Source organism: Conger conger, chromosome 16 (genome assembly GCF_963514075.1).
Source record: "Conger conger chromosome 16, fConCon1.1, whole genome shotgun sequence".
Lineage (NCBI taxonomy): Eukaryota > Metazoa > Chordata > Actinopteri > Anguilliformes > Congridae > Conger > Conger conger.
The window spans coordinates 39,700,869-39,772,263 of NC_083775.1; the positions used below are offsets into that span (position 1 = coordinate 39,700,869).

General features: G+C 45.2%; 4 protein-coding genes across 5 annotated transcripts in view; all 4 read left to right on the top strand.

Moving 5' to 3' along the window:
* Positions 1–20,721: 20,721 nt before the first annotated feature.
* Positions 20,722–32,337, top strand: LOC133115395 (polyserase-2-like). Its single transcript, XM_061225288.1, has 10 exons — positions 20,722–20,844; positions 22,582–22,602; positions 23,551–23,710; positions 23,944–24,218; positions 24,633–24,772; positions 25,025–25,295; positions 26,179–26,350; positions 28,330–28,589; positions 29,562–29,662; positions 29,821–32,337. The coding sequence occupies exons 1-10, from the start codon at positions 20,790–20,792 to the stop codon at positions 30,127–30,129; spliced, it is 1,764 nt and encodes a 587-aa protein (XP_061081272.1). The 5' UTR covers positions 20,722–20,789; the 3' UTR covers positions 30,130–32,337.
* Positions 32,338–34,706: 2,369 nt separating this feature from the next.
* Positions 34,707–44,626, top strand: si:ch211-198p11.6 (uncharacterized). Its single transcript, XM_061225353.1, has 5 exons — positions 34,707–34,841; positions 35,072–35,155; positions 36,797–36,907; positions 39,551–39,688; positions 43,026–44,626. Exons 2-5 carry the CDS (start codon positions 35,150–35,152, stop codon positions 43,110–43,112), a joined length of 342 nt encoding a protein of 113 aa, XP_061081337.1. The 5' UTR covers positions 34,707–34,841; positions 35,072–35,149; the 3' UTR covers positions 43,113–44,626.
* Positions 44,627–48,162: 3,536 nt separating this feature from the next.
* Positions 48,163–54,265, top strand: aldoaa (aldolase a, fructose-bisphosphate, a). Of its 2 annotated transcripts, none has more exons than XM_061225311.1 (7): positions 48,163–48,300; positions 50,942–51,060; positions 51,354–51,620; positions 52,155–52,315; positions 52,657–52,915; positions 53,306–53,505; positions 53,776–54,265. In XM_061225311.1, the coding sequence occupies exons 2-7, from the start codon at positions 50,949–50,951 to the stop codon at positions 53,869–53,871; spliced, it is 1,095 nt and encodes a 364-aa protein (XP_061081295.1). In that variant the 5' UTR covers positions 48,163–48,300; positions 50,942–50,948; the 3' UTR covers positions 53,872–54,265. The 2 variants fall into 2 exon arrangements, with proteins under 2 accessions (XP_061081295.1, XP_061081294.1); XM_061225310.1 differs by lacking the exon at positions 48,163–48,300 and adding an exon at positions 49,902–50,052.
* Positions 54,266–60,522: 6,257 nt separating this feature from the next.
* cln3 (CLN3 lysosomal/endosomal transmembrane protein, battenin) overlaps positions 60,523–71,395 on the top strand; it is an 11,237-nt gene continuing 364 nt past the window's right edge. Inside the window, exons 1-15 of the mRNA XM_061225303.1 lie at positions 60,523–61,005; positions 61,118–61,154; positions 61,293–61,389; positions 61,518–61,601; positions 61,747–61,826; positions 63,161–63,246; positions 63,354–63,426; positions 64,965–65,105; positions 65,493–65,653; positions 65,963–66,030; positions 66,301–66,369; positions 67,251–67,306; positions 68,170–68,263; positions 68,687–68,827; positions 69,454–71,395. The exon at positions 69,454–71,395 is cut by the window's right edge and continues 364 nt beyond it. Coding sequence (XP_061081287.1) covers positions 60,954–61,005; positions 61,118–61,154; positions 61,293–61,389; positions 61,518–61,601; positions 61,747–61,826; positions 63,161–63,246; positions 63,354–63,426; positions 64,965–65,105; positions 65,493–65,653; positions 65,963–66,030; positions 66,301–66,369; positions 67,251–67,306; positions 68,170–68,263; positions 68,687–68,827; positions 69,454–69,570 — 1,356 coding nt within the window. The 5' untranslated portion in view covers positions 60,523–60,953 and the 3' untranslated portion in view covers positions 69,571–71,395. The remainder of the gene's footprint in view (positions 61,006–61,117; positions 61,155–61,292; positions 61,390–61,517; positions 61,602–61,746; positions 61,827–63,160; positions 63,247–63,353; positions 63,427–64,964; positions 65,106–65,492; positions 65,654–65,962; positions 66,031–66,300; positions 66,370–67,250; positions 67,307–68,169; positions 68,264–68,686; positions 68,828–69,453) is intronic.

The following is a 71,395-nucleotide window of genomic DNA, read 5'->3' on the forward strand; positions in this document are numbered from 1 at the left end:
AGGATAACTCCAACAACAACATCATCTTTGCGCAGGAGCAGGATAGCACCATCTTTGTGCAGGCAATCGCAGCCAATCGCTGGCCCTTATGATGTGCTGGCCTCCCAACGATGCCCCCTAGGAGCTGAGTGCCGCTGAAGTCAGCGGAACATGCCCCCTCAGCGAAAGGGAGTTTCAGGGTGACTCTCCAAAGCTATCCCAGTAACCAGCACAAGCATCCCACAACGCGCTCGTACCCACAAACACCCAGCCTCCCACACAGTGACAGCCCATACGGCTCTCAGAAACCTCAATCCCAGGATGCATTCTGAATGTCCCTTTTCAGCCCTGAGACCCTGCGGTCATCGCCTGATGGTTGGTGATCTAGTCCAGTGCACTCGCAAACAGTTTGAGGGTTTCTGAGGAACAACGGCAACAATGACTTCCCTCTGCTGACTGTTGCGTCTCTGTCTCCCATTTCCCCTGTAGGTCAGTAAGAAGGCTGGCCTGCCATGATCAGTCTGTACTCATACAGAGAGACAGGGAAATGCAAAGCAGAGGCCATGGTTTCCATGTGCCATGACGCTGCAATCTGTCGTGTCAGTCAGTGAGGCCACTTGTGTGTCTCACATTTCCAGCCTTGCTCCCCACCCTCTGTCGCTGAGCCGTATGGATCGTGCGTACCGAGCCATCGAGCATTTCCGCATCAGGGACTTTCCACGTCAGCTTCATTAAGAGATTAGGTTCGTTTTGATTTGATGTGCGCCTTGTGATCTTTTTCTGACGTTGATCCATATGCCTTCCAGCAGATTTTACTTGATTTGCCCATGAAGCAGGGAGAGGTATGTTTTAAACTCTCAGAGCAGTCATCTGATTGGATGAATGAATCATAACACCCCCCCCCCCTTCCCCCCCCCCCCCCCCACACACACACACACACACACACACACCACCACGCAAGACTGCTGGGTGTGACTCATGAGCCTGACCCACTTGTCACTCCGACGTGGCTTAGCTCGTGTGTGTTGATCACAAACCAACGGACAGTTGGTACTTTATATGAATGGCCCTCACTTGTAAGGGGGGAAGCAGATATTCAAAGCTAGAACATTCTCTGGCTGCGCTTCGGTAAACGGTGTAGACCCTGATACGAGGACGATGCAGACCGCTGTTCCCAGGGGGCTGGCGTATGAGTATGTGTCAGAAGCACAAACTCACTTGGGTGAGTGTGTGAAATGAATAAACTGCCCCGTCCAATCAAACTACGGCACTGACCCCGCTACGTCGAGTCTACGCCACAGAAGTTTCCAGATGCTCTCATGAGCATGTGGAACGGTGACTAGTCCTCAGGTGCTTTAGAGAAAGCCCTGCTGTCCATCCTCATACAAGCAAGGACTTTGACGGAAACCCCATTAAGGTGTCCTTCACCAACGGCGGCATGAGGGGAGGGCGTGGCCGTGGGGGTGAGTCACTTCCTGTTCCCTGTCCACAGCTGGCTCTGGTTCTGGTTCTGCTAGAGATGAACAGAGATGAACAGAGATGAACAGAGATGAACAGATGGCATTTCTGCACAATGATGAACAGTATGTATTCTACAGTTTGCTTAAAACTGGGGTAGGTGATCTTTGGGAGTGAGCAGAATCTGGGCAGAAGAAGATGGATGTTGCTCCATGTTGGATGTTAGCTACCAGGGGGGATAAAAAGCGCAAAGTCCATAAAAATCTGTCCTGGGACAGTCACAGATATCGTTTTTTTTCCTGTTGGAATGTGAAGAGAATTTCACGAAATATCACCCAAAACAAATTGCCAACCCCAGTTTTGATCCATTAGTTCGTGTCTGGATTCTATATTTTCAATTTCTTTTCCTGTATTGATAAATTGGGGTTTGCATCATCTCTGCAGAGTGAAAATGATGGACATGGCTGGACAAAGCTGAAGCTACGGCTCATAACATCCGCCCGGCTCGGCCACCTCTGTGCCCTGCGGAGGAGGAGGAGGAGGAGGAGGAGGAGGCCAACAGAGGGCTGGCAGTGCTGGAACCTGGCAGTGGTCCGTCCTCTCTGAGACCAGTATGGGTTTATTTAATGCCAGAGACCAGTATGGGTTTATTTAATGCCAGAGACCAGTATGGGTTTATTTAATGCCTGAGACCAGTATGGGTTTATTTAATGCCTGAGACCAGTATGGGTTTATTTAATGCCTGAGACCAGTATGGGTTTATTTAATGCCTGAGACCAGTATGGGTTTATTTAATGCCTGAGACCAGTATGGGTTTATTTAATGCCTGAGACCAGTATGGGTTTATTTAATGCCAGAGACCAGTATGGGTTTATTTAATGCCTGAGACCAGTATGGGTTTATTTAATGCCTGAGACCAGTATGGGTTTATTTAATGCCTGAGACCAGTATGGGTTTATTTAATGCCTGAGACCAGTATGGGTTTATTTAATGCCAGAGACCAGTATGGGTTTATTTAATGCCTGAGACCAGTATGGGTTTATTTAATGCCTGAGACCAGTATGGGTTTATTTAATGCCTGAGACCAGTATGGGTTTATTTAATGCCTGAGACCAGTATGGGTTTATTTAATGACCAAATGTAATCATGACCCAGGGGGCGTTGTTTTGACGTCAGACTTTGGTACACAATGTTGGGTTTCAAGAGAACAATGCATTCCATTAACCCAGGTATTACCAACTAAATCTGAATGGGGCTTATATATGCGGTATTATGATTACATTTTTTATTTAAATTTTTTATTTCAAAAAATGATGATGATCAAATAGGCCCTGGTCCTTATCTTTGTTGTGCAGGTAGCAGTTGAAATTGTACTTCCCTCTCGGGTCTTTCAGCGCACTTATCCCTGGTTATGGGGATGCACTTTACACTTTGTTGTACGTCACTCTGGATAAGAGCGTCTGCCAAATGCCATTAATGTAATGTAATGTAATGCAATATATTAAGAAACATTTAATGACATTGTCTCCAGGAGCCAACTCACAACATGTGTTGCAATATCATCCCTTAGCTAACAAGAACATTGTCTTTAGAAGGCATAGGAAGTGTATGGGCTTCGTATTTAAAGTGACCAATCATACCAGTGAATACATTAGCATAAATCTTCACCTCATCCCCAGCCCCCAGGTGCTGGGCAGGACTGCGAAAAGGGACTGGGTTTTGAAATTGACTGGAGTGTTTTCTGAGACTGGAGTGTTTTCTGAGACTGGTTTGCCCACACATTCTGCCCCAGACCGTGCTCACTCCCATTATCAGTGTTATCATTAGTCTGTGCTCACTCCCATTATCAGTGTTATTATTACAATGCCCTTTCCCCCGCAGGGTCTGCGGCAACCTTCACTTCTCCTGGAGGAGTGAGTGTCACCAGGGCATGGCCCCGGAGCCCAAGGGGGCAGGTGGCATGTCAGCCACGGGTGGTAGGCCCTGTGCCACGCCTCTCAATCACCTCATCAGTCACACCAGGTTCAGGAACATTGAGAAATGCCAAACTTAAAGGAAAACACCAAAATGTTGGGAAATATACCTTTTTTCTGACTTAGACAAAATTCATCATTGTGCATTCGCTGGCTCAATCTCCATGTTAGCATAACATGTTAGCTTAGCATAAAGACTTGAAGCCTAAAGGAGTCAGTAGCCTACCTCCTTCAAAGTGAAGAAATATACCTTACAGCAACTCCGAAGCTATCTTATTTACATGAGGTATCTTGTGTATTTGAAATACATGTATGGGAAAAAAAATGAGAGGTGTTGTTTTCGGAGAAGTTCTATCTTTTAAAACTCATAACCTACCATTCACACTCATAACCACACTCATACCTACCATCCACACTCATACCCACACTCATACCTACCATCCACACTCATAACCACACTCATACCCTACCATCCACAGTCATAACCCTACCATCCCCACTCATACCCACACTCATAACCTACCATCCACACTCATACCCACACTCATACCCTACCATCCACACTCATAACCACACTCATACCTACCATCCACACTCATAACCACACTCATACCCTACCATCCACACTCATAACCACACTCATACCTACCATCCACACTCATACCCACACTCATACCCTACCATCCACACTCATAACCACACTCATACCTACCATCCACACTCATAACCACACTCATACCCTACCATCCACACTCATAACCACACTCATACCTACCATCCACACTCATACCCACACTCATACCCTACCATCCACACTCATAACCACACTCATACCCTACCATCCACAGTCATAACCCTACCATCCCCACTCATACCCACACTCATAACCTACCATCCACACTCATACCCACACTCATACCCTACCATCCACACTCATAACCACACTCATACCTACCATCCACACTCGTAACCACACTCATACCTACCATCCACACTCATAACCACACTCATACCCTACCATCCACACTCATAACCACACTCATACCTACCATCCACACTCATACCCACACTCATACCCTACCATCCACACTCATAACCACACTCATACCCTACCATCCACAGTCATAACCCTACCATCCCCACTCATACCCACACTCATAACCTACCATCCACACTCATACCCACACTCATACCCTACCATCCACACTCATAACCACACTCATACCTACCATCCACACTCATAATCATACTCATACCCAACCATCCACACTCATACCCACACTCATACCCTACCATCCACACTCATAACCACACTCATACCCTACCATCCCCACTCATACCCATACTCATACCCTACCATCCCCACTCATACCCTACCATCCCCACTCATACCCATTCTCATACCCTACCATCCCCACTCATACCCATACTCATACCCTACCATCCCCACTCATACCCATACTCATACCCTACCATCCACACTCATAACCACACTCATCGGCTCTCCATCCAGGGACCAGCACTTCATCTCTTCACAAACTGCTGTTTCTGAGTTGTCACCACCAAACTCCCTTCTTGTGGCCGCAAGCTTGCTTTTGACTCCTGCCATCTTGTGTTGTTGCTTCTTTTGTTTGTTTTGGGAAGTGTCAAAATGTGTTTTATGAATTAAAAGGAGAAACCAGTGCATGACTGGATCCGTTGCTCTCCTCTGATCTTGCCTCCCCTTTCACGCAGGCCAGGGTTCTCAGGGGTCAGGGGTCAGGGGCCAGGGGTCGTGTTTCACCAGATGTTTGTCTGAGGGATGAGGGTGTGGTGTCAGTCTCCATGGTAACTAAAGCTCGTCCCTGGACACAGGCTTGAGCAATGCATCAGCTGCAAAGCACCAAGCCAAGTGTGTCTCTTCTTGTCTGTGGAATTGTGTAAATATTAATTTAATGAATATTTAAAGAATGGGGCTGTGTTGGAATCAACCACCTAACTACTATGTCCTCAAAATATTTACTGTCTAGTATGCATACTGCATACTTTTTAGTGTCTATTTTTAATGCTAACTAAGTGTGGTAAGATGTTCCAGGCCTCACGGCCATGCCCACGTGTCGTAGTTATTGTAGTAGCTGTAGCATCTACTTCTGTGACATAATTCACCATAGAATGTTTCCTTAGTTACGTCATAGGTAGTGATTCCTGTGACGTGATTTGGGGTTCAAGGGTGAGGGTAAAGGGTATTTAATAAAGATGTCTGCTGCGTTGTGGTAGAGTTTTTCATCTGCTCACAAGTCTCCGTTTGAGTTATTCTCGCACTCCTACATTGGTGACCTTGATTCCGCTTTGGACGTTTCCAAGGATTTAACTTCTCCGCTTTTTGAGCTCACGCATCATGGAAGGGGCGAACGCGGTTTCCCTAAAATTTTGGGAAGTTTTTGGGAAGGACAGTCTGTTGCTTGGTTCGCTCAAACTGAAGCACAGTTTGCTCTCAGGAGAATCACAGACGACAGCACAAAATATTATTATGTCGTTTCCGCTCTAAGCTGTCCCACCAACACTCAAGTCGAGAGTATTCTGGAAGACCCGCCAGAGGAGAATAAATACGAGACTTTGAAATCTTACCTGCTTGATACGTTTGGTTTAACTGAATCCGAGCGTGCGCGTCAGCTACTTTCTCTGCCCGGCATGGGTGATTCCAAACCTTCTGAACTGATGGATTATATGCTGACACTCCTGGGAAAGCATAAGCCATGTTTTCTTTTCACGGAACTGTTCATGCAACAGCTACCTACGCACGTCCGCTCTGCTCTAGCCAACTCGCCGATTAAGGATTTCAGGGCTTTAGCTAATGAAGCTGACAAATTTTTTTCCGCTGGTAAGCAGAGCTGCACGGCCCTCCTAGGCCATGCCCATGTTGACTCTACATTGCCGGTGGATACAGTGGCCATTGCCAGTACTACAACTCAGCAGCTGGGATACTGCTATTTCCATGCCCGGTTTGGAACTAAAGCCAAGAAGTGTCGCGCCCAATGCACCTTCAAGGCATCGGGAAACGGCAAGGCTCTCACTAGCTACGCCGGCCGTACGCAGAACTTGTTATTTATTACTGACACTGACTCTGGGCGGCGTTTCCTTTGCGACACCGGTGCTCAAGTGAGCGTTCTGCCAGCGGCAGCCTTGGACATACAGAGTGATGGACACGGCCCCGCCCTCCAAGCTGCCAATGGCAGTTCCATCCGCACTTTTGGAAAGCGGAGATTGCCGCTGTGTTTTGGAGGACAACGATTCGTTTGGGATTTCGTTACAGCTGAAGTATCCACACCCCTTTTAGGTGCAGATTTTCTCTGCGCTAATAGTTTGTTGGTGGATATTAAGAACCGACAGCTTGTCAACGCTGAAACATTCAGCTCGCTCCAGTGCTCACTCAGTAATTCTAGCACATCAAGGCTGTCAAGCGCCCTTTCATCTGCTGATGTGTTTTCCCGCCTCCTGGCTGAGTTCCCAAGCCTGACAGAGCCTAACTTTTCTGCTACCTCAATCACGCATGGGGTGGAACACCACATCCCGACTACTGGCCCACCGGTCCATGCCCGCCCTAGACGACTCGACCCGGCGAAACTTGCTGTAGCCCAGGAGCGCCTCGGCATCATTCGCTGGTCAGACAGCCCCTGGTCCTCACCTCTCCACATCGTGCTGAAGCCTGGTGGTGGTCGCGCCCTTGCGGGGATTATAGATGCCTCAATGACGCCACCATCCCCGATCAATACCCAATCTCTCACATCCAGGATTTTTCCACGCACCTGGCTGGGAAACTCGTCTTCTCCAAGGTGGACCTCGTGCGCGGATACCACCAGGTTCCTGTTCAGCCGCAGGATGTCCAGAAGACAGCGGTGATCACGCCATTTGGCCTTTGGGAATTCCTGCGCATGCCATTTGGCCTGAAAAACGCGGCACAGGCTTTCCAGCGGCTAATGGACACAGTCCTTCGAGATCTACCGTTCCTTTTCATTTATCTGGACGACATTCCAGCACTACAGCGGGCCACCCTCCTGGACAGCGCCAGGACATTCGCACCAGTGCCTACATCGCAGCATGGCCTCCCACAGGCCTACGTTCCTTCCGACCTGAAGGCGGCCAAGTACGTTTTCATTCGCCATGATGCACATCGGGGGCCGTTTCAAACCCCCTACGATGGTCCGTTTCATGTTTTGGAGGCCGGGGACAAGGCTTTCCTTGTGGACGTTGGTGGTAAGCTGGACTACATTTCACTAGACCGCCTCAAACCGGCTCATCTGGATCTGGACCAACCCGTCAAGTTGGCACAACCCCCACGCCGGGGTCGCCCTCCAGCTGGCATGCCTACAGATCGCCCCCTATCGTTGGGTCGTTCTCTTGTGTCTGCCCCAGCCCCTGCCCCACCCTTGCGGACTCGTTTTGGTCGAACAGTTCGGCCTCCCCCATGGCTAGGATCGCCAGTTATGGTGAATTCTGGGGGGACGGATGTAGCATCTACTTCTGCGACATAATTCACCATAGAATGTTTCCTTAGTTACGTCATAGGTAGTGATTCCTGTGACGTGATTTGGGGTAAAGGGTGAGGGTAAAGGGTATTTAATAAAGATGTCTGCTGCGTTGCGGTAGAGTTTTTCATCTGCTCAAGAGTCTCCGTTTTAGTTATTCTTGCACTCCTACATAGCCGTCTTATTTACCGGACCAAAATGGTGGTTTTCTTCCTCATGTGCATGCTCCTGAAGCTCTGGGTAGCATAGGCTGTAAAGAGGCTCGTTCTCAGCAGAAGTTTGTGTCTGTTATGTATGGGGGTATGAGTGGTTCTAGTCTTGCCCTGCAGGTGAAGCCAGGAGGTGTACCCTGCACTGATTACTAAACCACCACACCTGCCATAGGCTGGAGTATATAAACTCCTCCCCTTCCTCCACATACTCTCTCTCTTTGTCTTGGCAGCCAGCTCTGCTGCAGCAGGGCCTTCAACCGCTACCATTTTGTTTTGATCATTTCATAGTTCCTGTGTTATAATAAATGTAGTTATTTTCAAACACTTTAACTGTCTGTTTCCCTTATATTATATTCCCTGAGCCAGGGTTGTAACGGTGTCTCTGTCGCAACATCACCAGCTATGGCCGGAGATCGGCAGTAGCCAGACATCAACTGGCTCTGCCTCGCTGGAGAATGATGCAGCCTTTCCATTGGTCTCCATCGAGACAGTCTTCCACTTTCCAGTCCCATTGATTCCTATGGAAGCTACTTCGCGGCACATGACGCCATTCCTATGCTTGGGGGTGCATTAACCCTGTCTGAATTAACCCTGTGTGCATTAACCCTGTCTGAATTAACCCTGTGTGCATTAACCCTGTCTGAATTAACCCTGTCTGAACTGGCATACTTGCCAACTATTGAGTATAGTTCTTGAGAAGTGAGGATGAGAAGGTTGCCCATCCTGTGCAAAGGTATATACAGTATTATAGACAGTGCATTGAGGTGGATTGGGACACGGCCATAGTTGGCTCATTGCGTCAGCTGACTCAGGGCCTGAATGGGATGCAGGCTGCAAGGGGTAAATACACCATGCTGTGAGGCCTACTACAGGTGAGAGAGACCAGAACCCCCTATTCTACCTCTGCAGGAGTGCCAGCTGTGTGCCCCACATTCACAGGTCACAGTTCAGCGGCTTTAGATCTGTAAGTTTGCACATGTGTTTATGAAAAAAGCTAATTAAGGCAATTCTAAAATGAAAGACTACACTTAAAAGCTTGTCCCCCCCCCCCCCCTTGATTAACAGAAAGGTTATTGGTTTTTGAAAGTACAGTGAGGGCCATAAGTATTTGGACAGTGGACTTTTGGTTAAATGAGGTTAAAGTGCGGACAGTCACATTTAATTTGGGGGGCATTTATACCCATATCGGTCGTCTGTGTAAAAATGGCATCCTTTTACATACAAAGTCTGCCCATTTTGGCGCACCAAACATAATTGGACAGTTGGCTCGTCAGTTGCTTCTGATTAGTCAGGTGTATTCAATCCCTTCCGTGATGAAGGAATAAGATAGTCTTGATTCTTGGTATTCGATTGTTGTGCTAATGACAGTGAAGGCAGCCATTACGAGAGAAATAAGAAATATAAAAGTCCGAGACATTTTGCAGAGGCTTGCCAAAAGAAACAGTTTGGAACATCGGAGCAGCTGGTAAGACAAGGAAGACAAGGAAGATTCTTGCCATCCTACAGTACGGCAATGATCCTGTGCAGGGAAAAATTCCCTTTTTAACATGCACAAATAAGATATCACAGGTGAGCATCGTCAGAAAGTGGTCTAATAGTATAAGGATTATCACTAAAAGGTTATTTGTAATCATGTGATTGTCTTTATGTTAACACACATTGTCAATTAAGAATCAATTAAGAAAATTACCCTTACAATCCCAAACATGTGTCAGTGCTCTCTCTCCTTAATAATAGTCAAAATAGTTCGGTAAGGTAAGCCTATTGTTTGACCAATGTCTCTGGCACAACTCCGGTCCTCATGTTGACAAACACCAAAGGCAATAAAAAGCATAGAATCAGGACTAGATACTGAAAGCTTTCTTATACCTGTACTAAGGAAGCAATTGCATACACAAATAAGTTGAGAAGCCAATGGTAAATTTTTTTGGTCCCTTAAAAAGGGGGGTAATTATGCATAAAAAGGGATAGAATTCCTACAAAGATAATCCAATATCGATGTACATGCCCTAAAATTAAAGGTTATGGTCTGCATTTTAACATCATTTCCATTGTTTCATTTTAAATCAAATGAAAAATCTAATGAGTACAGAGCCAAAAAAAAAACAGAAATTGTATGACCCGCTCAGGAACCAGGAGTGAGGACCCCAGCACACCCTGCGGCTCTCCAGGACCAGGAGTGAGGACCCCAGCACACCCTGTGGCTCTCCAGGACCAGGAGTGAGGACCCCAGCACACCCTGCAGCTCTGCAGGACCAGGAGTGAGGACCCCAGCACACCCTGTGGCTCTCCAGAACCAGGAGTGAGGACCCCAGCACACCCTACGGCTCTCCAGGACCAGGGGAGAGGACCCCAGTACACCCTGCGGCTCTCCAGGACCAGGAGTGAGGACCCCAGCACACCCTGCGGCTCTCCAGGACCAGGGGAGAGGACCCCAGTACACCCTGCGGCTCTCCAGGACCAGGGGAGAGGACCCCAGCACACCCTGCGGCTCTCCAGGACCAGCGGAGAGGACCCCAGCACACCCTGCGGCTCTCCAGGACCAGGGGAGAGGACCCCAGTACACCCTGCGGCTCTCCAGGACCAGGGGAGAGGACCCCAGTACACCCTGCGGCTCTCCAGGACCAGGAGTGAGGACCCCAGCACACCCTGCGGCTCTCCAGGACCAGGAGTGAGGACCCCAGCACACCCTGCGGCTCTCCAGGACCAGGGGAGAGGACCCCAGCACACCCTGTGGCTCTCCAGGACCAGGGGAGAGGACCCCAGCACACCCTGCGGCTCTCCAGGACCAGGGGAGAGGACCCCAGTACACCCTGCGGCTCTCCAGGACCAGGAGTGAGGACCCCAGTACACCCTGCGGCTCTCCAGGACCAGGAGTGAGGACCCCAGTACACCCTGCGGCTCTCCAGGACCAGGGGAGAGGACCCCAGCACACCCTGCGGCTCTCCAGGACCAGGAGTGAGGACCCCAGCACACCCTGCGGCTCTCCAGGACCAGGGGAGAGGACCCCAGCACACCCTGTGGCTCTCCAGGACCAGGGGAGAGGACCCCAGCACACCCTGCGGCTCTCCAGGACCAGGGGAGAGGACCCCAGTACACCCTGCGGCTCTCCAGGACCAGGAGTGAGGACCCCAGTACACCCTGCGGCTCTCCAGGACCAGGAGTGAGGACCCCAGTACACCCTGCGGCTCTCCAGGACCAGGGGAGAGGACCCCAGCACACCCTGTGGCTCTCCAGGACCAGGGGAGAGGACCCCAGCACACCCTGCGGCTCTCCAGGACCAGGGGAGAGGACCCCAGCACACCCTGCGGCTCTCCAGGACCATGGGAGAGGACCCCAGCACACCCTGCGGCTCTCCAGGACCATGGGAGAGGACCCCAGCACACCCTGCGGCTCTCCAGGACCAGGGGAGAGGACCCCAGCACACCCTGCGGCTCTCCAGGACCAGGGGAGAGGACCCCAGTACACCCTGCGGCTCTCCAGGACCAGGAGTGAGGACCCCAGCACACCCTGCGGCTCTCCAGGACCAGGGGAGAGGACCCCAGTACACCCTGCGGCTCTCCAGGACCAGGAGTGAGGACCCCAGCACACCCTGCGGCTCTCCAGGACCATGGGAGAGGACCCCAGTACACCCTGCGGCTCTCCAGGACCAGGGGAGAGGACCCCAGCACACCCTGTGGCTCTCCAGAACCAGGAGTGAGGACCCCAGTACACCCTGCGGCTCTCCAGGACCAGGAGTGAGGACCCCAGTACACCCTGCGGCTCTCCAGGACCATGGGAGAGGACCCCAGCACACCCTGTGGCTCTCCAGGACCAGGGGAGAGGACCCCAGCACACCCTGCGGCTCTCCAGGACCAGGAGTGAGGACCCCAGCACACCCTGCGGCTCTCCAGGACCAGGAGTGAGGACCCCAGCACACCCTGTGGCTCTCCAGGACCAGGGGAGAGGACCCCAGCACACCCTGCGGCTCTCCAGGACCAGGGGAGAGGACCCCAGTACACCCTGTGGCTCTCCAGGACCAGGAGTGAGGACCCCAGCACACCCTGCGGCTCTCCAGGACCAGGAGTGAGGACCCCAGCACACCCTGCGGCTCTCCAGGACCAGGAGTGAGGACCCCAGCACACCCTGTGGCTCTCCAGGACCAGGGGAGAGGACCCCAGTACACCCTGCGGCTCTCCAGGACCAGGGGAGAGGACCCCAGTACACCCTGCGGCTCTCCAGGACCAGGGGAGAGGACCCCAGCACACCCTGCGGCTCTCCAGGACCAGGGGAGAGGACCCCAGCACACCCTGCGGCTCTCCAGGACCAGGGGAGAGGACCCCAGTACACCCTGCGGCTCTCCAGGACCAGGGGAGAGGACCCCAGTACACCCTGCGGCTCTCCAGGACCAGGAGTGAGGACCCCAGTACACCCTGCGGCTCTCCAGGACCAGGAGTGAGGACCCCAGTACACCCTGCGGCTCTCCAGGACCAGGGGAGAGGACCCCAGTACACCCTGCGGCTCTCCAGGACCAGGAGTGAGGACCCCAGTACACCCTGCGGTTCTCCAGGACCAGGAGTGAGGACCCCAGTACACCCTGCGGCTCTCCAGGACCAGGGGAGAGGACCCCAGCACACCCTGTGGCTCTCCAGGACCAGGAGTGAGGACCCCAGCACACCCTGCGGCTCTCCAGGACCAGGGGAGAGGACCCCAGCACACCCTGTGGCTCTCCAGGACCAGGAGTGAGGACCCCAGCACACCCTGCGGCTCTCCAGGACCAGGAGTGAGGACCCCAGCACACCCTGCGGCTCTCCAGGACCAGGAGTGAGGACCCCAGCACACCCTGCGGCTCTCCAGGACCAGGAGTGAGGACCCCAGCACACCCTGTGGCTCTCCAGGACCAGGGGAGAGGACCCCAGTACACCCTGCGGCTCTCCAGGACCAGGGGAGAGGACCCCAGTACACCCTGCGGCTCTCCAGGACCAGGGGAGAGGACCCCAGCACACCCTGCGGCTCTCCAGGACCAGGGGAGAGGACCCCAGCACACCCTGCGGCTCTCCAGGACCAGGGGAGAGGACCCCAGTACACCCTGCGGCTCTCCAGGACCAGGGGAGAGGACCCCAGTACACCCTGCGGCTCTCCAGGACCAGGGGAGAGGACCCCAGTACACCCTGCGGCTCTCCAGGACCAGGAGTGAGGACCCCAGTACACCCTGCGGCTCTCCAGGACCAGGAGTGAGGACCCCAGTACACCCTGCGGCTCTCCAGGACCAGGGGAGAGGACCCCAGTACACCCTGCGGCTCTCCAGGACCAGGAGTGAGGACCCCAGTACACCCTGCGGCTCTCCAGGACCAGGAGTGAGGACCCCAGTACACCCTGCGGCTCTCCAGGACCAGGAGAGAGGACCCCAGTACACCCTGCGGCTCTCCAGGACCAGGAGTGAGGACCCCAGTACACCCTGCGGCTCTCCAGGACCAGGAGAGAGGACCCCAGTACACCCTGCGGCTCTCCAGGACCAGGAGAGAGGACCCCAGTACACCCTGCGGCTCTCCAGGACCAGGAGTGAGGACCCCAGCACACCCTGCGGCTCTCCAGGACCAGGAGTGAGGACCCCAGTACACCCTGTGGCTCTCCAGGACCAGGAGTGAGGACCCCAGCACACCCTGTGGCTCTCCAGGACCAGGGGAGAGGACCCCAGCACACCCTGCGGCTCTCCAGGACCAGGAGTGAGGACCCCAGCACGCCCTGCGGCTCTCCAGGACCAGGGGAGAGGACCCCAGCACACCCTGTGGCTCTCCAGGACCAGGGGAGAGGACCCCAGCACACCCTGTGGCTCTCCAGGACCAGGAGTGAGGACCCCAGTACACCCTGCGGCTCTCCAGGACCAGGGGAGAGGACCCCAGCACACCCTGTGGCTCTCCAGGACCAGGGGAGAGGACCCCAGCACATCCTGTGGCTCTCCAGGACCAGGGGAGAGGACCCCAGCACACCCTGTGGCTCTCCAGGACCAGGGGAGAGGACCCCAGCACACCCTGTGGCTCTCCAGGACCAGGGGAGAGGACCCCAGCACACCCTGCGGCTCTCCAGGACCAGGGGAGAGGACCCCAGCACACCCTGCGGCTCTCCAGGACCAGGGGAGAGGACCCCAGCACACCCTGCGGCTCTCCAGGACCAGGAGTGAGGACCCCAGCACACCCTGCGGCTCTCCAGGACCAGGAGTGAGGACCCCAGCACACCCTGTGGCTCTCCAGGACCAGGAGTGAGGACCCCAGCACACCCTGTGGCTCTCCAGGACCAGGGGAGAGGACCCCAGCACACCCTGCGGCTCTCCAGGACCAGGAGAGAGGACCCCAGTACACCCTGCGGCTCTCCAGGACCAGGAGTGAGGACCCCAGCACACCCTGTGGCTCTCCAGGACCAGGAGTGAGGACCCCAGTACACCCTGCGGCTCTCCAGGACCAGGAGTGAGGACCCCAGTACACCCTGCGGCTCTCCAGGACCAGGAGTGAGGACCCCAGTACACCCTGCGGCTCTCCAGGACCAGGAGTGAGGACCAATAAGCTACAGCAGTGAGCCTGTGTATCTCAGATTGCATAAATTAAGGCTTAATTAAGTGCTTCATGTTTAGAGGGGTTATGTAAGTCACACTATGTCAGATATAGCTATGCATGCCATGAAGAATAAAACTCCCAAGTTGAGCTACAGAATATCCCATCCCCCAAGAGTAGAGGTGCACAACAATGGCCTATCTGTTTCAGGATTTTGCGCAAACTTCTGCTCTTAATTATTTAATCGACTCAATCATAGCTTATCTGACATGTGTATGAGTACCGGGCACAGCTGCAGACTGCGAGTATATCCTCATGATTTTACTGTGCTTGAGTACAGGCTTGAATCAGGGTCATTTATAGAGCTGTCAGCAAGTTAAAAACAAGGCAATTGGTTGGAACAAAAAGCAGTACACAGACTAGTCGCTGAGGATTGGAGTTGCGTGCCCCTGGTCTCCGGCAGAAGGCAGTGCACGCAGCAGAAACCAGCTCTACAGAACATCTCCGTCTGAACACTGAGTGCTCACTGGAATTTCTGCTGTGTGGAATGTGTTTGTGGGAGATTGCATAAAAACCAGTGGGGTTAGTTTTGAGAAGACATATGTCTCAAGTTCCTTTAGCTGGGTCATGCTTTTCCATTCTGCCGAACTGGGAGGGAGTGGCTGATTGACAGTGGTGGATTCATTGTGCTGTTTGGTGTCTGTGTTTGAAGGTCAGGCATTGCCATGTTGTTCCTTGGTCTCCGGTATCCTGCCACATCGTTAGCCAATCAAAACACAGTTTGTCTTGGTCCCAGCCAATGATCAAGCCCACTGAACCCTGACACGGCCTGAAGGCATGATCAACCTCTTACCCCCTCCATTGTCTCGAAGAGTTTGTTGTGTTGATAATGACGCCTCAGTTGTCAGAGTTGACGGCTGACGGTGTTTGTTGAGCAATCAAAGACTTTGCTGCTTTTACGTTCTTGCAAGGCACTGTGACATACAATATTTGTCCCTCATTCTCATCAAGTATTTCCTCAAGTCCAAAAGCCAGTTGCTGACCCATAAAGCAATGCATGATGAGACTGGGTCACGGAGGTGTTGATTCAGTTTTGGGATCATTTTTGGGATCATTATTGGGATCATTTCTGAAGCTGTGGTTTTGGGGTGTTTAGCAGGTATCTTGTTAAGTGTCCGTCTGTCTATCCCTGGTGAGCGTCGAATTGCCAATGCACTTTATTCCTATTTGCCACATTTGTCATAATTTTGACACTATCACCTGAGTAAACACAAAACTTTTTTTTTTTTTCATTACTTAATGAAACACCCATATCACCCATCTTAAAATGCAGTTACTTTGGTACTCAACCAATTAACCAAATTTAATCAACAGATTCAACTGATTGAACACAGCTAGGCTTGATTGCAGCCATCTCTTTTCAATCTAAACCTCACTCATATTGAACCTTTCCATCCGAGTGAATGAGTCATAACAAAGTTTCTACAAGCACACACAACCACAATAAAAACAAATTCCAGAAGAGGTGAGAATTTTATGATCAGTCTGGGAAGGATTACAAAGCCATTTCTAAGGCTCTGGGACTCTGCCTAACCACAGTGAAAGCCAGTATTTCCAAATAGTCTGCCAAAAGGGTGCAGCTACAACTACAACAGAAAATCAAACAAAATCCATAGAATTTAAAGCAGGGGTGCAGAATGGTTGATCAGTTTCAGGATTTTGTGCCAACTTCCAGTCTTAATTATTTAATTGAATGAGTACCAGCTAAAGCTGCAGACTGCAAGTGTATCCTAATGATGTTACTGTGCTCAAATTCAGGCTTGAACCAGGGTCATTTATAGAGCTGTCAGCAAATTAAAAACAAGGCAATTGGTTGGGACAAAAAGCAGTACGCAGACCGTCCCTCGAGGACCGGAGTTGTGCACCCCTGATGTACAAGACCCGCAGGCCTCTCACAGTGCAGGCCTCCCAAGCTCTACAATGAGAGAGAGACTAAGGAAAAATGGATTCATGGGAGAGCAGCAAGAGAAACCACCGCAAACCAAGAGAAACAGCCATGCATGTCTAAAGGCCCAGACACACCAAACCGACGGTCGGCCATCGAACGTCGGTGGCGCCCTGTCGGCCGAGTCTTTCTGGTGTGTCCCGCACGCCGACACTCCGTTGGCGCGTTTTGGAGGGCCCCCGGAGCCGTCGATGAGAGAGAGCTCTCTGATTGGCTGTCCAGCTAGCGAATCAGTGCACGAGAAGAGAAACGGAAGCGACGAAAGCAAGCCATTCCAAAGTTACTATCACTACCAGACATAATTTTCGATTAGTATTACTAAATAGCGAGAGAACAAGGAAATTGCTGCAAACTGTTTGTTGTGAGCGAGACAATGGCTGCTTCTAGGTCCAACGCAATGCAAACGCATTCCCCGGTCTTCCGGTTTCCATTTTTTGAAAGACAAATACAGACTACTGCCACCTGCTGGTGTGGAGAGTTATTACCTCTCACGCAGGCGCAGAATGTACGTGCAACTCGGCCGTCGGCGGACCGTCATTGCGGTGTGTTCGGCACAGCCAACATTAACGACGCGTATCGACGCGAGGCGATCTTTGTCGGCGCTCCGCGGCCGACCGCCGGTTTGGTGTGTCCGGGCCTTAAGGCATGTAGCTTAGTGGTTAAGGTGGTTCAATCCCCAGTGCAACCACAATAAGATCCGCACAGCCGTTGGGCCCTTGAGCAAGGCCCTTAACCCTGCAATGCTCCAGGGGAGGATTGTCTCCTTCTTGGTCTAATCAACTGTAAGGTGTTTTGGATAAAAGCATCAGCCAAATTATATGTAATGTAATGTAAAAAAAACACCTTGATGATCCCCAAGTTCTATGGACAGACTACCGTTTGATATGGATCCCACTGTGTACAACCATAATGAACCCCCATTCATCAGCTAGAGATCTTGTCAAGCTTTAGATTACATTTAGATTTAGATTTAATTAGTAGAATCAGGTGTCCTGTATTAGGGTTGAAAAGAAAACCTACAGGATGGTAGATCTCCAAGTGGGCAGCCCTGGCTTATGCCAATGTTTCTTATATTTTGAACAGCTAACTTATGACTCTCCTCTAACACTTTACAGACAATTACATTTACAATATGTTTCATTAATGGATATCATTAATTACTTTGGGCGGCACGGATGGTGCAGTGGGTAGCACTGCCGCCTCACAGCAAGGAGGTCCTGGGTTCGAATCCCCGTCGGCTGGGGCCTCTCTGTGCGGAGTTTGCATGTTCTCCCCGTGTCTGCGTGGGTTTCCTCCGGGTACTCCGGTTTCCTCCCACAGTCCAAAGACATGCAGGTTAGGCTGATTGGAGAGTCTAAATTGCCCATAGGTATGAGTGTGTGAGTGAATGGTGTGTGTGCCCTGCGATGGACTGGCGACCTGTCCAGGGTGTATTCCTGCCTTTCGCCCAATGTATGCTGGGATAGGCTCCAGCCCCCTGCGACCCTGTTCGGGATAAGCGGGTTCAGATAATGGATGGGATGGATTAATTACTTTGAGGTGGTGCTATGGATGGTCTCTTAGAAAACTAAAGTGAATAAATAAACTGATCAAAGTCATGAAGCAACAATCTGTTTGAAAAAGTTGATGCGGAAGAATACAAGTTTTTACAAGGAGGAGTAATGGAGATCCGATGACATCACACAATGACTTGCAGTTGTGGTTAAAAAGTCCCTGTGAAACCTGCTTCTGTCAAACACCTTCTCAGTCATACACCGACGAAGTGTTTGGCACATCCTTCAGCAATTTTAGGAAAACATGTAGTTTGCTTATAGCAATTTAGCAAAAACGAAATGGCTAGGAGTAGAATATTAATATTAATATTTGTAATAATATATAATAAGTGTTGTGGAAGACATAAAAATATGTTGTAGTGAAAATATTTTCAGAAATATAATTTATTTTATTTGCGCCTCTTGTCGTGTAGATTTCTGCATTGCAGAATATACGGTTCTTTATATTAAGGATATAGAACCAATATTAGGCCCAGTAATGGTGAGCTTATTTGACCTGGATTGTGAAAACTGATTATTACAGCATTTGCTGGATGCTCGGTGGCCTTGGGGCCAGGCTTCACATCTTCGAGTGATCCAGCTGTTCATGTGTTTTGGACAGAGGACAACATTAATATTCACTTTCATTAAAGGGTATTTTTAGACATTTTGGTTTCACCACTTTTCATATGTCTCAGTGTTTGAGACAAAATGAACATAATGTCATAATGTCAAAATGTCATCATGTCAAATATGAGTCGTGTTTTGTATTTTGGGGCATATCCTTTGCATGCCGTGACTTCCTGATGTCTGTGACCCATCACATCATCAGAGTCTGGATATCTCAGGTTGATCTACAAGTGATACTAAAACTCTTTGTATTTGAATGGGGTGGCCTGTAGTGTAGTGGTTAAGGTAAATGACTGAAACACGCAAGGTTGGTAGTTCTAATCCCGGTGTAGCCACCATAAGATCCGCACAGCTGTTGGGCCCTTGAGCAAGGCCCTTAACCCTGCATTGCTCCAGGGGAGGATTGTCTCCTGCTTAGTCTAATCAACTGTACGTTGCTCTGGATAAGAGCGTCTGCCAAATGCCAATAATGTAATGCAATGTAATGAATGGATCTCAATGGGAATTGGGGGGTGGGACTAGATTCACCTGTAAATTATGCTGATACAGTATAGAACACAATTGTTGGCTAAATAGTTTTAAGTCATCAAGGGTCCGATATTTTTTCAACAGGAGAATTTGTCAAGAGAAACAATGATGGTTTGAGGCTCATTTGATACTTTGATGACTTAACGCCAATGCCCTTGATGGAAAGGCCAAAGTGTGGAGAAAGAAGGGATCTGCTCATCCTCCAAAACATACAAGCTCATCTGTGAAGCACGGTGGAGGAAGTGTCATGGCTTGGGTTTGCATGGCTGCTTCTGGAGTGAGGTCACTAATATTTATTGATGATGTAACTCATGATGAATTCAGAAAAGGTGGAAGGTTTTAGACTGACCAAGTCAATCACCAGACTTTAACCCAACTGAGCATGCATTTCACCTCCTGAAGAGGAGATTGAAGGGAAAACCCCCCAACAAAGAGCAACTGAAAGAGGCTGTAGTAAAAGCCTGGAAAAGCATCACAAAAGAAGAATATAAGTTTGGTGATGTCAGTGGGTCTCAGGCTTGATGCAGTTATTGAAAGCAGGGGATACGCTTCCAAATATTAAATGCGATTTACTTTAATTTACTTAAATAATCTGTTCCAATGCTTTTGCTCACCTAAAAATTGGGTGCAAAAACAAATGAATTGGAAACGAATTATGTTCCAATACGGAGGGGACTGTATATACATCCGGGGGGGGGGGCACGGATGGTGCAGTGGGTAGCACTGCCGGCCCACAGCACAGAGGTCCTTGGCCGGGGCCTCTCTGTGCGGAGTTTGCATGTTCTCCTCGTGTTTGCGTGGGCTTCCTCCGGGTATTCCAGCTTCCTCCCACAAAGACATGCAGGTTAGGCTGATAGGAGAGTCTAAATTGCCCATAGGTATGAGTATGTGAGTGAATAGTGTGTGTGCCCTGTGATGGACTGGTGACCTGTCCAGGGTGTATTCCTGCCTTTCGCCCAATGTATGCTGGGATAGGCTCCAGCCCCCCTGCGATCCTGTTCAGGATAAGAGGGTTCAGATAATGGATGGATGAATGAGGAAGGGGGTGAATATGACCCTGTTCAGGATAAGCGGGTTAGGATAATGAATGAATGAATGTATATACATGCTGTACCAGTATATTTTATTCTAGAAATTTTAATATAAAGAAAAAAGTTTTATTTAAATTAGAAATTAATGTGTTTCAGTGCCTGTATGGGCACTCAAACACAACATCTCAAAGGAATTAGGATGAATAACACAAATAAATGAAAAAGAGGAAAGTATTGAAATGTGATATAAAGCAAATGCAAGAGCAGGAAGTTAAGTGTTTTAATGTTTTTTCGGTACAAAGAGGCGTGTCTGGTTTCTGGTATACGGAATGAGGGAGGTGTGAACAGGTAGGCAGAAAGAGCAAAGGTATTTAAAGACAGAGACTAACTATGAACTTCACTCAGCAAAATGGCAATTTGGAGAGGAATCTGTGTACTAATCGTTCTTACCCTTCTGGCAACAGGTAAGTGTCCAATTTACCTGAAGGTGTTTTTTACATAACCAGTATTGTCTGTAATTGCAAGCAGTACTTTATTTGTTTGTCTGTGGTCAGGAAAAACAAAAACCACAGACCCATGCTTTTATTGAAAGGTTTCAGCATTTAGCTATCAGTATAATCAACCACTATAGATACCGAGTATTGTTTTGAACACCTGCGATTAAATATACACATTTTATAGATTATCATTTTGAACACCTGGGATTAAATCCAAACATATTTTTAGCAGTGGCTATATATGAGTTATTCAGTACTGCACTAATAAGGCAACCAGTTGTTCTGCTGATTTGCAGTTCTACTCAAGGCTCGGTGGGGGGTAATGTGAAATATGTTTAAAAAAATAACACATAGACATAGTAGTACATGTGGGACACTGTGATGCTGTCGGACAGAGAATGCTCTTACGAAAGACAGCTTTAACTTCGTGTATGCTGCGTACATTAAGTAATGTTACATTTTGCCTCGATTAACTGATGGATCTACATTTCATATCAGGGAATGTCAAAACGCTAAAACTGTGAACAGTTCACCATTGAAGCTAAACCATTTGTAGAAAATAAAAGCTGAGATTCAATAAAAAATGTTCCTAAACCTTGACTAATAACTGCAAGAGGTAATTATTGATAAACACAGTTCAACGAGTAAAGTGATTCTTCAGCTTGACCAACTGTGCTTGTGAAAAAATAATGCTTACATTTATAATAATAAACATTTGTGTAGCTTTCATACAGTAAGTGTTTTACACAGGTATTAAACCCTATGAAACAGTCTAGTCAAAGTTGAAAACAAACATCTAATTCAGGCAGAAGCATTTAAGGACAGTGCAAGTGATGTGTCTCAGCAAAAATTATGGAACTTAAATCCGTGTTTTCGATAACCGGAATACACAAGGGCTCTCAAAAACCACTATATTATTAAACTTTATTAACGATGAATTATTAAATATTAAACAGCCTCGCTTACGCGTGAAAACGGTCAAGACAATGGATTTGACTGAGGGTAACCAAGGCCCTGGTGGGGAAAGTGTTGCTTTTATGGAGGAACCTCTTGCAGGATCTCCACCCATGATGTGCAGTTATATCACTGTTTTCCTCAGTGTGATTTGAGGTTGAAACAGTGTTGTTGTTTTTATCCCAAAACAATCATATGATTGTAAAAAATAAAGAGCAGTTGAAGCAGTTGGACTAGAAACGGGAAGGCAGCCCGCCTGACGCACAGTGATGGAACGCGCTGTTCCCCTTGAGCGACTCTATGACAGAGGGCTCAGAGTCCTGCTGCGGATGTCAAATAATCACCTGACATTTATCTCCTTTAAGGAAATCATCTCCATTCTTGAAATACTGGAAATGTCTGTTTAACTTTTCCGGGTTTCTGGGCAGCCGTATCAGAGCCAAAACAAATAAGGAATTCTTCCTGGTGTACTCAAGGTCATGACAGCAAAATCGAATGGCGTGTGATTCAGCAAAATGGAATGGAGATTTATCCATGACATGCAGGAACAAAATGAGACGTTGTGAGATTTGATAACGATGAACCCGTTAAAAAAAGACAGGTCCTCATTTCTAAACCCGATTTGAGCTACGTATTTTTAAAAGCAGTTACCAAGCAAACAACCGTACGACAACACTGTCCTGTAAACGGACTGATTATACTGACATAATTCTGTTAATTTAGTTTTTCTCTTTTTCTTCTCTCTTTCAGGATCACACGCACAGGAGAGTGGTAAGTTTGGTTCAATTTAGTCAGTTTTGCATTTTATTCATTTTGTTAAGTAAGCCGTGGTGGACCAAGTAAACACAAATTCTCATCGAATCAAAGTAAAGATAACGCCGATGCAGTATTACCGCGGTTAACGTCTTGCAGTCGGCGTAGGCCACCTAAATGGTCCGGATGGTCAAGTAGCCTGCCCCCAGCCTATGTAATCAGGAGCTGCTGTTGGAACAGCCCATGAGTGAATTACATTGACGCATTCAAATCGCTTTCTGCATCACAGAAAAAAAATAGCATGCTTGTTTGTTTTTAATTTAACAGATCATTGCTAGATCTCAATAGATCTCAAATGGCATTACTAAAACAGAACACGGTAACTGTGTGTCTGGTTTTATTTTAAAGTTTGTTTTGGCAGGCGTACAATATGTTGTAGCCGATGTAGTGTTTTACGAGCACCTGACATTGATGTTACCTTAAAAGGGGAAGGTGTGCTGGGTATCAGTACTTTAGCCATCCACATAGGCTAAAGTAAACATATGTAGCTGCGTATTAGTAATTGGCATCAATTAATCAAAATCTTGTTATATTGTTTCAAATCTAGGTTGCGTGCACGTTCGCTCCCATTACTACGGTCACAAGCAAACAATTTAGTGCTGCAGCAACGTCGGGGACACTTGGCGAAATAGACTCGTGATTGACGAACAAGATTTATGCAAGATTTGACAGAGCAGCGTTCAATTTGTTGAACGACATTATTGGGCTGGATGCTGTGGTGAGAGCAAGATTATAAAACACGAATGCGTTCCTTCATTAAATCCAAAGGACAGACTCTCAGTGCGATTTATTCTTATCCAAAACAGATACCATACATGTCACGGTGTTTATTTTCTTCTCAACGTGTGATGTTTACCCGTTGAATAACGTTAGGTAACGTTGCGCCTCTGTCCCTCTGTCCGCCAGTGTGTGGCAGACCGCCCCTTAACACCAGGATTGTGGGGGGTCAGAACGCGCCCGCGGGGAGCTGGCCCTGGCAGGCCAGTCTGCACCTGAGGGGGAGACATGTCTGTGGTGGGTCTCTCATCAACGACAAGTGGGTGCTGTCTGCTGCCCACTGCTTCAGGTGAGGAATCATGGGTAGTGTTCGGAACGTTGCATGTTCTAAACGAATTTGTCTGTCAACAAGAAGTTCCAGGGATAAGTTGATATATCTGCTGAAAAAAACTGCCCAAGCTAGGTTTTGAGTTGGTAGCTGGTGGACCAGTTCAGACCAGTTCAGACCAGCTCCGTGGTCGAACATGGTTGGACCAGCTCGAGCTATCTTTTGAAACACCTTTAAATCCTCTGTCTCCTCAGCAACAACAACAATGTCCGCGAATGGCTTGTTTATGTGGGTCGGCAGGACCAGATAGGATCAAACCCAAATGAAGTGAGAAGATTAGTCACGAGGATCGTCCCTCATCCCAGTTACAATGATCAGACCAGTGACAACGACGCGGCCCTACTGGAGCTCGCTTCCACGGTCCCCTTCACCGACTTCATCTTACCGGCCTGCCTGGCAGCCAGCAACAGCACCATCCATGCCGGAACTGTCAGCTGGGTCACTGGGTTTGGCGCGCTTTCCGAAAGTGGTAAGCACATTTGTCATATTTAGCTTGTTGGTGATTGGTTAATTGAAGGGAATAATTGACCAATGAATGTTTGTCGATGGTTCTGGATGGAACCGATTTGTAATTGGCCATTACACTGTTGACCAGTGTTGTCGGTAATTGCACCTGTCTGTGTCATACACTGTACGCAACATCATAAATGACCATAAACAATTATTCAACAGGAATGTCTCCCCGTTCTGTGCAGTGTGATCTAAGCGGCTAAACAGTAGCAAAAGCCGTGATGGCTCCTTCGTCATGGCTTCACACCCAGACAATGTCCAAAATGTAACAACTGCCTCTGCACCTGTAATCAACGATACTCTCTTCCCCTCTAAAGCAGTTCAGAGCCCCTTCCTATTGGCCTGTGTAAGTTTTGGTGGTGTTTCTCTGCAGGGCGCGTGGCTAACATCCTGCAGGAGGTGGATGTCCCTGTGGTGGGAAGCCGTCAGTGTAACTGCCTGTATGGAGTCGGAACCATCACCAGCAACATGATCTGTGCTGGCCTGCTGGAAGGAGGCAGAGATTCATGTCAGGTGCGATATCCTCCATGTTACTCACAACACCGACTCTGTAGAGATATCTGTAGAGATGCCTGAAGAGATTTCTGTAGAGATGTTTCGGGTTCATCAAAGCTAGCTGTGTTGAACTGTAATTTAAGATGTTGCGTCACTGCTATACAGTATCCGGAAAAAAAAGAACCTGTTTCACGGAAACAAAAAATAATAATTTGAACGCTGTGGTGGTGACAGTTGCAGTGGTGCTGAGGGTCTCTCCGTTGTGTGCAGGGAGACTCTGGCGGTCCCATGGTGCAGAAACGAGGCTCGATCTGGGTCCAGACTGGAGTGGTCAGCTTCGGAGTGGGGTGTGCGCGTCCCGATTTCCCCGGGGTGTACTCCAAGGTGTCGCGCTTCCAGTCCTGGATCTCGGAGGTGATCACAAACAACCGTCCAGGTTTCGTCAGCCTCTCAGCCAGCGGTGTGGACAGTGACAACAACGTAACCTGCCCTGGCCTGCCTGCCCTCACCACCACCACCAGCCCCACCACCACCCCCAAACGTCAGTTTGTGTTCCACGTCGGCGGCCATTTTAACCCATTCAGATTCACGAGTGCAGATGTTTTTAAGCTCTTTAAGCGGTGGTACTAATGTGTTACTACCCAAAATGTGCAGTTGTATGAAAGAAGAATCCAAACTAACGGCCTTTCTGTACCATGAGTACTCATACAGTCCAAAGACTTGCAGTACTCAAGTAGACTCTAAATTACCCGTAGTCACTTGTGAATGGAGTGTGGCCCTCTTGATTGATTGGCGACCTGGCTAGGGTGTATTCCCACCCTGACACGCAATGCACATGCAGACATGTACACACATGCTCGTATGTACACACACGCACGTAGACGCACACACACATGCAGACAAGCAAACGCACATGCTGGTATGTACACTCACACGTTGGTTAGTGGTTGGTCATTATTCAATGTTCCTGATACATGATATAAATCAGGGGGAGAGGTGCCATTTGGTCCAATGAGTTAGAATCCTGACTGATGCATTCTGGATGTTGTAGTAACACCTCTGTCCCTCAGCTGTGTGAATCCTGACTGATGCATTCTGGATGTTGTAGTAACACCTCTGTCCCTCAGCTGTGTGAATCCTGACTGATGCATTCTGGATGTTGTAGTAACACCTCTGTCTGTCCCTCAGCTGTGTGAATCCTGACTGATGCATTCTGGATGTTGTAGTAACACCTCTGTCCCTCAGCTGTGTGAATCCTGACTGATGCATTCTGGATGTTGTAGTAACACCTCTGTCTGTCCCTCAGCTGTGTGAATCCTGACTGATGCATTCTGGATGTTGTAGTAACACCTCTGTCCCGCAGCTGTGTGAATCCTGACCGATGCATTCTGGATGTTGTAGTAACACCTCTGTCTGTCCCTCAGCTGTGGTGTGTGGCAATGCCCCACTGAATAGCCGCATTGGCGGAGCGAGTAGCCAGGCAGGGGGCGGGGTGTGGCCCTGGCAGGCCAGTCTGCACAGGAACGGCACGCACGTCTGTGGGGGTACCCTCATCTCAGAGGAGGTCGTCATGAGCTCTGCTCAGTGCTTCTCCAGGTAAAAACCTACTGGGATCAGGAGCGCTGCTCAGTGCTTCTCCAGGTAAAAACCTGCTGGGATCAGGAGCGCTGCTCAGTGCTTCTCCAGGTAAAAACCTACTGGGATCAGGAGCGCTGCTCAGTGCTTCTCCAGGGAAAAACCTGGGATATAAGTAAGCATTGGCAGACAGAACACTGCTTGTTTTATTTTAAGCTCCTATTTGCTTGACCTGTGAGATTGTCAATGCATTCACTGCCAAAAAGACTGCCTTAAGAAGTGTTTTAGTGTTTTAGTTTAGAGACCTAAAAGCATTTTTTTTCTTGTCTCTCAAGCACAAAATGTTTTGTTTGCTTGACATTGTTTGCTTGTCTCATTTAGCAAAGAACAGTAACAGAAATAACTAAGTCTAAATACAAACTGTAAGACCAAAATACTTGTTGAGATTTACTTTTTTTCCCTGAAATTTATTCAGGAAATTAATTGGAAGTTAATTCATTAAGAGATTACGATGGCCATTATCACTTCATGAACTGAATTTCAATTCATTTCTGGAACTTAAAACTGACCCCAGTTACCCCACCATTTCATTACAAGGTATAGAAACCAGAAGAAATGCGATTTCAGCATAAAATCCCCAGGGCCCAGTATTTCAAAACTTTTTTGGATAGGATTTTGTAATCCTATCTGACCGAGAATCTTGAATCTTGGTTTAGGGTATTTAAAATGGCTACGGTGGTGATTAGGATTAGGGTAGTGAAAATTAGGATAATCTTGATCCCACTTAAGGGTGGATTCAGGATAGATTCAAGGTTGATGTAGGGACATGTAGGACAATGTCAAGCATGTAGGACAAATGGCATATCTTTAATATATTGTTTTATCCAGTGATAGCCTGTTAATTAATACAAACCATTCCAAAACAATATCCATCCTAAATGGACAATAAAAGTTCAAGAAGAATGACACATTTTACCATGTTTCGAAAACTGTTTGTCTTAATGAAATGTTGCATCATTTTGACCAACAGAGAGAGATAGATCAAATCTACACTCACCAAGCACATTATTAGGAACATTTTTACTTAATCACATGAATAAGTAGGTGTAATAATCTAATCAGCCAATTGTGTGGCAGCAATGCAATGCATACAATCATGTAGATATGGTCTCAGGAGCTTCAGTTAATGTTCACGTCAACCATCAGAAACTGCTGATCTCCTGTGATTTCCATGCACACTATTCTCTAGAGTTTCCAAAGAATGGTGCAAAAAAAATAAATTACAGAAATGCCTTGTTAATGACAGACGTCAGAGGAGAATGACCAGACTGGTCAAAGCTGACAGTAACGCAAATAACCACACATTACAACAGTGGTATGGAGAAGAGCATCTCTGAACATACAATGCATCTTAGCTATAAGTGGATAGGCTACAGCAGTAGAAGTTGAAAAAATACCAAATAAAGTGCTTGGTGAGTATAGATTCTGTAATCATGATCTTGTGATATTTGGATCAGAATGATCCTATTCTTTGAAAAACTGGGACCAAACCAACAGATTGATTTGATCTGGGATAGCAAAAAAAGGGATTTCAATATATAATATTATATATTAATTCTCATCTAAATGAAAGGGTTTGAAACACTGAAAAATGTGATTTCAGCCTGAACACACAGAATTGAAAGCACACAATAACATATACCAGAATTACTCAACTCCAGTTCATCAGCTGCTTCAGCTTCCATTGCTTAAGTGAGTCATACAGTCCCCTCCAAAAATATTGGAACAGCAAGGCTAATTCCTTAGTTTTTGCAATACACTGAATACATTTGGAGTTGAAATAAAGACGAAAACGGATATGTTCTAAGTCGTTTGACAAATGAGATAAAAATACCAGGAAATAAAAGATGAAATTCAGATCTGTCTCTATTGTCTTCAGTGTAAAAAAAAAAAGGAAAACCAAAACAAAGGAATTGACCTCGCTGGGTTTTTTTTCCTAGCCCCAATCCCAATGCGACGGAGTGGACCGTGTATTTGGGTCGGCTGCGGCAGATCGGGTCCAACCCCTTCGAGGTGGTACTGAACGTGTCGAGCATCACCCTGAGCAACAGCTCGGGCGAGAACATCGCTCTGCTGAAGCTGGGCAGCAAGGCCAGCCTCTCCGACTACATCCAGCCGGTGTGTGTGGACCAGGGCAGCGCCCAGTTCTCTGGAGCCTCGCAGTGCTGGGTCACGGGCTGGGGAGCTGGCCAGGGCGGAGGTGAGGGCGTACGGCAGGGCGACTGCCCGTTTCGCTGCCTACATCACATCACATCACATTGCGTCATATCCCATCCCATCACATCACATCGCATTGCGTCATATCCCATCACATCACATCGCATTGCGTCATATCCCATCACATCACATCACGTCATATCCCATCACATCACATCACATTGCAGGCATTTGGCAGATTTCATTATTCCGAGCGATGCACAATAAAGTTCAAAGGATAAGTGCACTGAAAGACCCGAGAGGGAAGTGTAGTTCCAAGTGCTCAGAGTGATCACAAGGATAAGAACTTGATAAGCTGACCAAGAAGTAGCAATATCACTGTTTTGGTAACTAGAACACTAAGAATAGTAAAATAATAGTAAAATAATTATACGCAACTGCTGCTTGTACAATAATAGTGCCTCAGAGCAGGTCAGTGTTGAGGTATCACAGTGCCTCAGAGCAGGTCAGTGTTGAGGTATCTCAGTGCCTCAGAGCAGGTCAGTGTTGAGGTATCTCAGTGCCTCAGAGCAGGTCAGTGTTGAGGTATCACAGTGCCTCAGAGCGAGTCAGTGTTGAGGTATCTCAGTGCCTCAGAGCAGGTCAGTGTTGAGGTATCTCAGTGCCTCAGAGCAGGTCAGTGTTGAGGTATCACAGTGCCTCAGAGCGAGTCAGTGTTGAGGTATCTCAGTGCCTCAGAGCAGGTCAGTGTTGAGGTATCTCAGTGCCTCAGAGCGGGTCAGTGTTGAGGTATCTCAGTGCCTCAGAGCGGGTCAGTGTTGAGGTATCTCAGTGCCTCAGAGCGAGTCAGTGTTGAGGTATCTCAGTGCCTCAGAGCGGGTCAGTGTTGAGGTATTTCAGTGCCTCAGAGCCGGTCAGTGTTGAGGTATTGCAGTGCCTCAGAGCGGGTCAGTGTTGAGGTATTTCAGTGCCTCAGAGCGAGTCAGTGTTGAGTGACACACTCTTCCCTCTACAGCGCAGCAGGTTCTGCAGGAGCTCCAGGTCACTATAGTGGACTGTGATGTGAACAGCACAACCTCTGAAAATATCTGCACTGAGGTTCTGCCGTTACAGCAGGTAAGTCCGCTCCCCGTCAACACCCGTTTGTCTTAACACATGATCCATTACTGTGGTTGGTGTGACACCTTCTGCATGTTATGCATAGTTTCTCATTCTCTCTCCCCTGTGTGTGTGTGTGTATGCTTGTGTGTGTGTTTGTGTCTGCGTGTCCATAGGGAGATCAGGGCGGTCCCTTGGTGTGTAAGCTGGGGAATTCCTGGATCCAGGCAGCAGTGATTACAATAAATGACAGCAGTAACGCCGCTCAGAACACCAGTTCCAGGGCCGCCGGGGACACTCAGGTTTTCCAGAGAACCTCCAGTTACGCCCAATTCATCAGGCAGAACGCGGGCAGTCTTCCTCCGCCTGCTAGTCCTGGCAGCAGCACCACCGTCACTACGTGCAAGGCCCCTCACTCTCTCTCCTTCTCCTTCTCCCTCCTGTTCCCTCTCCTTCTGGGCCTCCTGTGCAGTTCGCCAAGCTAAGATCATGAAGGTATTTGGTGCTGTGTACTAACCTTTTTTTTCTTTCCCCAAAATATAATGTATTAAATATATTCTACTCAAAATCTTTTATCCGGTTATATCAGGGATGCTCACCCATGGGTTCAGTTGATGATTTTTTCAAATATATTCTTCGTATGTTCTTTATCGTCATCAGATAAGCTCACATGAAAACAAAATGGACTACTTGTCCTGCACTGCACTGTTGAGAACGGAATCCTGCCCATATAGGTGTCTGTGTGGGAGGGGCCTACTCATGACTACACCCAAATGGTCACAGCATCACTCAGGGAGGGAGGGAGGGAGGGTTTCCGTTACCAGGGCAACCTTACTATGACATGAGACACTTTTTATCGAATGAATTTTGAAAAAAAATGTATTAACCCCCTGGTGTAATTATTTGTCCTACATGTATTCTATATTTTGGGCCTCATGCAAGAACATTTTTGTATTCTTACTTCTCGTATCATTTTCGTGCATTTAGTGACTAAAATGGTCGTTATAGCTTATAAAGGCTAAGATGTATGTAGGACTAGGGCTATATTAGAAATCGTTTTATTTTAAATTCATATTAATTCAGTTCTATCAAATATAGTCAAATACAAGATTGACTTCAACATGGTCATACCTTATGACATTTATTTTTAATAGAGAATTTATAGCCAGTATGACTGGTCTGGACCACTCGTAAAGTTTTTTTGTAAGAAAAAATTGCAAATACAAGAAAATTGGTGAAGGCGTTATTATTGGTAATTGCATGAGGCCCTTTGCCTGTGGCAGCTCAATAGCTCCATTTTGTTTACTTGATTTTTGTGTGCAATAAAGTAAGAAACTAGGCCATGCTGTCTGTGCCATAGTGACTTCTCATCGAGTTACAGGCTATACTTTTAAGGACGTGCACTAGTACGTGTTCTCCAAATTTGGAGTAGCTTGTATTTTGTATTTTGTATTTTGGATGTTGCAACTATGGGACGGGTCGCATGAGCAGAACTGTGATCTAAGATGGAGGAACAAGTAAAAACTAGTGGATACAAAATATTTACAACAGAAGATGTGACAGTGTGTGTTAAAGACAGTGATGAGTTTATTCAGCGCTGCTATGTTTACGGCTCTTTGCGCTGCTGCACCAAAGAAAACAGTATCTGTGAATACTGATGCTCTGTCACGAGTTTAAGCTTTTGAGGAAATTACACCTGCTGTATACACAACATAATACATATTTATATTAGTAATATAACATCACAGTACATTCCATTGAGCACTTGTCCTGCTTATATTTATTGTGTAAATAGATGTGCAGTATAAAATCTCTGATAAGACAAGGTAGGCATCCACTGTCAGACGGGACACGCTATACAAACTTATCTGAATTACAGAATTAATTGTATGTTTAGATTAAAGACCCCTCACCCCCATTGCTCCTCCAAACCCCCACCCGACCTCCGCTTGAAAAGGAATAACGTTTAGTTCAGGTGGGGCTGCTTCCTGGGTTGCTTGGCAACGCTAGTCACTGTTTATTTGTTTCTGCTCCACGGCACACTGCCTCCCTCTTCTCCATTAGGGGCCACACTGCCTCCCTCTTCTCCAGGAGGGGCCACAATGCCTCCCTCTTCTTCAGTAGGGGCCACATTGCCTCCCTCTTCTCCGGTAGGGGCCACATTGCCTCCCTCTTCTCCAGTAGGGGCCACATTGCCTCTCTCTTCTCTAGTAGGGGCCACATTGCCTGCCTCCTCTCCAGTAGGGGCCACACTGCCTCCCTCTTCTCCAGTAGAATCAGAATCAGAATCGCTTTATTCACCAAGTAGGTTCACATACATGGAGCTTGCTGTGGTTTGTAGGTGCACGCAGACAACAAAGAATAATAAAATAATTTAACCAATGTACCTCACTGTTACACTCTCTGTCCTGTTTTATGCATTGTATATTTTCGGTATATGTGTAGGACGATGTATACCTGTGCTGTCTCTTTCTTTTGTTGTCTTTATGTGTCAATAATGTGGACATATTAAACCCTGTAAGAACAAATTGTATCAAAAAGGGAACTGTATAACGGGGAAGCCACGACAAGATGTATGCAAATATAAAACACGTATATGTTTATATATGTTTATATATGTCTATATATGTCTATATGTGGTACTGTGTATTGCATTTCTGTACATCTGTTAAAATATATATGTATAAGCTTAATGTCTTCCTTTTTTTATTTGTTAGCTGGGATAAATGTGGCATTGGTTCTCTGGCAAAAAAATGTATGATCCTAAACCACCTCAACAAACTGAAAGCCGACACATGGCTGAATCCCATCTCTCAGAAACTGAACATAATACAGTGAAAACAGACATACTCTGCCTCATATGATTCTAAAGAAAGGAGTTTCTATTCTGATCAACAAAAAGGTACCATTAATTCACAGAACCTATAGTATATCATCATTAATGGCACTATTAACAAGAGCAGTAAAACAACTGCAAGAATTTACGGCCCAAATACAGGCAAACCTCTCATGACTATTCGATTTGTCTAACTCAACCACTATCATTGGGGGTGAATTTAACATAGTCACTAACCCGACGCAAGACGCACTCTACCAGAACACTTAATGTATGGACGAGTTGGGTATTGGTGATATTTGGAGGCTACAAAACCGTCTGCAAGGGAACATAAAGATGAACATGAGACGAGTTCAGAATTTCAGCTTTTAAATCCAGGTATTTACACCTAGATGTGTTTAACTACTTAGAACAGGGGTCGGCAACCCTGGTCCTGGAGAGCCGCAGGGTGTGCTGGCTTTCGTCTCCACCTTAAAATAAGCAAGCGACTCAGACCCAAGAAACCAGGTGAGGTGAGTTAACTGTGTAATCAACGGCTTTCATTGATCAATTAATGCCAAGCAACAACGAAAGCCAGCACACCCTGCGGCTCTCCAGGAACAGGGTTGCCGACCCGACTTAGAACATAGTACCTTTGGTATCAGACCACCCAATTATTATTATTATTTTTAAAGTATTGGAACAGAGTATTTAAATAAATAAAAGTAAATAACACTTAATACTTAATATTGGCGGCACGGATGGTGCAGTGGGTAGCACTGCTGCCTCACAGCACGGAGGTCCTGGGTTTGAATCCCTGTCGGTTGGGTCCTATCTGTGCGGAGTTTGCATGTTCTCCCCGTTTGCTTGGGTTTCCTCCGGGTACTCTGGTTTCCTCCCACAGTCCAAAGACATGGAGGTTAGGCTGATTGGAGAGTCTAAATTGCCCATAGGTATGAATATGTGAGTGAATGGTGCTCTGCGATGGACTGGTGACCTGTCTAGGGTGTAATCCTGCCTTTCACCCAATGTATGCTGGAATAGGCTCCAGCCCCCATGCGACCCTGTTCAGGATAAGCAGGTTAGGATAATGAATGAATTAATAATGTTTATTATGGCAACTGAATCCATCATTAGGTCTCCATTCCACTGCACTAATATTGCACATGGAATTCATATACATAATAATGTTAATTCAGTATTACATTATTAATACTGTATTGTTTTCATAATTCACAATTTATTTTAGTGACTTAATTATGCTGTTGAGGAAATGGGAATATGCACAATATACACACTTATATACACCTACCAATTTATTTTTAACTTGGAAAAAGGTTTTGTGTACATATCTGAAAATGAATGAACGGTACACCATTCCTGAAGCCATTGAAGTACGCAGGTGTTGTATATACTGTATGTATGTAATCTGAATCTGTTATTCCAAATCATATTTCTTGATGTTCTTGATCATCCTAAACATTTGCTTTAGTTGTTCACCTATTTATTTTAATCGTACATCCACATTTAGGCACCAAGCATGCACTGATATCCACTTATGTGAGTGCATGCATACAAGTTTTGGCCAATGAATAGGGCTGACACGAAGACATCAGGGACGCAGCCAATGGTAGTGGTCAGTACATAACCTTACAACATACAGTTAGATGCCATATTAGATGCAAGAGGGAAATAGACAATGCAGAAGCAAATGGGTTGGGGGATATAATTTAATAATATAATAATTAATAAAATAATAGTAATAATAAAATAATCTACACCTTTAGATTTAGCATAGGTACAGCTAGTAACCAAGCAAAATGCATTAGGTGAGACAAGGTGCATCGTAAATAGGTGCACGGAGTCTGCGGAGGACGACGCTCATCGACTCTGCGGTCCTGACTGTCGTGTCCTGACGCTCATTTCACCACTGGAGGGCGCAGTAGACAAAAGTCCTTTAAAATTATAAATACATTTTTAAGTAGTATTTATTTATTTGTGTGTTTGTTTGTTATTTACAAGGCATTTATTAAAATACTTTTTATGCAGTCTATGGGTCTAACACAGGCATAGTACGGTTTTTCTCTAAACTAAATTCCTAGTGGCAAGCATTCTCTTCCCAATGTCTCAATCTGTCGTAACTCGACCATACCGGAACTCTTTAGTTTCTATACAGCTTAACGAATGACCGGAACTATCTATTGGAACAAATAATACGAGTCTTCTTTATCCTTTACGCGTTTCCAACTGGCTTGTCTCTATGACAACATCGTTGTTTTAGCCACAAAACGGTGATCTAACGTGCTGGTAGTACAAATAGCTATTATCTAACTAATTCAACCGGCATAGCCAGATCATTAATTAGCTAAGGGAAACGGCCAGGTGTGTAACGACAATCATTTAAGATACTATTAGTTATCAGGTCAACTACTATTGTGATGCACCATATGTGCTATTACTCGCTAACATTAGCATTCGTTATCATGTCAACAGGAATTATTGAGCAGTTAGCTACAAGTACCCCCATAGCTAACTTTAGCTTGTTAGCGTAAACTTGTGTGAGCTAGCTTGCTAACTAACATTATAGTTCATAGTTTTTTTTTTTTCAACAGGATTATTTGGCCTGACATGAGGGAATACACTGCTTAGCTGGCTAACTTTGGTTAGCTAACGTGGTGGAAGAAGAGACCATGACAGTAAGAATTTTTATATTGGTTGATATTGGTGTTTCTGTCTGATTTATGCCTGTCCTCCGTTGTGATGTGTTGTGTAGCTAGTCATAAAGAAATCTTACCGCGAAGAATCCCTGACTTGTTTACATCCTGGGCTCAATCTGTACATAGTGCCATCATAGCGCGGAGTGATAACCCTAAAACTGGTTATTGTAGTGTCATATCATATCATATCATGATAGCCATCCCAGCACCACTCCATCATAACATGCCGGTGAGAATCCGTAGTTCCTAGGTTCATAAGAAAACCGATGTGAGCCTCGAGCATGTTTTTGGGTTAATGAACTGACTGCTCAATGATGCATAATAACAAGACCGCACCTTATTCCAGAATAACAGTGCTTCCACAGTCTGATTTTAGTGGATATGCCTCTGTGTCCACTTTTTGTTTTGTAGTCGATCATGAAGCATAAGTACATATTGCCTCTTTCCCCACAAGATCCATCGCAGCCAGTTAAAATGGTTCAGACACTAAATCATTGAGTGGATAATGAAATATTGGTAACTTTATAAACAGAGATTTAAGAATACACGAAGATTTATTTAAGCTGGGAGTGGTGCTGGCGTGTCTCATATTAAATAACCAGTTTTAGGCAGAAGGAAACTTTGGCAAGGTGGACCCAACAAAGTTTGTTAAGCATATAGATAGCATACTTACTTAACATAAGACTGTGTACCTGGTTCACTTTTGAACCATTATACACTTTAGGAAAGTATATTTAGGCTTGAAGTTCTTTGCAACTTTTAGTACATCAAGTATACTGAATTAACCTAGAGAATATTGAACTAGTAATAAGCCACTAGGGCTTATTGGGTGTTTAATTTACTTTTGAGTTTTATTGACTAAAAATTAGGCCAGTTTAGTCCCACAGTTGAAATCAGGTCAGTGCACCTGTACTTAAACTCCATGTGTAGCCTACAGTGGTGGTGTTATAAACGGATTGAGCAGGTTAATGACAAGTATGTTTTTTGTGTGCATCGTAGGTTTGATCTAAGTGCTGTGATGGCATATAACCTTTTTCCATCGATATGCAGTGCAGTCTGTGTGTATTTTTGACAATTCTGGCTCTGTACTCCAGCACATTGGATTTGAAATGAAACAATAAATGTGAGGTTAATGTGCAGACTGTCCCCTTTAATTTAAGGGCATTTGACATCCATATTGGGTGATGTGTGTAGGAATCACATCCTTTTCACACATAGACCCCCCCTCCCCCCCCGCCATTTTAGGGGACCAAAAGTAATTGGACGGTTGGCTTCTGAATAGTCAGGTGTATTCAACCGCTTCCTTAGTACAGGCATAAAAAGTTGATGTAAGAAGACATGTTTTATCTAGCTGTGATGTCTCCATCTTGTGGTGTCTCCATTTTTACATTATTGGCATTTGGCAGACGCTCTTATCCAGAGCGACGTACAGTTGATTAGCAGGAGACAATCCTCCCCTGGAGCAATGCAGGGTTAAGGGGCCTTGCTCAAGGGCCCAGCGACTGTGCGGATCTTATTGTGGCTACACCAGGATTCGAACCACCGACCTTACGTGTCCCAGTCATGTACCTTAACCACTACGCTACAGGCCCACCCATTTCTGTCCTCCTCTTTCCTCAGGTGTTTTCTGTGTGGGCTCTCTCCATCCCGCTGCCTGCAGTGCTGATCATAGCCGTCAGCTTCTACTTGCTAATGCTGGTGATCGCGCTCTGGTGTCGACATTGCTTCAAAGTAAGCCCCTTTGAAACCTTTACAAAAATGTTTTCATCATCAACAAGTGAACCTACACTCACAGAGCACTTTATTAGGGATTTAATAGACTTATTTTTTTGACATCTGCTGCTGTAGCCTATCCACGTAGAGTTATGATGCATTGTGTGTTCAGAGATGCTCTTCTGCATACCACTGTTGTAATGTGTGGTTATTGGCATTACTGTCACCTTCGTGTCAGCTTTGACCAATCTGGCCATTCTCCTCTGACATCTCTCATTAACAAGGCATTTCTGTCTACAGAACTGCTGCTCACTGGATTTTTTTGTTTGTTTTTTGCACCATTCTTTGGAAACTCTAGAGACTAGTGTGCGTGAAACTCCCTGGAGATCAGCAGTTTCTGAGATACTCAAACCACCCTGATTCCCACCAACAATCATTCCACAGTCAAAGTCACTTAGATCACATTTTTTACCCACTGCTGCCACACAATTGGCTGATTAGATAATCGGATAAATCAGCAGGTGTAATAAAATAAAAATGTTCCTAATAAAGTGCTCGGTGAGTGTATGCTCTAAAGTATATACTGTCTACACAGCTGGAAATATTTGCTAAAATGCGTTACTGTTGCGACGTTAGTGTTGCTGATGTCAGAAATCATACAAGGTTAGTGTTGCTGATGTCAGAAATCATACAAGGTTAGTGTTGCTGATGTCAGAAATCATACAAGGTTAGTGTTGCTGATGTCAGAAATCACACAAGGTTAGTGTTGCTGATGTCAGAAATCATACAAGGTTAGTGTTGCTGATGTCAGAAATCATACAAGGTTAGTGTTGCTGATGTCAGAAATCATACAAGGTTAGTGTTGCTGATGTCAGAAATCATACAAGGTTAGTGTTGCTGATGTCAGAAATCATACAAGGTTAGTGTTGCTGATGTCAGAAATCATACAAGGTTACATCAAACACTTTGACCCCAGTGCTTCACAAAAATATACATTTTGTATACATTTTTTTAGTCAGCTATAGTTTACATTAGGGGTGCATTAAAGGTCCACACGCCAGCAAGGACCTAAAACAATTTGAAAAGCGCATACTCTCTCTTCCTGGTTTTTAGTATCAAACGGCCACTTGTACAGTGGGGTCCAAAAGTCTGAGACGACGAGTGAAAATGCTTCTATTTTGCATTCTTTTCTAATTTACTAGAAACATAATACAAATTATATTATCAGGTTAAACATTTGAGTGAAAAGTTGAAATCTTGAAAATTTGAAAGTATGTGGGGGACATACCAAATACTAAGAATTTAGTATTTGGTATGTCCCCCTTTTGTTTTAATGGCAACGTGCACTCCAGCTGGGCGATGTGCACTCCAGCTGGGCGACGTGCACTCCAGCTGGGCGACGTGCACTCCAGCTGGGCGACGTGCACTCCACCTGGGCGACGTGCACTCCACCTGGGCGACGTGCACTCCAGCTGGGCGACGTGCACTCCAGCTGGGCGACGTGCACGGGAGCTGACATGGGCTCGTCCCGGTCCTTTTCTGTGCTTATTTCCATGGTAAATCATATCTGTGCAAAACTTATGATTCATGTTATCCCAGCATTATTTGACAATGTTCAAAAGAGCATCTTGTGGCTGAATGCTTGACTTTTGTCAGTCTTCAAGTGTCCCCATAAATGTTCAATGGGGTTGAGCTCAGGCGATTGTGGATTAGTGCAGTACTTGCTCTTTTTTTGGTCTTCAAGTAGTTTTGCAAAGCTTTGAAGTAACTTTCATTTGTGTAACATTTTTAAAAATCCTAAGACTTTCTGTTTATTTCCAGGACTATTAAAAAAAAACAAAAAAAAAAACAACTTTTTTTTAAAGATTTTCAATGTGGTCTCAGACTTTTGGGCCCTCATGTAACCTCTGGAGGCCAGCACTGCTTTGGGGTATAAGGTGAATAAGAATGTAACACTATGTGAGCAGATTCATGGATGCAAAAAAAAAAAAAAAAAAAGAAGCTGGTTACACCTTTATTTGCATTTACACTTGGTCAGGAATGCCTGACCTTTTCAACGGTAGGTCAGTAACCGCAGATTTTCTGGCTTCCACAGCCGTGCATTAGCTTACTGAACAGAACGTTCCTCCACAAAGGTTACAAAAAGTGTGAAAAGCCAGCACTCGCGAGCAGCAAATATTGCTTATGTTTAATTTTTCTTGAACAACAGGGGACTGTAATGTGTGCACAAAGCAGACACTGTGTACTGCGGTTCAAGAAAAATTACGAATGTTCTGCTGGTCGCGAGTGCTGGCTTTTTCGTTATCTTTGTGCCTTTCACAATCGGCTTTCAACTGGTCAGAGACGTCAGTTTGAAGCGACGTCAGTTACAGACGTGGCAGACGGGGAGAGGTGGACCCACAGGTCCATCGTTTATACCGTACGTCAGGCTCTCGGAAAGAAATACTTCGGCAAACGCGCTGATGCTTCCTTGCTGGCAAGGAGGCAAGGCTGGGAGTTCCTGACTTCCTCCAGCTCTGAGCAGGAGCGTTTAAGGGGTGGGCATGTCCTTAAAGGCAGCAGGCGTCAGGCGTGAGTGCTAAGACCAAAGAGGAGGGGAATAAGTGGTTGGACCCGTGAGCAGACGTGTTTTGCGCTCTCTGACGCGTGCCTGGTCCGCAGGCTCAGTGTTCCCCGTGGAGCTGTGATTGCTGCTCCAGCCTCCAGCCCGGGGAGTACTGCCTGGCCTGTGCAGAGTCCTGCGACTGCCAGCCTCCCTCCCTGCGCTCCTGTCTCAACCACACCTGCACCCCTCCCTCTGTGAGTACACCCCCACCTCCCCACAGACTGCACTGTACACCGATATGGACCAGGTGCCCGTTACATCAATCACTGACTATCCATGGGCTCGTGAAAAGCTTAGCAGCACCACCATGTTGTTCAGTTTGGAGCCAGAGACTGCGCAGTAGGGAGGCTGATGTGGCTCCTCCACTAAGCGTGTGAGAGAGAGTGACGTTACCTATCCCCTGATTCGTACAGCTGCCGCTGCATAAGCACGATTGGCTTGGTTTAATGTGACCACATTCATGCTGTCCGTGTCATCGCCTTCGCTGTCTCAGAATAGACGGCACATACGTGACAGGCATGTTGCCGTGTCAGTGCAGTGTGCCTGCCTGTACATGTGAAATACAGCCTTTCCCAGCTCTCCCTCCCCTCAGGCTCCAGCTCATCACACAGTTGTAGCTGTTAAGGTTGTGGGTTTGATTCATTACATTACATTACGACTTACAGTTGATTATACTCGGCAGGGGACAATCCCCCCTGGAGCAGTGTGGGTTAAGGGCCTTGCTCACGGGCCCAACAGCTGCCTGGATCGTATTGTGGCTACAGTGGGGCTTGAACCACCAACCTATCAGGTCCCGGTTAAGTATGTTAGCCACTAGGCTATGGGCTGACCCTTTCAGCAGACACTGACCCTGCCCCAGGAGTCCCACCCCGGTCCGAAGTGTGTTTGTGATAACGATGTTGGTGTTAATGACTGAGTGTGTTGGTGATATTGATGTTGCTGGTAATAAGTGAGTATGTTTGTGATAATGATGTTGCTGGTAATAAGTGAGTATGTTTGTGATAATGATGTTGCTGGTAATAAGTGAGTGTGTTTGTGATAATGATGTTGGTGTTAATAAGTGTGTTTGTGATAATGATGTTGGTGTTAATGACTGAGGGTGTTTGTGATAATGATGTTGGTGTTAATAAGTGTGTTTGTGATAATGATGTTGGTGTTAAGTGTGTTTGTGATAATGATGTTGGTGTTAATGACTGAGTGTTTGTGATAATGATGTTGGTGTTAATAAGTGTGTTTGTGATAATGATGTTGGTGTTAATGACTGAGGGTGTTTGTGATAATGATGTTGGTGTTAATAAGTGTGTTTGTGATAATGATGTTGGTGTTAAGTGTGTTTGTGATAATGATGTTGGTGTTAATGACTGAGGGTGTTTGTGATAATGATGTTGGTGTTAATGACTGAGGGTGTTTGTGATAATGATGTTGGTGGTAATGACTGAGTGTGTTTGTGATAATGATGTTGGTGGTAATCAGTGAGTTTGTTTGTGATAATGATGTTGGTGTTAATAACTGAGGGTGTTTGTGATAATGATGTTGGTGTTAATTACTGAGGGTGTTTGTGATAATGATGTTGGTGTTAATGACTAAGGGTGTTTGTGATAATGATGTTGGTGTTAATGACTAAGGGTGTTTGTGATAATGATGTTGGTGGTAATCAGTGAGTGTGTTTGTGATAATGATGTTGGTGTTAATGACTGAGTGTATTGGTGATAATGATGTTGATGTTAATAAGTGAGTGTTTGTGATAATGATGTTGGTTGTAATCAGTGAGTGTGTTTGTGATAATGATGTTGGTGTTAATGAGTGTGTTTGTGATAATCATGTTGGTGTTAATGACTGAGGGTGTTTGTGATAATGATGTTGGTGGTAATGACAGGGTGTTTGTGATAATGATGTTGGTGTTAATGACTGAGTGTATTGGTGATAATGATGTTGATGTTAATAAGTGAGTGTTTGTGATAATGATGTTGGTGGTAATCAGTGAGTGTGTTTGTGATAATGATGTTGGTGTTAATAAGTGAGTGTGTTTGTGATAATGATGTTGGTGTTAATGACTGAGGGTGTTTGTGATTATGATGTTGGTGGTAATGACTGAGGGTGTTTGTGATAATGATGTTGGTGTTAATGACTGAGTGTGTTGGTGATAATGATGTTGGTGGTAATCAGTGAGTGTGTTTGTGATAATGATGTTGGTGTTAATAAGTGAGTGTGTTTGTGATAATGATGTTGGTGTTAATGACTGAGGGTGTTTGTGATTATGATGTTGGTGTTAATAACTGAGGGTGTTTGTGATAATGATGTTGGTGTTAATGACTGAGGGTGTTTGTGATAATGATGTTGGTGTTAATGACTGAGTGTGTTGGTGATAATGATGTTGGTGGTAATGACTGAGTGTGTTTGTGATAATGATGTTGGTGGTAATGACTGAGTGTGTTTGTGATAATGATGTTGGTGGTAATCAGTGAGTGTGTTTGTGATAATGATGTTGGTGTTAATAACTGAGGGTGTTTGTGATAATGATGTTGGTGTTAATGACTGAGTGTGTTTGTGATAATGATGTTGGTGTTAATGACTGAGTGTGTTGGTGATAATGATGTTGGTGGTAATGACTGAGTGTGTTTGTGATAATGATGTTGGTGGTAATCACTGAGTTTGTTTGTGATAATGATGTTGGTGTTAATAAGTGAGGGTGTTTGTGATAATGATGTTGGTGTTAATGACTGAGGGTGTTTGTGATAATGATGTTGGTGTTAATGACTGAGGGTTTTTGTGATAATGATGTTGGTGTTAATAAGAGAGTGTGTTGGTGATGATGTTGGTGGTAATGAGTGTGTTGGTCATAATGATGTTGGTGGTAATGACTGAGTGTGTTGGTGGTAATGAATGTGTTCGTGATAATGATGTTGGTGGTAATGACTGAGTGTGTTTGTGATAATGATGTTGGTGTTAATGACTGAGGGTGTTTGTGATAATGATGTTGGTGTTAATAAGTGAGTGTGTTGGTGGTAATGAGTGTGTTGGTGATAATGATGTTGGTGGTAATGACTGAGTGTGTTTGTGATAATGATGTTGGTGGTAATGACTGAGTGTGTTTGTGATAATGATGTTGGTGTTAATGACTGAGTGTGTTGGTGATAATGATGTTGGTGTTAATGACTGAGTGTGTTTGTGATAATGATGTTGGTGTTAATGACTGAGTGTGTTTGTGATAATGATGCAGGTGGTCATGACTGAGTGTGTTGGTGATTATGATGTTGGTGTTAATGAGTGTGTTGGTGATAATGATGTTGGTGTTAATGAGTTTGTTTGTGATAATGATGTTGGTGGTAATGACTGAGTGTGTTTGTGATAATGATGTTGGTGGTAATGACTGAGTGTGTTGGTGATAATGATGTTGGTGGTAATGAGTGTGTTGGTGATAATGATGTTGGTGGTAATGAGTGGTGTTCTTGCTGTGCTGGGCTGCACGTGGCTGTTCTGCTTCACCGCACCCTCCATCGACCCACAATCCCCCTCTCCTTCCTCCCGCAGTGCGCCATGTGGGACTGCGCTTGCACCTGCCAGCCACCCGACTGCGAGTCCATCAACTGCCTCTGCTTCGAGATCAAGTTCAGATAGAGCGGGCTGGCTGCTGGACTCCAACGCCAAGGAGAGGAAACACAGCACATACAGACTGGCTCACACACATGAAACAGCACATACAGACTGGCTCACACACATGAAACAGCACATACAGACTGGCTCACACACATGAAACAGCACATACAGACTGGCTCACACACATGAAACAGCACATACAGACTGGCTCACACACATGAAACAGCATGTACAGACTGGCTCAGACACACATGAATAGCAATTGGTGACCCAGAAACATTTGCTTGATCCCTGTAACCAAGCAGTTACACATTTGTCTCGTAATGTCAAGCTGAAAATGCCACAGACCACTGCAGCAAATGCCTCCTGTCTGTTCCAGACCCACCGCCTGTGTCTGTGCATTATGTGGCAGTTCACCATGTATAATGCAGCCAAACCAGCTGAACATGTTCTGTAGTTGAATATCAACTAGATGAATATCATAGTTTCCCCAAACGGTATTGATGCCTTAATTCAGGGGTGTCAAACTGCAGTCCTGAAGAGCTGCAGTGTCTGCTGGTTTTCACTGTGTTTCAGCACCATTTCTTTGTTTCAGTCATAGATTGGCTGAACAGTCCACACATCCTGTTCTCAAGGCCTTGATTGGCTGTTGACCTGCAGACACTGCGGCACTACATTACAGTACAGGCATGTAGCAGACGCTCTTATCCAGAGTGACGTACAACGAAGTGCAATCCGGCAGACACTGCGGCCCTCCAGGACTGGAGTTAAACCTGCAGACACTGCGGCCCTCCAGGACTGGAGTTAGACCTGCAGACACTGCAGCCCTCCAGGACTGGAGTTAAACCTGCAGACACTGCGGCTCTCCAGGACTGGAGTTAAACCTGCAGACACTGCGGCCCTCCAGGACTGGAGTTAAACCTGCAGACACTGCGGCCCCCAACATGAAATCTTATTGTTTACAATTAAACATTGCATACGTCCTCAAAGCAACTTCTGTATGCACACATTCCTTCGGAACAACATGGCTTTACAGCGTCAGCTGCAGTTTGTGGTTCTGAAGGGTAAAGGCTACAGGTCATATTCAAGACCAGAAATGTCTGTTCATACAGTTCAGACGAAATGAGATTTTTAAAACTTGTTCTACAGGTCACTGTTTACAAGTGCAATTCAAAATTGACACCAGTGTCTCCCAGAGCTGTTCAATATTTTGTAAATATCTGTCCTTTTGACAAATGTACGGCGGTTGTTTTGACTGGCAATGCTTTTCCTACGGAACTATTTGAAAAATGTTGAAACACATGAGCTCAAGGTCTTAGTAATTAATGACAGAATTACTGTACGACACGTGGTCTTTAACAGCACAGCTGTCCACAGCCTTAAGAATCGTATGAGTGTACCCACAAAATTACTAGAGTCCGTAATTCTAGCTTCATCCCAGCATTTACATGATATCAGTTTTTATGTACAAGTATGATATGACTTTGAACGCCTTGTGAGAATTTTTTATTCAAATAAAAAAAAAAATTTTTATACACTGCCCGTTTTTTTTTTTTTTCCATCTACTTCTTTTCAGAATTAATTTACTATCAGACCACTGGTGCTGGGTGTCTCCCGTTCTAAATGTGAAGGCCAATCAGAAAGTGCCGTCCCCATGGTGCATGGAGGTCAGAGGTCGAGTGGTAGAGTTCAGGTCTAGACGTATGCGAGTACGCAAATAGCTTTGACAGCATTTTCAGATTCTGTTGACCCTGAGCGATTCCTTGGTAATATAACAAACACATTGACCACACCACTTTAATACAAATACATCTTTTTACATGTAAGAGTTTGAGATCTTTGACCACTGAGATCTTCATACATGAGCAATTGAAAAAAGAAAAGAAAATCAGGGCACTCCTGGTTTAATTGTCTGTTATAATTAATCTGTATGTGTGGTACAGAGTATAGGGTACAGAGTTAAAAATGAGACCTTTCTGCAAATTGTAAAGCAAGATTGCTTTTTATTTTCATTCTTCACTGTTTATAAGTTAGAAAAAAAAGGAAAAGGGCCCTGTGCAAAAGTTTGGGAACCCTTTTGGTTTGCTCTTTGTTGCTTTTTAAAAAGATGATTCCTAAGGCCCAGACCCAGGTGATTTACTTGTTAGGGCTTCAATGAGTCAGGTGAGTATAATTCCAGGGCTGAACTTTTTATTCTGAAGTAACTCCATGGCTTCTAAACTGCAGTGGCTGTTCTGTCTGGTGTTAACAACTATGGGTTCCTCAATACAGTTGTCCCAAGGATTTCAGAATGAAGATGGTTTATTTCCACCAAGAAGGAGAAGGCTACATAAACAAACTACCTACACTCCCCTCCAAATGTATTGGAACAGCAAGGTCAATTCCTTTGTGTTTGCTTTACACTGAAGACAATTGAGTTTTTAGGTGAGCAAAAGTATTGGAACATGTGATTGACAGGTGTTTCTTGTTGCCGAAATATGTCCTGTTAGATTGATTGGTTGAACAATAAATAGTTCTGAATGTCTACTCTTGGTTTTAGCCTTGGGTTTTGACTGTGAAGACTGCATTTCTGTTAGAAAATATAAACCAACATGAAGACCAGGGACCTGTCTTTGGGAGAAAATCAAGCCATTTTGAAGCTTATAAAGAGGGGAAATCGATCATTTCAGATAGCAACAACTGTACAACAACTTGGAATGTGTTTGAAAATACTTTTGCTCACCAAAGAAATGGGTGGTCTGATACCAAAGGTGCTATGTTCTGCGTAGTTTAACACATCTAGGTGTAAATACCAGGAAATCAAAGCTTTGTTTTGTGTTCATCTTTTTTTATCTCAACTCCAAATTTATTCAGTATATAGCAAAAACAGAAAATTGGCCTTGCTGTTCCAATATTTTTGAGGGGACTGTATTTCCACTGTAAGAAACATTATTATAAGATGGAAGATAAATGGAATAGCTGAAGTCTGATTGACCGAGAAAGATTTCAGAGAGAATGGCTGAAGACCTGGTGAGAAATGCCCACACATCACTGCAAAAGAGCAGCAAACACAGGTCTAGCTGTTCACAGGACAACAATACAACATACTTTAAATAACATGGCAGAGTTGCCAGAACAAACCACCTCAACAAAAAATGAACCTTCTAAAGTATGCAAAAGAAAACATTGAGAAGCCTGAAGTCTTTTGGAACAATGTGCTTTGGACTGACAAAATCTAAATTGGAAGGTATGTTTGGACAAAAAAGGGTGAAGCCTTTGTAGAGAAGAACACGTTGCCGACTGTGAAGCATGGAAATGGCTCTATTATGCCATTATCTATTTTGTGGGAGCTGGTAGCACAGGAAATATACGAGTGGAAGGAAGAATGGATTCCACCAAATATGAAGAAATTCTAGTGGCTAATGTTTAAAGGTCAGTCCAGATATTGCTGTTGATGAGAGGTGTTCTGCCAGGAAGAATGGTGGAAAAAATTCCAAAAGCAAGAATTGAAATACTCTTAGCTGGCTACAGGAAGTGTTTAAATTGCCTGTAATCCACTTAGATGGATCATTACTGAAGTAGATCATTACTGAAGTAGTTTGGCTGAAGTGACTAGCTCAAGGGTACATATGAACCAAACCTTCAACCTCCAAGCTACTAGCCCAGACCACTAAACCATTGTACCACACAGCCTCTTCATTGTTAAGTGCTCCACATTCCAGTGTGAGTATAGGACCATAAATATGTTCAGATGTGGCTTGTTATCACAAGGATGTTATCTGGTGATTGTGGTGATGGTGCTACCGTTGATGAGGATCAGGCCTGGTAGAGGTGCTGGGGTTTCAGAATGCATAGGAGGAATACATACGGAGAAGGGGGTATTACGACATTGAGACAAACATAAAATATTTCAGCTGTGACCTTTGCGATCCAATCCCTCTGACCCTGCCCCATCTAGAAAAGGTCAATAAAAGGTCAGGATTCCTCGCAGAAAGTTACAGTGCACAGATTGTATTACTCTGGTCACAGCAACGGTTATCTCAGGCAATGCCATTCCCGACGTGACGAGAACTGCTGTGTGTTTAACTACGTGACCAACACCTGTTTGAGTCCAAACCCGTATTTGATGTTTAAAGAAAGCAGGTGGCCTACCTAAAACATTTTTTTCCTTTTTTTCTTTTTTTTAAAATCGGGTATCAGGTATCCAGACAGCAGGTTCACATAATCTGGATGGATACAGTAAGCAGTATTTTAATGAATGCGGAGCGTTACAGTATGTAAGAAAGACCTCCACACCCCTGTCCTTTAGGGGTTATATACATTTTGTGATAAAAACAAATATTTTCTTATTTTCAAAATTGGCAACATAGTATGCATTCCGCATAGGTCCAGCCTGCACGTTCGCCCTCACACTGATATTGCAGTTTTGTACACAACCTATGAGATTCCCACTGAAGTTAGAAAACCTTTCAGGTTATTTTCAGGAACATAACTTCAGAGTCAAATGTTCAGTGGTATATCCACCCGCACAGATTACATTCGGTCCCTGTAAACTCTGATAGGGTTGAATTAGCATTGAACATGTTGCCGCGTTTGCGGTCTGACTGAAAACAAAGAGCACAGTCACGGCCTGGTCCTTTCTTTATCACTCTTCACTCCTGAAAACAAACTGCGATTCTGACTTACGGTTTGGTCCCTTTTTTTATAGTCTCCCATTTTCTGCCCTCCGTCTACCGCCGGTTCGTCCCCATCCCAAAACCTCCCAAAACCCAGAACCTCATCTATCACTCCCATCCCAAAAGCTCTTTCTTTTCATCCTCAATCCTACTCTCTTTCCCTTTCTCTTCTGAGTGCCGTTTTCTCCATTTGTCCTTTTCTCTTTTCTCTGCGTTTAGGCCTCCTCTTCCTCCTTGTTCCTTTTCTCACTCGGTGTTTCTCTCTCTCTCTCTCTCTCTCTCTCTCCGCGTGACTCTTAACCTTTTACAGTTACACACTGGACGCTTGTCCCCCCCTGTAGTTTTTCGGGAATGTCGCCACCCTTCTCCGATTGCCGACCCGTGCTAAGATTAGCCGGGACACTGAAATGTGAAGGGTCACGGCTGGCGTATAAAGGCCGGCCTCCCTGGCTCGGAGGGTGTCGTGGATCTTTCTCCTGATCTTCACCTGTCTCTCACTCGGACTCTACTGTCACACGAGTCAGTTCTCCCCTCCTCTCCTCTCCTCAGTAAAGGTAAGAGCATTCGTCCCATACTGTCTCAGCATGAGGCGCTGCGAGACTTGGCTTTGAGTGGTGATGACGGGACCAGTGCCTATAGACCATTGCAGTAGACGGTTTCCTTTTTGGTAAGCGACCGGTGCAACTGGTTTCATTGGTCAGAAACAAACAGTAATGTACATCAGTCTCAACTAGAGCATGTGCATAAATTGTCTCAGGTCCTCAAAGCCAACATTTGGCCCACACTACCCGACCCATCCGTTACTCAAGATTTATCAGAGCTAAATCTTTAACTGATTCGATGCATGTGGAAATACTCTGCAAAAACAGATGAGCCAGCCTGGCATCACTCATCTATACAATGAACAGGGGCACTGCGAAGAAGAGCTTGAGCAGAATTTCAGCAGAAAGTAAGAAAAGCAGAAAGTCAGAAACACAGAAAGTAAGAAAGAGAAAGCGGGTGCCGCAGGTTCACAGAGCAGGGCGCACTGGAGAGCAGGGCGCACTGGAGAGCAGGGCACGCTGGAGAGCAGGGCACGCTGGAGAGCAGGGCGCTGGTGCAGTCAGGCGTGGTGCTGTGCCTGCTCACGTGCTCCAGTCAATATGGACAATATGGACAACACAACTTCACTCTGCACTGCAGAAGAGAGGGTCGGCGAATATGTCTATACTTAGACTGACCTTTCAGCATGGAGGGGAGAAGGGGATAACAGGGGTAGGGGTAGAGCTGAAGAGGCTCAGATTCTCGAGTTCTGGGGCCCAGCAAGAGGGATGGAAAGGAGGGGGGAAACGATGGAGCAGGAACATGAGACATTGAGAGTTATAAATATGAAATGGCAGAGACGAACATATCTGTTGCTCAAGATAATAGTGACACCAGCACCAGCCCTGACAACATTGAAGTTCATTATCCCAAGGCGGCTGTTTCACTATAAATAGAATCATCTTTGGTGCAACAGGCGTGTTGAGTGACTGGGTGACATAATCTTACAGACAGCGCAGAGGGTAGTGACAGTAACCGATGCCGCAGTGTTCTTCAGTAATCTATACGCATATCCACCGACAGCGATAAAAAGAGTGATAAAAATGGATTAAAAGAGTGAAAATAAGAAATAAAGAGAACAATTCTGGCGATAGAGAAAGGAGACAAAAAAGGAGACAAAAAAAATAAAATAATAAAAGTACTGTATTCAATAGAACAGAAAGGATCATAAAGAACGGTAACCGTTGACAATCGGACAACAGGTCCGAGCCGTTAATGAGCCTACCTTATAACTGTACACAAGACCGTAATAGGGGTATTACGTGCGCAATAATTGTGATATCCTAAAAGTGGTAATTTAACATAATATTGCAACATCCTCTTATTGTCGTTTGCTGCTGCACAGCACACACAGAATGTGCAAACCGTCACGTATCGCGGATTCTTTTCCCCGCTATTGAATGGGTACTCCCCGTCCCCTCTGTCAATCTCAAGAACACGCCTTCGAATATAGATGGACCAGCCCCCCTTCTTTTAGTTTCCATTTTGTTATATATGTCAGTCATCAGAAAATTCGCCATGCAGTTGGATAACCCCTAGCCTCTATGTTTTAGGAGACCAATCGCATCTATCCGCCGAGCGCACGCGCCCACCTCTTTTTATGTCCGGTAGTCATTTAGAGAAACGCGAATTCCACCCACAATCAGCTCTTATAAAACCATCTCACGCGTTCTCGTCTTCCATTTGAGACACTGTTGGACTTCGCCACGCAGACACATCAACTGGTGAGTTGTTTTAAATTCGCACTCGAGCTGCATTCACTCGCGACGTAGACGTCTCTGGCAGTAAATGTATATATTTTTTGAAAACGTCCCTTGTAAAAAAATCTTTTTCCGGATTTAATCCATTCGCTTTGTCGGTTCGTGATTCCGGCAACTCCCAGAACAGCAAGAGACAAGGTCAAATAGATGGAGTGTCAAGGGCGAACACAAAATATATCTACCCGGATTAAATATTGAAACCAATTGAAGAACACGCGCATATTTTTCCCCTGCTTCGTGTATTGAATGTCGTTTATATCCGTGATGAAACACAATGTACGCACCCGTAATGCCATTGTATAGGCTACGCTCAGACACTCCCATAACGCCCTATAAGAGTACATTCTTCAGCGGAAACGCTGGCGCCGCAGTGGCAGTATTAAAATTTCATGCTCGGAGCTCAATGCTTCAAGCTATCAATTTCCCATGACACCCACCTGGCGTGGCGCAGAACGCTTAAATGAGCTGAAGGTCATTGTAGCTGGTCCAGCCGGCCTCGTGTCATTTGTGTTAACAACCTAGTGCTTAATAGCTATTCGGTTAATGTTAAAAAAATTTATTTGGTAATTACTTGAAATAAACTTTGAAATACAGTTGGCTATGTTAGTTATCTGGTGTATTTTCACGTCTTTATTTGCTTATTTTTCCATTTCAATTTCAATTGAATATTTAGCTCTAGTTTCAATCTAAAAGTACGGTTAATTTTATTTGTTTTTATTAAAATGTATTGTTTTGACTTGCACGTTTCGGCGTCACGTAGGCCGCAGTACAGCGTTGGCCGACTCACCGTGTGATACGCACGTAGGCGAGACTTAACCCATGGCGTTGGCTTCTCTCCGACTGTTTCTTTCAGAGCCAGAATGCCTCACGCTTACCCTTTCTTGACTCCTGAGCAGAAGAAGGAGCTCAGTGACATTGCTCAGAGGATTGTTGCTCCCGGCAAGGGCATCCTCGCTGCGGACGAGTCCACAGGTAAACATGCCGATAGCACGGGCAGACGGAGCACTAGCAAATCAATGACAGCTCCTCGTATATTGGAGATTGTGTTACCCAAGAAATTACAACTAGCCTTTAGGTTTTTACTGAGGTAATAAATGCATATACTTTCACCGATTAAACGATAAGTAGAGTGTTTAACGGGTTATTCGAAAGATAAGAGGTTTTACCGAGGAAACCAAAACGATAAACGGAGATAAATTCTGAAAGCGCGTCCGTGTGTCGAGCTGGCTGGAAACGCGTCTGACCCGCCCCCCTCCCCCTGGCAGGCAGCGTTGCTAAGCGCTTCCAGAGCATCAATGCGGAGAACACCGAGGAGAACAGGAGGCTGTACAGACAGCTGCTGTTCACCGCCGACGAACGCGTCAAGCCATGCATCGGCGGCGTCATCTTCTTCCACGAGACCCTCTACCAGAAGACCGACGACGGCAAGCTCTTCCCCCAGTTGATCAAGGAGAAGGGCTATGTGGTCGGAATTAAGGTCGACAAGGGTGTGGTTCCCCTGGCCGGCACCAACGGCGAGACCACCACCCAGGGTAAGGCGCCGTCTCCTCCTCGCACAAATAAAAACGTCCATGTCAAACGCATATTTGTGAGGCTTTCCCGTTTTGAATTTAATAACCACTGCAAATTACTGAGACTTTGCATTAGAAAAAAGCATGCTGCTGACAAAAACATACACAAGTAGTTATAAATATAGGAAATTCATTGTACATTTTTGGCAAAAAATCTATGTACCAGAATTTCACTGGCATCTACAGGGTTAAAGTTTTTCGACTAACGTTCTGACTGACTCGGATCCTTGGACCCTCCCACCTCACTTCCTGTCATGTCTTGCATCTTCCTGACTCCCTCACTCTCTCGAATTCTCTTGCTTCCCTCTTCTCTCTCTCTCTCTCTCTCTCTCTCTCCAATTGAAAATGCGTTATTGGCATGACAAATTAGTTAACTTGTATTGCCAAAGCTTGGATGAACAACAACAACAAACAAAAATTACATGTATAACTCACAATAATTAGTAATTGTAAATCAGAATGTGTTGTTCTATAACTCTCTCTCCCTCCCTCCAGGTCTGGACGGTCTGTACGAGCGTTGCGCTCAGTACAAGAAGGATGGCGCTGACTTTGCCAAGTGGCGCTGCGTGCTGAAGATCACCCCAACCACCCCCTCCCGTCTGGCCATCATCGAGAACGCCAACGTCCTGGCCAGATACGCCAGCATCTGCCAGATGGTAAGGCACTGGAGATTGCACCAGCCCAGTTGCACCAGCAAACTCTCAGACCCTTTAACCCAGCAACAGGTTTGAATCAGCGATTCACAGTAGCGCATGAATCAATTACGATGATTCAGATGAATCAATTACATCTCCAGCGTGAGTTGGGAATCGGCTCAAGCCCAGTCTGCTGAGACCGAAGCTGGCCGGTTGCAGTTGTGCTTCCGTTTCCGGAGATTTGTTCACTAAGACTCACTCTGAAAATGGGTCCAGTCTCTTAAAAACTCCAGTTAGGTGAGGTTGCAGTTCTACTAACGTTCTGGTGATTGAATCTCAAATCTCCCCCGCCTTCTCCCCAGCACGGCATTGTGCCCATCGTGGAGCCCGAGATCCTGCCTGACGGCGACCATGACCTGAAGCGCTGCCAGTACGTGACCGAGAAGGTCCTGGCTGCTATGTACAAGGCTCTGTCCGACCACCACGTCTACCTGGAGGGCACCCTGCTGAAGCCCAACATGGTCACCGCCGGGCACTCCTGCTCCCACAAGTACACTGCCCAGGAGATCGCCATGGCCACCGTCACCGCCCTGCGCCGAACAGTGCCCCCTGCAGTGCCCGGTGAGACGCGCGCTCTCTCACACACGCACACACACACGCACACACACACACGCGCGCACTCGCACATACACACACACACACACACACGCACACATACTGCTGTAAGTACACACACTCACACACTGTCCCACACAGCACTTCCTGAAATTACCATTAACTAGTTCTCTCCTTAGTTCTTCTGACAAAATTTGACCTGCACACCTTAATGTAATATCACCAAGAAGGCAAAGAAGACCTTTTTAATGAATGCGAATAATGTTAGCCAAACAAACCAACAATTACCAATTACTATTGTCATTGAAAGCACATGGTTTTGTGTTAAAAAGAAAAAAATTATCTGAAAATGGGTACAAGATTTGTAGTGTGACTCTATGGCTCTTTCTCTCCCAGGGGTCACCTTCCTGTCTGGAGGCCAGAGTGAGGAGGAGGCCAGCATCAACCTGAATGCCATCAACCAGTGTCCCCTGCACAGGCCCTGGGCCCTGACCTTCTCCTACGGTCGTGCCCTGCAGGCTTCCGCTCTGAAGGCCTGGGGAGGCAAGAAGGAGAACGGCAAGGCCTGCCAGGAGGAGTACATCAAGAGAGCCTTGGTACGTAACATAGTGTAAGATGGATAGTGTAAGATGGATAGTGTAAGATGGATAGTGTAAGATGGATAGTGTAAGATGGATAGTGTAAGATGGATAGTGTAAGATGGATAGTGTAAGATGGATAGTGTAAGATGGATAGTCTAACATGGATAGTCTAACATGGATAGTCTAACATGGATAGTCTAACAGATAGTCTAACATAGATAGTCTAACAGTGTAGGATAGCGGGGGCTCTGTGCTTAGCCCTGCTGTCTCTCTCTCCCGCCACAGAACAACAGCCAGGCTTCCCTTGGAAAATTTGTGACCAGCGGAGAGAAAGGCGCGGCCGCAGGAGAGTCCCTCTACGTGGCCAACCACGCCTACTAGACCCCCCCCCACCACTAACGCACCGTCCCGAGGAAGTGGAACCACCCAGGGCTCCCGCAACACCCCCTCTCAAACTCCTCCCACCTCCCCATTCTGTGCTAGTGATGCCATTTTGATGTCTAGTGAGGGAGAGAGAAGCACATGACACAAACATCGGCGTTTGCTTTTCCGACCTTCGCGCCGGAAAGGGAGAAGATCTAGAATTAATCCGCCCCCATTCCTGCCTCTGCCCCGCCCGCGGGCTCCGAGCCCCTATCGGGTGTGCGGGGATTCCATTTCCTTTGTGATGTAATTACATGATTCCACACCACGAGCCTATGACAGCTAAGGCAGGAAGATATTGAGCATATTGTAAACACTGGAAATAGAGAAATAAATTATCTTATCCACCGTTTGCTTGCTTTCTGATATCATTTTGTGTCAATCGCAGTTCATGTTGTCCATGTCTTAAGAATGTAATCATTCATAAGGAAAAGGGAAATTGCGGGATATTTACTTTAAAATGGACGTGCTGTCCACACAAAAAATTGAAAAAGCAGGAAAAAGCTAATGTTGCAACATCAGGCTATCAGGAGAGCCTCATAAATTGTGTCATTTGTTTGTGGATCCTGTCGCACCCTTACCCGGCTCCACACACCTGCAACTCTTTTTCCCTTTTGGCTGGGAGCAAAGTTTGTTCCTGCAAGTATATTGTACAAATAATTCCAAAAGCAATAGTTAGCCATGTTAGCCATGAAACGTATCAAAGAAACGAAAGCTGGAACTACATGGAACCCGCCTTTCACCAAGGGTGTTAATATATGGAGCGGATGGCAGGGCTACAACCCACCAATAACGCAAAACGAGCCGGATCAGCCCCCAATGATACAGCATGGTCAGTAGTCTAAAGTATTTCTGAATTCACCAAGAATGTATCATTTCACAGCACACAGGTCTTTTAAACCCTTTCTTCTGGGGGCATGCCCCCTGACCCCTTAGACGGGTGCAGTTCTCGCAGTCTGCATTTCAACCTCCACAATCAAACTCAACTTTTTACCTCCACAATCAAACTTTTTACCTCCACAATCAAACAACTTTTTACCTCCACAAGAAGAAGGGGAATGCATAACATGATGAAGATTACTTTCATAACATACACATCTATTTGTCAGTTGTCACATCTGACTATATGTTCGAAGGTTGCTGCTGGGTAATTTTTTCCCTTCAGAACTGCAAACAGACAGACCAGGATTATAGTCTATTTGTTTCTGAATACAGACATTATGCCCTAAAACACTGTCTTTGAATGTCCATTTCTCTACAGCATGGGTGTCCAATCTTATCCAATCCTTATTGTAAAGTCATTCAGTCTAATATAAAACATTCATTTGTATCATGTGGAACTTTTACAGAAAAAAGTAGTTGGAGCTTGTTGAAATTGTGTTGCTGAATTGTGCTTTACTTTCATTGTCTGTGGTTGTGTTGCAACTTGATGTTGCCTTCCTGTGCCTGTGTGTGTGTGTGTAAGAGAGGGAGAGGGAGAGAGAATAACCACTTTGATTAATTTCTTTATTTCTTCATTATCCTCCATGTTAGTTATTTTAAATAATCTCAATTTAAGATGTGTTTTGCATAAAAGGAAAGTAGTAACTGAGGTAATTAAAGTCTTTACAACTAACCGGTTTCCATATAATGCACACTCTCAGAAATAAAGTGACAGTGGAGGTACATTTTTGTTCTTCAAGAATCAAATTTCCCAAATATACTCTGAAAGTATGGTGATGTTCTCCTTGGGTACAAATGAGTATGCTTTCCAAGCAACAAAAGGTACAAATTAGTGATATATTGCTGCTTAAGGGTACAATTAAAGGGAGAAAGGAAAAGAGATTTGATGGGAAAGAGAGGAAGAGAATGGAGTAAAGCCCAGATCATGGTATGGTATATTTCTAAATAATAATAATAATAATAATAATAATAATACCGTTATGTTATTGAATACAACCTGTACAGCAGCCAACATTTCAGTGGTGGTTCATGAATTAAATGACTGTTTCTCTGGCAACAATTGATGAAATCTTGTGCTCTCATCCTTAAGCACAAGATTTGACATGCTGAATCTTTTTTTAAAGCAGAGTGGGACAATGGGTGTTTTTTTTTGTTTCTTCTTATTTGAACAGGGAGAAGTGAACACAGCCCAGAAAGTACCATGGCAGGGATGTTGGGGGGGGGTTATGGTTAACCTAGCCTCTCTAAGGAGTGCACCACACATCTCACCTGTCATGCTAAATCTAGAAGGCTAGAACTCCTGTCAGCAGGTGTTCTAAAATGAGGTATTTCAACCGAATAGTTATTTCATGACAAAATATTTCATTATGAAACTGATTGAAAACCACCTTATCGGCTGACAACTTTGTCATCTGTGAGCAGAAACCTGGGTCATCTGGTTTCTTGCCTGAGGCCCATAGACCATAGAAACATGCATCCCATACTGCAACGCCAAACATGAGAAACAGCAGACATGAGTACGACTAGCTCACCGTCCTTCTGGTGTTTTAATATCTCAGTGGAACATTGCGGTGCACTCAGTAAAAAGGGCTAAGCAGAAGCTGATGGGAACCAGAGTGAACCATGTGAGTAAGCTCATCAGATGTTAAGATGAGCTCAGTGCTGGGTGATGAGCCCCCATACCTGCACACATCCAATTTTCTGAGCGAAAATGAAATGCTTCCAGGGGAAATATTGTCACTAGTTGCTGATATGACAGCAGTAGGGACGTGCTGTTTCCATGGGGCACATTCAAAACATGACTACAAAGGATAAAGAGCAAAAACCTAAGTGATGTGTTTTTCAAAACTAATATGTAAGTTAACCAACATTGAATAGAGACCATGCATGTGGGAAAAGTAGAAGAACAGAACATGAGAAAGCAGTGGAGGTGGGGTACTCTTGAAGAGCACTTTTTACCCCATGAGATGGCAGAAGTGTGGCCTGAACACAGAATTTGAGAACAAGCTGCTGATTCCCATCTCACTACGGCCTCCTGGGAAACACTTCAACCTTACTCTGTCGGGGAAGTGAACTTTAATGTGAAATAAGAAACTTTAACAATCAACACCCTCTTAACGTTTGGCACTCTGAATAGCAGACACAAGCGCATCAACTGTGAAAACCCTTCACTTATCCAACATGTAAAATAAATGTATTCAATTTAATTTGTTAATTATTACCAAAATATATCAATTAAGAAATAAATTGCCCAATTAATTGAGAAGCAGAGCAACCTGTTGGATCAACATTTATCAAAACTTACAACTCACAATTAATAAAGATAAGAGCTTTATTAAGTTACACAATACTCTAAACATCTGAATATAAATATGAGGGTCAGCTACCATAAACAAAGTCATGGACAGTCACGAAAGAAAAGTGCCAAACCCCAGCATGTGTCTCCCAATACAGTCCCACAAAATTGAAATTAAAGTTCACGGAGCAGAAGGCAGCTGAATCTTCTTGAAATCAGCAATGAAAATGTGAAAATTGCCAGAGCAGCTGTAAGATAGAATCCTGAACAGCAGCAGATATCAACCCCACCATCTTGACTCCCTGTCGGTGTCAGTGTGAAAAAGCCCATCAAGTCAAGGAAGGCCCGCATTGCATGCACTTGGGGGAAACCTTGCCCTCAAAGGGGCACAGCTGGACTTGTGTAGGAGAGGCATGACATGTCTTAGCTGAAACTGGCAATCTATGTATTTTACATAAGTTGTCTTATGTTGTTAGAAGCAGAACTGAGCAGCATATTATCATCAAAAAATTATTTCTAAAAAGACCAAATATGAATATTCTAAGAGATACACGAGCTCAGTTATTGTATACTGCTTGATGAATTTTTTGGTATATTTTTCCTTTCTAGTATATCGTTGTATATTTGTTTTTTATTTAAGTTCAAAAAGTTACAATCTGTATTTAAGATCTGTCACGTCTGTGCCCCTGTTCCCTTTGTTTGTCCTTCTCTGCTTTCACTCCGGTCCTTGTTTTACTTCACTCTCCATTCCTTGTCTCCGCCCCCCACTCCTTATGCATTTCCTTCCTGTCTTCTCCCAGCTGTTTCTCGTCTATCTCATTATCTCTTCCCCAGCACCCACACCTGATTATCGTTTAAGTTAATTTGTTACTATATTTAGGCCTGTTTTGTTCAGTTCTTGTGGCCAGTTGGTCACTTCTGTTGCCTTTGTGTAAGGTTGACTGCTGTTTAGTCTTAGCGGCTATCTGTTCTATTAGTTTTTGGATTTATGGATTTCTGTTTTGACTCCTGCCTGGCTCTTTGGACTCTCTCTTTGGGTTGCGATTTCGGTACCTCTGCCCTGTTTGGACTGACCACCCGGGGTTTTTTTTAACTTTGCCTGTTCTTCAGACTACACTCTGTCTGCCCCTTGATGTGCCTTTATTAAAGCCTGTTGTTTTTGCACCTGACCTTGAATCTGTGCTTGGTTCCTCTGTCCCCCAAACCTGACAGAACAAACTAGCCAGTCATGGAACCAGCAAAATCTGCCTGCTTGGACAGTCAGCATTAACGCTCCATTCACTTGGCCCGCATGCGAAGTCAGATCGCAGCGAATCAGGCCCGGTATCCATTCCTGTTCAAGTCCGAGCTCCCTGAACTGCAGCAGGTCCAGTTTCCAGTTCTGTGCCAGATGCCGCCCCCTGTTCCCGACCCAGCTCCCAGAACCGCACCAGGTCCAGCTTCCTGTTCTGTCCTGAGTCCATTCTCCTGCGGAGACGGGTGTGGATGTGTCAATGACAGCTCTCTGTAGAAGACTTCACAAATAAAACTACAGAGGCTACACTGCAACATGCGAACTGCTAGTTAGCTGCAGAAACAGGATGGGCAGATGGCAGTTAAGTAGTACCTAAAAGAGCCTGCAGAGTTCTGGAAACGTGTCTTGTGGTCTCTTTTTGTAATGAATGAAGAGAAGATATGTACCTAATACATTCAGTAGATGGTGGTAATGGACTATTTTCCCAAAACATCTGGACCAAAATGACCATTATTTTACAAACTGCTACCCATATGAAACCCAATGTGGTTTTATTCAGTTGTTGAATTGAATTAAAATCCTCTGGGATCGGCGTTGTTGTTGGTGACACCCACAAGATCAGATCAACTTTCCTTTCTAACTTTGTGGGATTTTACCATACAGATGCAACAAACATGTTAACAGAAACCTTAGAATCTTGACTTCACAATGCACCTATCGACACATAATATTAATCGTTTTCAAATGTCTTAAATTAGATGAATAAGATTACTGAGATTTCTTAATCTTAACTCATTCATATGTGAGTTTCGTTCCGCGCAAATTTCCAGGCCATTTAATTCAAATTGAAAAAAGGTGACAATTCTCTGACAGGGGAGGGGCAACACCACATGTAAAGCACGATACAATGACATATGGACATGTATTTCTTACGATCATATTGGTAAATAGGTGTGCTGTATTGCAATCGTCTGAATATTCAGTAATCCATCCTTGGTAAGTTACCACTGTTCTGAACTTCTGAACGATTCTAACCATTACATCTCAAAATAGTACCAAATAATTTCTAAACAATTCTAACCATTACATCTCAAAATAATAATTTTTAGCAAGACGCGCAAACTCTGCAGGATGGACATTTGGAAACACAACACCATGTGGAGCAAAGAGTGTGATATCCCCCTATGCTTGCTGCTAAACAGGAACTGTTTTGAAAAACAGCATGCAAAACTTGTTTGTGAATGGCATCTTCATTGTATGTAGTTTTGTGCTGATTTCAATAAATTACTGAATGAAAAAAAGTATTTGTTTCAGTCTTCTAAATGGCTCACTGAGTTTTGCTTTGTGGAAAAGCTTTGTCTTAGAGGTAGGGAGGGGTCAGGCCAGGTGTGAAAAGCCTACTTACCTGGCAGGACCGCATACCACATAAATATTCATTGAAGAAAGGCCAGAAGCCCTCCCATTGTCAACTGGTGCTGAAGAATAGTAGTGACAACTCTAGGTTTTTGTAATTTATTTTTTATTTTCACATTACATTACAGGCATTTGGCAGGCACTCTTATCCAGAGCGATGTACAGTTGATTAGACTAAGCAGGAGACTGTCCTCTCCTGGAGCAATGCAGGGTTAAGGGCCCAAAGGCTGTGCAGATCTTATTGTGGCTACACCGAGGATCAAACCACCCAACCTTGCAGGTCGCAGTCATGAACCTTAACCACTACGCTACAGGCCGCCCCACATTTCTAATTGGATTTGCTACAATATGGTCATCTTTTGATACCAAATTTCAGTGATCCAAAAATCTGTTACAATAGATTAGTATGTGTTTTTATAGTAGTCCTGTACATGTTCAAAACTACTATTTACAATATGTGTGATTCTAGACCAATTTACAACCAACATATGATTCTGACCTACTTACTGCTTACTGTCATATTATTGTAGCTGAGTTTGTGCTGAAAACAAAGATATGAAACACTTTTGAATCACTGTATATAAAGTTGATAAAAAGGACACAAATGTCCAAGCACGGCAGTTTTCCTCATTTTGCCCTCAGACCCCAGAGGGTTAAATGGGCAGCGATCCCTTTTGCCTTTACGCATGCGCAGTAGAGGCTCGTTTCCTGTTTCCGTCGTAGGCCCCTGTTACCCTCTCCAGTACGCTCAATAGAAGAAGCTCGAAGTGTTTCAGAACTGTTCACGGCTGGGTGATACGCAAGAAAACGGGACATTGAATCAGAGACAGTTTAGCAAGTATCTAATTGAAATGAAATCAATAACTGGAGCCGCGTTTCTCAGCTGAACAGTTTTTCGCTAAACTTCTCATTCGTTATCCGATGCAATGTCATAGTACAGCTTGGTTAATTAGCTAGCGTAGACGTATGCTTAGACCTATTTTACCAGTAGCAAGCTAGCTAAAATGAAATGAAATAAACGAGCTATTACATTATATAAATCATATACCGAGATTTGACAGATTCCCACGTATATTTAGCGAGGTTTAGATATAGCCTAGCCTACATCGTTTCTATAAAATCACCAGAGTTCGTGTGTGTTTATTTGTTTTTATCATGGAACATACGGAAACCGACCGCGACTCAATAGTGACTTCCAATTCACGTGGTAATTATTATTACTTACTTCCTGTTTCACGCCACTGACAATTAATTTTAATGGAATGACAGTTGAAAGTTATTACTGTTTTTGTTTTCCTGTTTTTGCATTGCTTGTACAGGTCGCGTCTCTTTCTGGAGAAATATAAGCGGTTTTTGGTAAGTTGTATCCCATCAGGTGCTTAGATAATGCTAAGATGCGTTTACATAAACGCGTGCCCTGCATGTATTAACTTGAGGTACATGTGCTGTCCCCTCACGTAGTCCCAATTCAGCCAATTCCTCCTCTTTCTCCAGGTTGCTTGGACTGTCAAACAACTTTGCCTATGTAGTCATGTTGAGTGCCGCCCATGATATCCTGAAACAACAGGAGACGCGCAACACCACAACGAACGTAAGAATAGCGACGTAATTGTGTCTGTCCCGATGTACTGTCAGCTGACCAGCTGTTTTAACGCGACTCATTTTTGATTTATTTTATTTGTATTAACTAATTTTCCATTGCCCACGTTTGTTCTGTAGACCCTATCTGCATCACTCATTACTCCTGAGGGAAGGAATAACAGCAACAGCAGTCGCTATGACTGTAACCCAGTTTCTACTGCGGTAAGTACAACTCCTCTCTTTATAATAAATTGATGGTAAATGGAATGGGCTGTCTTGTGTTACCTCGCACTGCCCGACATGCTCAGTATCAGCTTGTGTGTGGTATGCCGTGGCCAACGGCATAATTTGTTATCTTTATTTTTAGGCTGTGCTCCTTGCGGACATTCTCCCCACTCTCCTCATAAAATTGGCTGCACCTTTCTTCATCCACAAGTGTCCTTATGGGTAAAAGTTCTTATGGAAATCTACAGTCAATTTCTGTTACTATCGCACAGAGGAAGGGGTCAGGGTTCAGAAAGTAAAAGTCCTGGCGTGTGTTTCTTCCACCCATGACCTCAGCCAATTAGATTTCACCAATTAGATCTACAGTACCTCCTTCTGAAGAACTGTGCAAATCAGGAAATCCAGGTAATTGGAACAGAATACTGGGGAGGACTTTCACTTTCTGAATTTGGATTGTCTACCTCTGCCAAACCTGAAGTAGTGTTTGCGGTTGTATTTGCTAACTGGGCTAACTGTAAAACTGAAGTGGTGTTTAGTTTGCGGTTGTATTTGCTGACTGGGCTCACTCTGTAAAACTGAAGTGGTGTTTAGTTTGCAGTTGTATTTGCTGACTGGGCTAACTTCGTAAAACTGAAGTGGTGTTTAGTTTGCGGTTGTATTTGCTGACTGGGCTAACTCTGTAAAACTGAAGTGGTGTTTAGTTTGTGGTTGTATTTGCTGACTGGGCTCACTCTGTAAAGCTGAAGTGGTGTTTAGTTTGCGGTTGTATTTGCTGACTGGGCTCACTCTGTAAAGCTGAAGTGGTGTTTAGTTTGCGGTTGTATTTGCTGACTGGGCTCACTCTGTAAAACTGAAGTGTTTAGTTTGCGGTTGTATTTGCTGACTGGGCTCAATCTGTAAAGCTGAAGTGGTGTTTAGTTTGCGGTTGTATTTGCTAACTGGGCTAACTGTAAAACTGAAGTGGTGTTTAGTTTGCGGTTGTATTTGCTAACTGGGCTAATTCTGTAAAACTGAAGTGGTGTTTAGTTTGCGGTTGTATTTGCTGAATGAGCTCACTCTGTAAAACTGAAGTGGTGTTTAGTTTGCGGTTGTATTTGCTGACTGGGCTCACTCTGTAAAACTGAAGTGGTGTTTAGGTTGCGGTTGTATTTGCTGACTGGGCTCACTCTGTAAAACTGAAGTGGTGTTTAGTTTGTGGTTGTATTTGCTGACTGGGCTCACTCTGTAAAACTGAAGTGGTGTTTAGTTTGCGGTTGTATTTGCTGACTGGGCTCACTCTGTAAAACTGAAGTGGTGTTTAGTTTGCGGTTGTATTTGCTGACTGGGCTAATTCTGTAAAACTGAAGTGGTGTTTAGTTTGCGGTTGTATTGCTGACTGGGCTCACTCTGTAAAACTGAAGTGGTGTTTAGTTTGCGGTTGTATTTGCTGACTGGGCTCACTCTGTAAAACTGAAGTGGTGTTTAGTTTGCGGTTGTATTTGCTGACTGGGCTAACTCTGTAAAGCTGAAGTGGTGTTTAGTTTGCGGTTGTATTTGCTAACGGCTAACTCTCTCAGGATCCGCGTTTTGCTGTGTGTCGCTGCGGCAACTTCCAGTTTCCTGTTGGTGTCCTTCTCTTCCTCCGTGGGGATGAGCATTCTGGGTACTTATTCATATTGTTGGCACTGGTAGTTGTTAACATAAATATGAAATACATTTTTGTGGCTAAAATTGCAGTTGAAAATGGTAACAAACAATGTCTCCCTGCAGGAGTCATCTTTGCCAGTTTTGGGGCTGGATTTGGGGAGCTGTCATTCCTCTCTCTCACAGTGTTTTTTGACAGGTGAACCATCCCTCTACACACGTGCACACGCACACGCACGCACGCACACACACACACACAGACACACACGCACGCACACAGACACACACACACACACACACTCACAGACACACACGCACGCACACAGACACACACGCACGCACACAGACACACGCACGCACACAGACACACACGCACGCTCACAGACACGCACGCACACACGCCACCCACACACACAGACACACACCACCCACACACACACACACACACACATAGGCACATATACTCACATGCATGCCTGCACCCAGATGCACGCGCACACACTAACACTGACATATGCACACGCGGACACACGCACATACTCACACGCACACACACACTCATACACAGGCGCACACACACACTCATACACAGGCGCACACTTGCACACACAAATGCACACACACAGGCACACGCGCACACGCATACACACTTAGTGGCAATCTACAATTTTTTCATTTACATTTACATTTTTGTCATTTTGTCAGACACTTTTAATTCAAAATTCTTCCACAAGCGAAAGCATCACATCCATAACTAGTAAAATACACATGAAGTGCTGTTCTAAACAAAAAAAAACAGTCATTGTGATTTTATTTTTAATTTTTTTTGGGTTAGACAAGAGGGATATCGGAAGGGGGCGGGGAATCAGAAGGGAGGACTAAGGTACAGTTTGAAAAGGTGTGTGTTTAGTCTGCATCGAAATGGGGGGGAGGGATTCTGCTGTCCTGACAGTGGTAGGCAAGTCATTCCACCACTGTACCAGAACGAAAACAGTCCTGAACGTGCAGCTCGACCGCTAGGTGCTCGTAGTGAGGGAACCATAAGGCGACCAGAGCTGGCAGACCGGAGTGGTCTAGCTGGGGAGTAGGGAGTGATTAAGGATTCATATGAGCAGATACCATATTTGAGACATTCCCACTGGCATTTCTCCAGCAATGGTTGAGACCATTTGCACTGTTTCATTTGATTTCTATATATTACTATTTTAAGTTGGTAGTGGGCGCTCCACTCCCACTCTGTATGCAAATGCACACGGAAGCCCATGGAAGCACACGGAAGCCCATGGAAGGAAAGACTGTTGCGCTGCTGTTGCGCGTGTGAGGGTTTGCATGGCTGTGACACAAGGGTGTTCGAGTGGCATAAACACATGCAGAGGAGGAATTTGAGCACAGTTGCAGAGGAGGAATTTGAGCACAGTTGTCTTTTTTGCAGTAACTAGACAACACTGGATGAAAGTACAAGTAGTACGTTCATCGGAAAAATGAAACCACACTGACACACAGAAGAAGGAAAGGTGTGAGAAGGCTGGGTGTCCTGAGGAACTATAGCAACTGAAGTGTACAATACCGCCAGTCACAATGGGTGGCCACTAAAATCCACCAAAACGTAGTTTGCCACTTTAAATGGTGACTTATCGTGGGTGCACTTGCAGTGCTACAGTGCCCTGCTGGATCCATGCCTCAGTGCTGTAGAGAGTGTTCAGCCCTGCACTGACCCCACTCCCTTTCCTCCCTCAGGGCGGTGGTGGGGGCCTGGGGGTCTGGCACTGGTGGAGCAGGAGTGGCGGGGGCGTTGCTGTACTCTGTTCTCACACTCAAGCTGTCGCCCCGGGCCACGCTACTGGTTATGCTGGTAGTCCCTGTCATAATGGCGGTCAGGTGAGTTGGCTCATTTGACAGTTTGGAGTGTGGTTGGAATGTTAGTGTTGGAGTGTGGTTGGAATGACAGTGTTGGAGTGTGGTTGGAATGTCAGTGTTGGAGTGTGGTTGGAATGTCAGTGTTGGAGTGTGGTTGGAATGTCAGTGTTGGAGTGTGGTTGGAATGACAGTGTTGGAGTGTGGTTGGAATGTCAGTGTTGGAGTGTGGTTGGAATGTCAGTGTTGAAGTGTGGTTGGAATGACAGTGTTGGAGTGTGGTTGGAATGTCAGTGTTGAAGTGTGGTTGGAATGACAGTGTTGGAGTGTGGTTGGAATGTCAGTGTTGGAGTGTGGTTGGAATGACAGCATTGTGTGTAAAGGCAGAACCTCCCTCCCTTGGTCTCACAGCTATTTTAGCCTTCTGGAGTTCCCGTCCTCTTTTCCACAATGGCAGAGCAGAAGAGGGGAGCGGCTGCTGCATGACGCCAGCCCTCAGGAGAGACGGCCCCTGATGACAGAGGACCCTGACAAAGCCGAGCATGAGGAAGATGAGGAGAAGGAGGAGAGTGGTGAGTGTGTGAGGAGGAGAGTGGTGAGTGTGTGTGGAGGAGAACGGGGTGTTGTATGAAGGAGAGAGCAGATGTGAAAGACATGGAGTTGATCGGGTGTACTGAAGGGAAAAGATTTGGATGAGAATTCCAATGTATGTCAACACTACCCCAGATGCATTTCTTCAGTTCAGAAAATGAATTGAAATATCCTCATAGGACATCAAGCTCATTCATTCCTCCATTCATGAATTGGATTTCAGATAAAATTGCATCCAGCCCTGCATTCACTGAATATTTCACTGTAATTCATATTAAATTTTTCTTCAGCTCCTGGCCCAGGACCTCCCGCAGATGCAGGGGATCTGACTTGCAGGGACAGGCTTGTTGTTCTCAGAGTGAGGCTCCACACCGCTCTACGCACACACCTGTGATATTCTGTGCGACACACATCCCCGTTCCCACATTACGGACACATCTGACCCTTATTCACTGTGTAGCTCATTCACATAGCAGGTCATAAATGTGTGCTTCTTATAATGTACTTTTTCTGTTTCTGTACGGCATGTACTGCGTGAATCGTGCTGTATCCGTACGTTAGCTCTGGTGTTTGTTTATCCCTTACGTGTGTGTGTGTGTGTGTGTTTCTGTGTGATTCTCTCTCTCAGGGTCTGCTGAAGTTCATTATCCCTCTGAGTGTTGTGTACTTCGCCGAGTATTTCATCAACCAGGGCCTGGTGAGTCCCTCCCCTCTCAGATAGCCGCCTTCCTGGCCTGACCCCAGTGGCCTTCAAGGGCCTTTTAAGGCCGGTTTATAGTCCAAAACAGAACGCACAGTAACGTAAACTCACCCTGTTTCCAACAGGACACAGGGAGGCGGCCGCTTCCACCATATGATTATGATTTCTTATTGACTATCCCAGACACTAAAACACTTTGATGTGGATTGGACCAGTAACTAGAGATAAAAAGACACTGCATAACTGCACAACGTCCGTGTGTTCTGAAGACCGTGTTAGCTCACCATGGTCTGAACACCGCCATATAAGCCTGACTGGTTCGTAGTCTCTCGTTAGAAACAGCTTCCCCTCCACAATGTCACAGGGCACTATTACTGTCACTGTATGCTCAAGTGCATCGCGTATGTGACTCGTACCAAGTTTTTATGAAAACGGAAGGAAATATACTTTCCACACACACACACACACTCTCACACTCTCACACACTCACACACACACACACACACACACACATATACACACAAACATACACACGCACACACGCACACACACATACATACACACACAAATGGAATGAAGTGGGATGACATTGCACAGTCGTGAATATGTAAAACATTTTTTAAAGATAAAGAGGAAATTTAATTATAAATGCACAGGCGTTTGGAAATCCCTAAAGGGGTTATATGTTGCCCACCTGAGACAAATGTAGCACACTGAAACCGCAAGAAAGCTGTGCTGTACTGTGTACAAAAAGTATGAATCGGGAAGAAAAAATAATGACTAAAGAAACAAAACAAAATACTATTATATTTTAGTTATTCATAGATCTGCTCATTCATACAAGTCTGTACTCATTATTTCCTTCTTTCCTCTTTCAGTTGGAGCTGCTGTTTTTCCCAGGATTTTACCTGTCCCATGCAGAGCAGTATCGCTGGTCAGGATCATTCACTCATTACAGTCACATTACATTACCATTACACTAAGGTCACACTATATTACAGTCACATTACATTACCATTACATTAAGGTCACATTTATTACAGTCACATTACATTACCATTACACTAAGGTCACATTATATTACAGTCACATTACATTACCATTACATTAAGGTCACATTTATTACAGTCACATTACATTACCATTACACTAAGGTCACATTATATTACAGTCACATTACATTACCATTACACTAAGGTCACACTATATTACAGTCACATTACATTACCATTACACTAAGGTCACATAACATTAAAGTGACATTACACTACAGTCACATTACAGACATATTACATTAGTTACACTACAGTCACATTACAGGTATATTACATTAGTTACATTACAGTCACATTAGTTACTGTGTATTCATAATCTCTCACACAAATGCACTGTGTTTTTGACATATTGTCATGCGTCTGTTATGGGGACAAAATGATTTCCCATTTTCCACCCCAATTTGGAATGGACAATCACGCTCTCACATATTTTCAGTCATGTTTTTGTCAGTTATGTTGACCACCCATCAGAAAGAGACATCCAACAGCTTGCTCATGTTAATGTCACCGGCTCATTGATGGGTCTTTATGGGTGTGGTTAGTTGTCTGAGCACTTAACTGTAAAAATTCAGTGTTGAACTTTCATAATCAAAGCTCATTTGAAACATGTTCATCATTCTGGCCAAATTGCTCAAAGCAATTGTTGGAAAAGGCATGTTTGAGCACTAGAGCATCATGGGAGCGATGTGCCTCACTTAATTACGCTCACATTTATGCTCATACTTTATTCCTGTGCTGCCAGGTACCAGACTCTGTACCAGATTGGAGTTTTCATATCACGATCGTCTCTTTTCTGTATGAAGATTAGGAGGGTGTGGATCCTCTCTGTACTGCAGGTGAGCTGGGGATGAGCCGGGGGATGTACAGAAGAAAATTGAGAAAGTGAAACTTACTGTCTACCTGTGGCTTTTGTTATTAAAGATTAGGTAACACTTTCCTAACTTCTCGCCATAAGGCCGACCAAACTCTGTCATACATAAGCCATGGCAGCTCCCACAAGATGCTATAACAGATGATGTCAAATGATACAAAACAGTCACGCTGTTATCGGTAAATGTTATGACGGATGTTACGGTCATACATCTTACTGATAAAAGTATGACAGTTTTATATAATTTGACATAACCTGACATCATCTGACAGCTTGTTATGTCATATGTATGACAGTGTTATGTCAGTGTTACCAGAGAGTTAGTCAGACTGCTCAGTACTATTAACTGGGTGTGTGGGTTGTTTTACGAGCGCTCTCTCCCCTGCAGTGTGTGAACGCTGCATTGCTGTGCGTGGCTGTGTACGCTCAGTTCCTCCCCAGCGCAGCTGTCGTTTTTGCCATAGTTGCTTATGAGGGTTTGCTTGGCGGCGCAGCCTATGTCAACACCTTCTATTTCATCAGCAAGGAAGTGAGTCCATCTTCACCGTTTCGCTTGTCTGTGTGTGAGTGTGAGTGTGAGTGTGTGTTATTGAGAGAGTGAGTGTGAGTGTGTGTTATTGAGAGAGAGAGAGAGAGAGTGTGTGTGTGTGTGTGTGTGTGTGTGTGTGTGTGTGTGTGTGTGTGTGAGAGTGTTTGTGAGTGAGAGTGCGTGCATGTGTGTGTGTTATTGAGAGAGAGAGTGTGTGCATGTGTGTGTATGTGTGTATGTGTGTGTGTGTGAGAGTGTTTGTGAGTGAGAGTGCGTGCATGTGTGTGTGTTATTGAGAGAGAGAGAGTGTGTATGTGTGTATGTGAGTATGTGTGTGTGTGTGAGTGTTTGTGAGTGAGAGTGCGTGCGTGTATGTGCTATTGAGAGAGAGAGAGAGAGAGAGAGAGAGAGAGTGTGTGTGTGTGTGTGTGTGTGTGAGAGAGAGTGTTTGTGAGTGAGAGTGCGTGCATGTGTGTGTGTTATTGACAGAGTGTGTGTGTGTGTGTGTGTGTGTGTGTGTGTGAGTGAGTGAGTGTGTGTGTATGTGTGTTTGTGTGTGTTTGTGAAAGACCCCCTTACCTCACCCTTTCTGACCACCCTGTTGTGTATTCTAACTGCCCCTTCAGACCGGAAGCAGAGAGCGGGAGTTTGCCATGTCAACCGCCAGTGTAGGAGACAGCTTTGGCATCACTCTCTCCGGCCTGACCGCCATCCCCCTGCACAACTACTTCTGCTCTCTGTGAGGGAGACCGAGACAGGGAGATGCATGAAACCTAACCCTAACCCACCCGCCCTTTACAATGACTTCTGCTCTCTGTGAGGGAGGCCAACAGGGGATTGGCGTTCCTTCCACAGGCTCTGCCTACTGTGCTCCAGTTAGAATACAGTGCCTTTCAACACAGTGCACGTTCATTGGACGTTATGTCTTGCTTTTTCTCTGAAAGTTACAGGGGTTGAACAAAATAATCAAAATAACACAAACATCAACACCATGAAAAATGTCTTAATACCAACTAGATGACAATTGTAAAGTCAGCTACACAGATTAATCACATTGTTTTGAATGCCTGTTATCAGTTTGTACCTGCTCCCAAAGAGGTCTGACAATTAGCAGTTTCATGGGCATTCTGACCACCACATGTGTGGCTGATTTCTGAAATGCTTCCAATCACCAAGTAATTTTTAATATGGTGTCTTTTATTTTGTCCAACCCTTGTACATTCCTTTGTGGGATTGCTGTTACCTTCCTGTCGATAACTATAATTTAATTCTGTTGATGACAATCAGCTGTGAATGAATTTGCACTAACAATTGCTGGACTGTATTTGCTTTTGTATCTAATGATTTGATATCGTTTACATTGGTTTACATCGGTTGTAGGGTTTATTGATGTAATGGTTGATCTTGTCTTTTATGTAGTTGTTTGCATTGAATTGTATTCCCTGCGAGTGTACAAGTTTTACTTGATTTTTAACATAAAGACCAAAGAAGGAATAGACGCACAGTAGGTCCAACAGGTTAGAATAGACCTGTAAACAAACTGACTTAAGTATAACTGACTCAGAGATTGAAAGGATTTAAGAAGTATTGTATTTTTATTTCCACTAAATACTAGTACTAGTATCACTGGTTATTATTATTGTATTTAGGACATGTTTTGGAGGAGAACCATGAACGTCCTTTCTCTCCCAATTGGGGAGAGGGACCACAAAACCTGGCTACATTTGCAAATAGCGAATTATACATTTCAAATTCGGGTGGGATTTGGACATGCACAGCGCCACTTTACAGCGTATAAAGTTAAAGTACATTTTTAAACATTTTCTAAAGAAGTGTAAAGTCCTTTTTAAAAAAAAATTATTTTTATTATTATGATGATTTGTTTTGCTTTTATTCTGATGGGAGAAAGCAGAGGTGCTGTGACTCGGGTGTTTCTGACGCAATGAAAAGCTGTCACTAATTTTATTTTTATCTTTTTACTTTGCCTTGTTTTAAGATGATTGTGATAAATTTCTGACCGATTAAATTGTAATATTCTGACATGAATGAAAGATGTGCTTTGATGTGTAATGTTCACAGTCATGGACAGAGAGGGCATTAGTGACTGGCACCTCTAGCACTGCTGCTGGTAGCTGTCAATCAAGTCTGCACTACTTACACCGTGTTTCTCTTGGAGCTAAACGTTCCCCCTCATTGGGACTTCGATCCCTGATCTTTGCACATTGTGATGTTTATATATTGCTGGACTTTATATATTGGTGGCTTTAGAGTAAATTGGGTTCGGGTTTACAGTGAATTACTTGTGCAGGTTGAATTTTCTACGCTTTACTGAGCTTGTCGGGTGTATTGGAACCTATTAAATATTCTTGAAAAGTGTAAAATTCCGGTCCTCTTGATTGGCTCAATTGCACCAGGCAAGATCGATTGGAGCACTGAAAGCTATTTAAATCCAAAACAATGACGTATTTGACCCAGGTCTGATTAGACTACTGAAGGCTAAGTTGATGGCATATTCCAGAGACCGATTGGTTTGGAAGGCAAGCTAGACTGAGTCCATCTATAAATGGC

Coding starts and splice junctions, on each gene's coding strand:
- LOC133115395 (XM_061225288.1), top strand. CDS start 20,790: ATGGCAATTTGGAGAGGAATCTGTGTACTAATCGTTCTTACCCTTCTG. Junction 22,603..23,550: donor ATCACACGCACAGGAGAGTG/GTAAGTTTGGTT, acceptor TCTGTCCGCCAG/TGTGTGGCAGACCGCCCCTT. Junction 26,351..28,329: donor TCTGCTCAGTGCTTCTCCAG/GTAAAAACCTAC, acceptor TTTTTTTCCTAG/CCCCAATCCCAATGCGACGG.
- si:ch211-198p11.6 (XM_061225353.1), top strand. Junction 36,908..39,550: donor GGTGTCGACATTGCTTCAAA/GTAAGCCCCTTT, acceptor CCTGGTCCGCAG/GCTCAGTGTTCCCCGTGGAG. Junction 39,689..43,025: donor ACACCTGCACCCCTCCCTCT/GTGAGTACACCC, acceptor TTCCTCCCGCAG/TGCGCCATGTGGGACTGCGC.
- aldoaa (XM_061225311.1), top strand. CDS start 50,949: ATGCCTCACGCTTACCCTTTCTTGACTCCTGAGCAGAAGAAGGAGCTC. Junction 51,621..52,154: donor CGGCGAGACCACCACCCAGG/GTAAGGCGCCGT, acceptor CCCTCCCTCCAG/GTCTGGACGGTCTGTACGAG. Junction 53,506..53,775: donor AGTACATCAAGAGAGCCTTG/GTACGTAACATA, acceptor CTCCCGCCACAG/AACAACAGCCAGGCTTCCCT.